Below are 72089 nucleotides of genomic sequence, written 5' to 3'. Positions count from 1 at the left end.
CAATATGTGTAGCTATCCTGTTTAGTCTAATACAATATGTCTATGTGTCTTAACTGCTTATATGAACTCTATGCAGCATGCTTAGTGAATTTTCTGCTTCTTCCTTGACTGGTACTTAGTGTAAATTGTAAGATTTCGTTATGTAGTTGTATTTCTATTGTTTGCGTTGCATATTTACTTTGGGACTATGAAACGATATTCCGGGAGATCCCCTGTAATGCATATTTACTTTGAGACTACGGAACGGTATTCCGGGAGATCCCCCTGTACTGCATATTTACTTTGGGACTACGGAACGGTATTCCGAGGGATCCCCCTGTACTACATATTTACTTTAGGACTACGTAACGGTATTCCGGGAGATCCCCCTGTACTTTCTATTTACTTTGGGACTACGGAACGGTATTCCTGGAGATCCCCCTGTCTTGCATATTTACTTTGGGACTACGGAACGGTATTCCGGGATATCCCTCTACACATTTATGTTTGGTACTACGAGACGGTATCTAGGGAGATCCCCTGTTGTATTTCTGTGTATTGAGCTGTTACCTTCTATGAATTCTTTCTTGTTAAATTTCAGTCTTTATTTTACTGCGATATTTTATTCTTGCCTTGCTTTATTATCATATTCCAGTAGGGTCCAGACCTGACCTCATCACTACTCTACCGAGGTTAGGCTTGGCACTTACTGGGTAAAGATTGTGGTGTACTCATGCTATTCTTCTGCACATGTTTTGCGTGTGCAGATCTAGGCACTCCTTATCAGTCGCATGATCAGTGAGCCGAGACAACTTTGGAGACTTCAAGGTATATCTGCCGCGTCCGCAGACCTCGGAATCCCCTTTCTACTCTTCCTCATGTCCATTATCTTATGTATTTTCTTTTGATAGACTCTGCTGTGTAGAGACACTATATCTTTCCTCATGTAGTTTGTGATTCACGATGTTTCGGGTTTTGGGATTGTTTTGTATTTTTGAATAGTTGGTTAAATTTATATTTTTATTTTATTATTCCACAAAAATGTTAGGCTTACCTAGTTTTAGAGACTAGGTACCGTCACGACGTCACACGGAGGGGAAATTGGGTCATGAAAAGTTGGTATCAGAGCTCTAGGTTCATAGGTGTCGTGAGTCACAAGCCGATTTATTCTATCACAGATAGTGAGGACACATAGAAGAAGATCTGATGACCAGGCACTCGCGCCCCCTACTAGAGCCATGAGAGGCCGGGGTAGAGGCTGAGAACGTCCACGTGGTACAACCAGAGCACCTGCACGAGCTGCTACAGAGGAGCCCCCAATAGCTACAGCTGGAGGGCAGACACCTGAGGCACCTGTTCGTGCACCAGCCCTCTAGGAGACTTTAGCCCAATTTCTGAGCATGTTCAGCTCCTTAGCTTAGGCTGGTTTGATTCCACTTGCTCCTGCCATATCTCAGGCCGGGAGAGGAGCACAGACTCCCGTCGCCGGTACCCCAGAGCAGCGAGTTCAGGTAGACCAGGTTCCAGAGATTGTACCAATGCAGCCGGTAGATCTAGCTCAGCCCGAGGTTAGGGCATCGGCTTCTGAGGTGGAGCAGCTCAGACTTGAGAGGTACAAGAAGTACCACCCACATTTCTCAGCGGATTGGCTACAGATGATGCTCAGGGTTTTCTGGAGGAGTGTCATCGTATTCTCCATACTATGGGCGTAGCGGAGACGAGCAGGGTTTCTTTTACTACATTCTAGCTTAGAGGAGCAGCCTATCAGTGGTGGCGTGCTTATGCGTTGAGTAGTCCGGATAAGGAAGTTTCACTTACATGGACTCAGTTCTCAAACATGTTTTTGAGAGAGTACGTCCCTCAGAGCCTCTGGGACTCATGGCGCGCGGAGTGTGAGCAGCTACGCCAGGGATCTATGACTATGCTAGAGTATGCAGTTCGCTTTAGTGATTTGGCCCGACATGCACCGGCCTTGGTTGCCACAGTTCGAGAGAGGGTTCGACGGTTTATTGAGGGACTCCACCCCAGTATCTAGATTAGTATGGCCAGGGAGTTGGAGATGGATATTTCTTATCAGCACGTTATGAGTATCGCCAGGAGATTGGAGGGCATGCTTGCCCGAGATAGATAGGAGAGGGAGGCCAAGAGGTCTAGAGAGACTGGTTATTATTCTGGTGTTCGTGCCCCAGCAGCTCGCCATGGTAGGGGTTATGTGAGCCGCCCCATTCATTCAGCTCTTCCAGCCACCAGCGGTGTTCCAGCTCCTTCTAGACCCCAGGAGCCTTATTATGCACCGCCAGTACCTAGTGTGCCTCCTGCACGGGGTGTTCCTAGCGGCCAGTCCAGCAGATCTGACCAGAGCCAGCCACAGCAACCATGTCCTCCTAGAGCTTGTTTTGAGTGTGGCGACACTCGCCTTGTGGTAAGGGATTGCCCCAGGATTAGGAGTGGTGCACCTCCATAGACTTTTCAGCCACAACGTGCACCATCGAGTCCTTAGGCTATGATTACAGCACCGACTGCCACCCCACCTGCTCAACCAGCTTGAGGTGGAGGTCGGGGAGGTAGAGGTCGCCCTAGAGGGGGAGGTCAGGCTAGATATTATGCGCTTCCTGCTCGTACAGAGGCAGTTACTTCTGATTTTATCATTACATGTATTGTTCCGGTCTGTCATAGAGATGCATCGGTATTATTTGACCCAAGCTCTACATATTCTTATGTGTCCTCTTATTTTGCCCCTTATTTGGGCATATCTCAGGATTCTTTGAGTTCTCTTATTTATGTGTCTACTCCTGTGGGTGATTCTCTTATTGTGGACCGCGTGTATCGGTCGTGCTTGATTGCTCTTAGTGGTTTTGAGACCAGAGTCGATTTATTATTGCTCAGCATGGTGGACTTTGATATTATTTTGGGCATGGACTAGTTTTCACCCCATTATGCTATTCTTGATTGTCACGCAAAGACCGTGACGCTGGCTATGCCAGGATTTTCACGATTAGAGTGGAGAGGTACCTTAGAGTATACTCCTAGCAGGGTTATTTCATTTCTTAAAGTTCAACGAATGGTTGAGAAGGGGTGTGATGCGTATCTAGCTTATGTGAGAGATGTCAGTATTGATACCCTTACAGTGGAGTCCGTTCCAGTAGTGAGGAACTTTCCAGATGTGTTTCCAGCTGATCTTCCGGGCATGCCGCCCGGCAGAGATATTGATTTTGGCATTGATTTGTTGTCGGACACTCATCCCATTTCTATTCCTCCATATCGTATGGCTCCTCCTGAGTTGAAGGAGTTGAAGGATCAGTTATAGGAGTTGCTTGATAAGGGCTTCATTCAACCCAGTGTATCACCTTAGGGTGCTCCTGTCTTATTTGTGAAAAAGAAGGATGGTTCTATGCAGATGTGTATTGATTACCGCCAGTTGAACAAAGTTACAGTGAAGAACAGGTATTTATTGCCTCGTATTGATGACTTATTTGATCAGTTACAGGGTGCCAAAGTTTTTTCCAAGATTGACTTACATTCAGGATATCATCAGTTGAAGATTCGGGAACCAGATATCCCGAAGACTGCTTTCAGGAGCAAATATGGTCACTATGAGTTTCTTGTTATGTCTTTTGGGCTGACAAATGCCCCAGCAGCTTTTATGCACTTGATGCACAGTATGTTCCAGCCTTATCTTGTCTCATTCGTCATTGTGTTTATTGACGACATTCTGGTATACTCCCAGAGTCGGAGGAGCATGAGCAGCACCTGAGCATTGCGCTTCAGACCTTAAGAGAAAAGAAGTTATATGCAAAATTTTCAAAGTGTGAGTTTTGGCTAGACTAAGTGACATTCTTGGGTCATATAGTATCGAGTGAGGGGATCAAGGTGGATCCGAAGAAGATTGAAGCAGTGCAGAGTTGGACCAGACCATCCTCAGCTATAGAGATTCGGATTTTTCTTGGGTTGGTGGGGTATTACCATCGGTTTGTTGAGGGATTTTCTTCTATTGTAGCACCTATGACGAGGCTGACCCAGAAGGGTGCTCCATTCAGGTGGACAAAGGAATGTGAGGAGAGCTTTCAGCAGCTCAAGACAGCTTTGACTATGATCACAGTATTGGTATTGCCTACAGGTTTGGGGTCTTATATTGTATATTGTGATGCATCACAGATTGGTCTCAGTGAGGTGTTGATGTAGGACGGTAGGGTGATTGCCTATGCGTCCAGACAGCTGAAGGTGCATGAAAAGAACTATCATGTCCACGACCTTGAGTTAGCAGCTATTGTTCATGCCTTGAAGATTTGGTGGCATTATTTCTATGGTGTTCCTTGTGAGATTTACACCGATCACCAGAGTTTGCAGCATCTGTTCAAGCAGAAGGATCTTAATTTGCGTCAGAGGAGGTGGTTGGAGCTGCTTAAGGATTATGATATCACCATTTTATACCACCCTGGGAAGGCCAATATGGTGGCCAATGCTTTGAGTCGTCGGGCAGAGAGTTTGGGGAGCTTAGCATATCTACCAGCAGCAGAGAGGCCCATGGCATTGGATGTTCAGGCCTTAGCCAGCTAGTTTGTCAGATTAGATATCTCTGAGCCGAGTCGAGTATTGGCTTGTGTGGTCTCTCGGTCTTCACTTTATGATCGTATCAGGGAGCGTCAGTATGATGACCCCCATCTTTATGTCCTTAAGGACACGGTCCAACACAGTGATGCTAAAGAGGTCACTATTGGTGAGGATGGTGCATTAAGGATGCAGGGCAAGCTATGTGTGCCCAATCTAGATGGTTTACGTGAGTTGATTCTTCAGGAGGCTTACAGTGCGCGATAATTTGGATGCCGCAAAGATGTATCAGGACTTGAGGAAGTATTACTAGTGGAGGAGAATGAAGAAGGACATAGTGAAGTATGTGGCTCGGTGCCTAAATTGCCAGCAGGTGAAGTATGAGCATAAGCAACTGGGTGGGTTGCTTCAGAAATTGGAGATTCCGGAATGTAAATGGGAGCGGATCATTATGGATTTCGTTGTTGGACTCCCATTTCATTCCTGTGCTGACTAGATATTCTTCCGAGCAGCTAGCTCGAATCTACATCCGTGAGATCGTTAGGCTTCATGGGATACCGGTAGCTATTACCTCTGACCGGGGTACGCAGTTTACATCACGGTTCTGGAGAGTTGTACAGTATGAGTTGGGTACTCGGGTTGAGTTGAGCATAGAATTTTACCCTCAGATAGACGGGCAGTCTGAGTGCACTATTCAGATATTAGAGGATATGCTTTGTGCGTGTGTGATAGATTTTGGGGATGCTTGGGACCAATTCTTTCCACTTGCAAAGTTTGCTTACAACAACAGTTATCAATCCATAATTCAGATGACACCGTATGAGGCTATGTATGGTAGGAGGTATCGGTCCCTAGTGGGTTGGTTCGAGCCCGGCGAGGCTAGATTATTGGGTACGGACTTGGTTCAGGATGCCTTGGAAAAGGTTAAGGTAATTCAGGATAGACTTCGCACAGCCCAGTCCAGACAGAAGAGTTATGTGGATCGGAAGGTTCGCGATGTAGCATTCATGGTTAGAGAGCGAGTCTTGCTCCGGGATTCACCTATGAAGGGATGTATGAGGTTTGGAAAGAAGGTCAAGCTGAGCCCAAGGTTCATTGGTCCATTTGAGGTGTTGCGGCGAGTTGGGGAGGTTGCTTATGAGCTTGCCTTACCTCCCAGCCTAGCAGGAGTTCATCCGGTATTTCATGTTTTGATGCTCCGGATGTATCACATCGATCTGTCTTATGTGTTGGATTTCAGCTCAATCTAGTTGGACAAGGATCTATCCTACGATGAGGAGCCAGTGGCTATTTTGGACAGGCAGGTTCGGAAGCTGAGGTCAAAAATTATTGCAGCAGTAAAGGTTCAGTGGTAGGGCCAGCCGGCCAATGAGGCGACTTGGGAGACCGAGCAGGATATGTGCAGCTGTTATCCTCATCTTTTCACCACTTCAGGTATGTCTCTATGCTCTTTTGAGGACGAATGATTGTTTTAAGAGGGGGGAGGATGTAACGACCCGACCGTTCATTTTGAGAGTAATAGACCTGATCCCCTATTTACTGCTTCTCCCATATTTATTTCTGCTATTGTGACTTGCCGAGAGATTTCATTTTGGTTTTTGGAGTGTTTTGGGACACTTACTCCCTAAATGGAGGTTTAACCCTTAGGATTTGGACCATAATCAGAAGTATGTGAAGACGACTCCAGAACGGAATTTTGTCGGTTCCGTTAGCTTCGTTAGGTGATTTTGGACTTAGGGGGGGTGTTCGGATTGTGTTTTGGAGGTCCGTAGCTTATTTAGGCGTGAAATGGCGAAAGTCGAATTTTTGAAGATTTTGACTGGTAGTGGAATTTTTGATATCGGGATCGGATTCCGATTCTGGAAGTTGAAGTAGATCCGTAATATTAATTATGACTTGTGTGCAAATTTTGAGGTCAATCGGACGTGATTTGATAGGTTTCGGTATCGGTTGTAGAAGTTTGTAGTTTCAAGTTCATTAAGTTTGAATCGGAGGGTGATTTGTGATTTTAGCGTGGTTTGATGTAGTTTGAGGGCTCGGATAAGTTTGTATGGTATTTTAGGACTTGTTGGTATTTTTGGTTGAAGTCCCGGGGGCCTCGGGTGTGTTTCGGATGTTTAACGGATTAAATTTTGGACTTAGGTAGTTGCTGAAGATTTTCTGGTTTCTGGTGTTTTCGCACATGCGGAGGGGATACCGCAGGTGCGGGATCGCAAGTGTGAAGGACGAGCCGCAGATGCGGCCAAGAAAGAGTTGGGCAGGAACCGCAGGTGCGAAGATTTTTCTGCACCTGCGAGAGTCGACGATGCGGGCAGCTGGGTGCAGGTGAGAAGGGGAGTCGCAGGTGCGATGCATTCCCGTACCTGCGATAGTCGCAAATGCGACAGAGAGTTCGCAGGTGCGAGATGTCTGGACAGAACACTTAAATGCAAGCATTTGCAATTTTTGCTCATTTTCAACATTTTGAGCTCGGGTTTGGCGATTTCTTAAGGGCATTTTTGAGGGGGTTCTTGAGTTAAGTCCCTTGTGCTTATTTTTTATCAATAATCTTACTTCCCCATTTATTTTCCCACGTAGTTAGTGTGTATTTAAGGTGAAAATTGGGAGTTGGAAGCTTGGGATTTGGAAAGTTTGATTGTGGATTTGAAGGATCATTTGGTGTCGGATTTTTGTAAATTTGAAATGGTTAGACTCGTGAGTGAATGAACTTTCGGATTTTGTAACTTTTACCCGATTCTAAGATGTGGGCCCAGGTCAATTTTTTAGGACAAATTTCGGAATTTTGTTAAAGTATTGATTTCATTAAATATATGAGTCTATTATGGTTGTATTTATGATATGTAATTATTTTTGGCTAGATTTGGGCCATTTGGAGCCGGATATTCATGGGAAAGGAATTTTGACCGATTGATTAAGCTTGGTTCGAGGTAAGTGGCTTGCCTAACTTTGTGCGGGGGAAATCAGCTTAAGATTTGGAACTATAGTGATATGTGAGTATCGTGTACGTGAGGTGACGAGTACGTACACGGACTAGTTGTGGAAAAATCTGATTTTATTACTAAGAAACAACCTGTTTTCCTTTTATTTTGAGTTATACCATTTTAATGAGTATTAATCTATTTTCATTCTTAATTGAGTTATTCCAATATGTGTAGCTACCCTGTTTAGTATAATACAGCATGTCTACGTGTCTTAACTGCTTATGTGAACTTTGTGCAGCATGCTTAGTGAATTTCCTGCTTCTTCCTTGACTGGTACTTAGTCTAAATCGTAAGATTTCATGATATAGTGGTATTTCTATTGTTTGCGCTGCATATTTACTTTGGGACTACGGAACGGTATACTGGGAGATCCCCTGTACTGCATATTTACTTTGGGACTACGGAACGGTATTCCGGGAGATCACCCTATACTGCATATTTAATTTAGGACTACGAAACGGTATTCCAGGAGGTCCCCTTGTACTGCATATTTACTTTGGGACTATGGAACGGTATTCCGGGAAAACCCCCTGTACTGCATATTTACTTTGGGACTACGGAACGGTATTCCAGGAGATCCCCCTGTCTTGCATATTTACTTTGGGACTACAGAACGGTATTCCGGGCGATCCCCCTGCACATTTATGTTTGGGACTACGAGACGGTATCTCGGGAGATCCCCTGTTGTATTTCTGTGTATTGAGCTGTTACCTTCTGTGAATACTTTCTTGTTAAATTCCAGTCTTTATTTACTGTGATATTTCATTCTTTCCTTGCTTTATTATCATATTCCAGTAGGGTCCGGACCTGACCTCGTTACTACTCTACCGAGGTTAGGCTTGGCACTTACTGGGTATCGATTGTGGTGTACTCATGCTACTCTTCTGCACATGTTTTTTGTTTTGAGTATTATAACCATGTTCCCCCATTTACTACTCAATTTATGCTTTACAGTTGTTTTATGACTTGCCGGGGTAGTTAGTTCGGGTCCGAAAGGAATACGGAGTGAAATGACACTTAGTCTCATAATTGACAAATTTAAGTTAGAAAAATTTACCGGATGTGGGCTTATGTGTAAACGACCTCGGATTTGAATTCTGATAATTCCAATAGCTCCGTATGGTGATTTTTGACATAGGAGCGTGTCCGGAAAATTTTTTAGAGGTCTGTAGTGAAATTTGGCATGAAATGCCGAAAGTTGAATTTTTGGGAAGTTTGACCGGGATTGACTTTTTGATATAGGGGTCAGAATCCGATTCTGAAAATTGGAACACCTCTGTTGTGTCATTTATGACTTGCGTGCAAAATTTGAGGTCAATCGGACGTGATTTGTTAGATTCTGGAGTCGTTTGTAGAAATTAGAAATTTCAAAGTTTATTAGGCTTGAATTGGGGTGTAATTCATGATTTTAGCATTGTTTGAGGTGATTTGAGGGTTCAACTAAGTTCGTATGATGTTTTAGGACTTGTTGGTATATTTGGTTGAGGTTCCGAGGGCCTCCGGTGAGTTTTGGATGGCTAACGGATCAAAAATTAAACTACAACAACTGCTGCAATTTCCTTCTGCTGAAAATCCCTTCTGCCGAAATCGAGCCCAGAATCGAGCCTAAAACTCGAGCCCAGAGTCAAGCCATGATAGAAGGCAGGGTCGAGGGCCACGATCGAAGGCAGGGCCGAGGACTAGAATCGAGGCCCTAGATCGAGGCCCAAGATCGAGACCCAGGATCGAAGGCCAGGATCGAGGGTCAGAATCAAGGCCCAGGATCGAGGACCACGATCGAGACCCAGGATCGAGGACCACGATCGAAGGCCAAGATCGAGGCAGGACCGAGGCGGTCTGGGCAGAATTATAAAGCAGGGACTTCGTCCCATTCGCCATTTTTGACAAATTGGAGCTTGAGGAGAGACGATTTTTGATAGATTTTCTAGAAAAACTTGAGGTAAGTCTCTTGTGATCATTTCTACTCCATAATATTGAATTATCATCGAATACTCCGACAAGATTAGATGATTTTGAGGTGTAAATCAGAGATTTGAACTTAGAAATTTAGAAATAAGATTTGTAGATTTGAGGGTCGAATTGAGGTCGGATTTTGATAAAATTGTATGGGTAGACTCGTGGTTGAATGGGCTTTCGGATTTTGCAACAGTTGTCGGGTTCCGAGACATGGGCCCTACAGGAGATTTTTGAGCTACAATTCGGTTTTTTATGGAAAATTATATTTTTCATATGAAATTAATTCCAATAAATTTTATTGACTTAAATGAATTATTTGTGACTAGATTCGAGGCATTCGGAGGCCGATTTGCGAGACAAAGGCATAGCAGAGTAAAGAATTTCACATTCTGAGGTAAGTAACAGTTTTAAATCTGGTCCTGAGGGTATAAAACCCCGGAATTTTGTGTCATGTGATTATTTTGGAGGTGACGCACATGCTAGGTGATAGACGTGTGGGCGTGCACCGAGAGGATTGTGACTTGGTCCATCCCGGGGAAACTGTAAAGCTGAATAACTTGTTGATAGTTATGTGCTCTCTATGTGTTGTGGAAACTTGACTATAAGTCATGCTAGAAATCATATTTAGGCTATATGTTGGTATTGTTGGGACCCACAGAGGTCGTATACATGTGAATTATCTGCTTAAATTATTGTTTTATATTCAGTCACAACTACTTTATTATTTTATCTCAGTCTCTATTGTTCATTATTGATGTATCATATCATTATTGTTTGGGCTGATTTTATGATTGTGGAGAGCCCGGGAGACTGGATTATGACTGAGTGAGACCGAGGGCCTGATTGTGAGATATTATACTATAGCACGTGAGTTGGCCGTGCAACACGTGAGTTGGCCGTGCGGATCTTTATATTATACTATATCACATGAGTTGGCCGTGCAGCACGTGAGTTGGCCGTGCAGCACGTGAGTTGGCCGTGCGGATCCAGATATTTATATTATGGCACGTGAATTGTCCGTACAACACGTGAGTTAACCGTGCATATTATAGCGATTGGGCTGTAGGAGTCCCTCCGGAGTCTGTACACCCCCCCCCCCAGTGAGCGTGGGTAACCATTGAATGTGAGTGTTGAGGGCTGAGAGCCGAGTGGATGAGTTGTTGTGACGAGTGGAGTGGTTGTTGGCCTGAGAGGCTGTACTTGCTTTTTATTTATTATTGCACTTAGTTGCTATCTATCATTGTTGTGAAATTCTCTGAAAGATTTTTATATCCGGATTACATGAACTTGAACAGTATAAAAATGGATTTGACTTAAACTGCCAAATTTGAAAGCATGTCTATTCTTTGCTGGAATTACTGGAAATGAACTGTAACTGTGTAGCTCGTCATTGTCTTCGGTTCCTTATTTATTATTGTTATTTACTGAGTTGGTTATACTCATATTACACTCTTCACTTCGTATGCAGACCCAGGTGTTCCTGGATATATCGGGTGTTGATTCTTCCGCACAGCTGATTTTTCGGAGATTTTGAGGTAGTTGTCGTGTTTTGCAGACCTTGTCTCTCCTTCCCTATATCCTTGTTTACTGTATTTGGTCTTAGACTATCATAGACCGTATTTTCCAGACTTGTAATCATATTAGATACTCATGTACTCAGTGACACCAGGTTTTGGGAGTGTTGTATCGGAATTTGCTAGACTTTTGGTATTGTATTAAACATTATGTTTTCAAACTTAAAGGAAATCGTGGATTATTGATGTTGTCGGCTTGCCTAGTACTGAGATAGGCGTCATCACGACATGCTAGGATTTTGGGTTGTGACAGAATAGAACCCTTGAATTATTTGTAATGTGAAATTCATGTGAACGACGTATAGGCGAGGTGACGAGTATCTATACGTCGTCAAATTAATCGTTTGCATAATTATTTAAACATCATAAATTATTTTAAGACACAAATTAATTGTTATAATAATTGTTTCTCTCCTTGTCAATATAAATTCTTGAATTCATGCAATAATTGTTACATGCTTATTTGATTTATATGTCTTAATTGCTACTTGACATTTAGCATATTAAATATGAAGAATGCCTAATTCATCCTTAATTTCCACAATTAATTTCTACTTGTCATTACTTGTTTCCTAAATAAATCCTAATAATTGTATGCTTTGTTGCCTAATAATTTCTTATTAAATGTGGTATTTATTGGAGTGGTTTTTTTACATTTAAGAGTTATTTAATTATATGGTTGGAACAGGTTGCACGCCGCAATGAAAATTTATTGAATAATTATATTATTGGGATGGGTTGCACGCCGCAATGAAAATTTATTGAATATTTATATTGTAGGAACGAGTTGCACACCGCAATGGAAATTTATTGAATAATTATATGGTTGGAATGGGTTGCACGCCGCAATAGAAACTAATTGAATAATAATTGATTATTACTGCCGAGTTGGTTTCAAATGTTGAGATGAGATAATTGTTTTATTTCTATTATTGTGGTTATTACTATGATTGTGTATAGGTTAATGTAAGCTACCTGCCTTAGCCTCCTCACTACTTCATCAAGGATAGGTACGACACTTACCGGTATATGGGGTCGGTTGTACTAATACTACACTCTGCACTTCTTGTGTAGATTTCGTAGTTAGTCCCAGCGGCGTACCATAGACTTGCTCGGATATCCGCTACCCAAAGGAGACTTGAGGTATAACTGCTAAGCGTCCGCAGTTCTGAAGTCCCCATCTACTTTATTTTAGCTGTGTGTTTCCTTTAGACATCTTTATTTTATTCTGACCCTTATTTGTATTATTCTAAAAGCTCGTGCACTTGTGACTCCAGTTCTAGGATGGTATTTGGACTTCGCAATTATTATGGATTATTCACTTTATTTCAGACTTTGTTTACGCATTTTTTTTATTTGTTATTAATTAATTTAAAATTATGTTAAAATGGAAAATTTTATTCTAACATTGGCTTGCCTAGCAAGTGAAATGTTAGGTGCCATCACGATCCCGAAGGTGAAAATTTTGGGTCGTGGCAAGTTGGTATCAGAGTACTAGGTTACTTAGGCCTCACGAGTCACGAGCAAGCTTAGTAGAGTCTGAAGGATTGGTACGGAGACGTCTGTACTTATCTTTCAGAGGCTATGAAGTTTAGGAACAATATCACTTCTTTCTTACTCTGTCGTGCGATTTTATTATATCAATTGAACCATTCTATTCTTATTCTCTCGTAGATGGTGAGAACGCATAATACATCTACTGATGGACAGGGACCAGAGCCCCCGGTGGCAACTATGACCAGGGGTAGAGGTCGAGGTCGTGCTAGAGGCCGAGGCAGAGGTAGAGCTCAGTCTAGAGCTCGAGCAGCTGCACCTATTATAGAACCTCGGGTGGATCTTCAGGAGGAAGTTCCAGTTCAGACTTTACCAGTTGGACCGGTTCAGGTCCCGGAAGGATTCATAGCTACTCCAGTGCTTCAGGATGCTCTAGTCCATTTGGTGAGTCTTATAGAGGGCGTGGCCCAGAATGGTACATTTCCAGAATAGAGGAGCACAAACTCCCACTACTCACGCTCCGGAGAAGATGGCTCCCAGAATAAGGCTCCAACAGTCCCGCCAGTTAGGATAATTCATCCAGTTGTTGCGGCACAGGATGATGATAGGCCCGCCATGTCTTCTGAGGCCTTATTGAGACTAGATAAGTTTACTAAACTCTTTCCAGTTCACTTCAGTGGTACACGTTCTTTGGACCCACAGGATTATCTTGACCGTTGCCACGAGGTGTTGCGGAACATGGGTATAGTTGAGACCAATGGGGTGGATTTTGTTGTATTTTAGATTACAGGTTCAGCCAAGAGATGGTGGAGAGATTATATGTTGACCAGACCAGTTGGGTCGCCAGCATTGACTTGGGAGCAGTTCTCACGGCAATTTCTAGAGAAGTTTCTTCCTATCACATTGAGAGGGGATTACCGCAGGCAATTTGAGCATCTACCGTAGGGCAGTATGGCTGTTACTCAATATGAGTCCCGTTTTGTGGATTTCACCCGTTATGCTCTCCTTCTACTACCTACAGAGGTAGAGAGAGTGAAGAGGTTTATTGAGGGACTCACTCACCCTATCAGGCTTCAGATGGCCAAGGAGACCGTAAGTGAGATTTCCTTTCAGGCAGCTGCTAATGTCGCGAGGATGACCGAGATGGTTCTTGCACAGGAGAGAGAGCAGAGGTCTGATAAGAGGTCTCGTCAGTTCAGTGGTTTCAGTAGTGCCTCGTTTAGAGGCAGGGGTAATTTTAGTAGGGGTCATCCTCCCAGACCATTTCATTCAGCACTTCAGGCATCTCCCGATACTTCATGGAGTCACGGTACTATCATGCCTTACTCTGGGCAACCAGCATTTAGTGCACCACCACTCTAGAGTCACTATAGCGGTTGTCTAGCCCGTTCGGGTCAGCTTCAGCTTCAGCAGCCATGATAGCAAGATATGTGTTATGAGTATGGGAACATTGGTCACATCAGGAGGTATTTCCCTAGGTTGTCGAGCGACAGATCTCGACAGGATTCTCGTGCCACCATACCAGCACCAGTTGCTTCACTTCTTGCTCAACCAGCTAGAGGTAGGGGTCAGGCAGCTAGAGATGAAGGTCAGGCCGTTAGAGGTAAAGGCCAGCCAGTTAGAGGTCATCCCAGGGACACAGTTCAGAGTGGTGGGGCCTAGCCCCGATTTTATGCTTTTCCATCTAGGCCTGAGGCCGAGTCTTCTGATGAAATGATCACATGTATTGTTCCAGTTTGCCATAGAGATGCCTCAGTTCTATTTGATACAGGATCTACTTATTCCTATGTATCCTCATATTTTGCTTCATATCTGGTTATGCCTCGTGATTCTCTGAGTGCTTCTGTATGTGTGTCCACACCGGTAGGAGATTTAATTGTGGTAGATCATGTCTATCGTTCATGTGTGGTTACTATTGGGAGTCTTGAGACTAGCGTGGATCTTCTACTTCTTAATATGGTAGATTTTGATGTCATCTTGGGTATGGATTGGCTGTCACCTTATCATGCCATATTGGATTGTCACGCCAAAACAGTGACCTTAGCCATGCCAGGGTTGCCTCACTTAGAGTGGAAAGGGACTTCTGGTCACTCTACCAGCAAGGTTATCTCTTATATGAAGGCTCGGCATATGGTTGAGAAGGGGTGTATAGCTTATTTGGCTTATGTTTGTGATTCTAGCGCAGGGGTTCTTTCCATGGATTCCATACTAGTTGTTCGTGAGTTTCCAGAGGTGTTTCCTGCAGACCTGTCAGGGATTCCACCCGACAGGGATATTGATTTCTGTATTGATTTGGCTTCGGGCACTTAGCCCATTTCCATTCTGGCATACCATATGTCCCCGCTAGAGTTAAAGGAATTGAAGGACTAGTTACAAGATTTGCTTGATAAGGACTTCATTAGACCTAGTTTCTCGCCATGGGGTGCACCTGTGTTGTTCGTAAAGAAGAAGGATGGATAGATGAGGATGTGCATAGATTATTGGTAGTTGAACAAAGTCACCATCAAGAACAAGTATCCATTGCTGAGGATTGATGACTTATTTGATCAGCTTTAAGGTGCCAAGGTGTTTTCCAATATTGATTTAAGATCTGGCTACTATCAGTTGAGGATTAGGGCATCTGATGTTCCTAAGACACCTTTTCGGACTCGATATGGGCATTACGAATTCCTAGTGATGTCATTCGGGCTAATAAATGCCCCAGCAACATTTATGGATTTGATGAATCGGGTATTCAAACCTTACTTGGATTCTTTTGTGGTTGTATTCATTGATGATATCTTGATTTACTCCAGCAATCGAGAGGAGCATAAGTAGCATCTTCAAATTGTGCTTTAGACTTTGAAAAATAATCAATTATATGCAAAATTTTTAAAATGTGAATTTTGGTTAGACTCAGTTGCCTTCTTGGGGCATGTTGTATCGGCAGAAGGTATAAAGGTGGATCCTAAGAAGATTGAGGTTATTCAGAATTGGCCTAGACCTACTTCAGCGACAAAGATCCAGAGTTTCTTGGGTTTGGCAGGTTGTTATTGCCGGTTTGTGGAGGGGTTTTCATCTATAGCATCTCCATTGACTAAAATGACCCAGAAGGGTGCCCCATTCAGATGGTCAGACGAGTGTGAGCTGATCTTTTAGAAGCTCAAGACCGCTTTGACTACGGCACCAGTATTGGTATTACTCACAGGTTCAGGATCCTATACAGTGTATTGTGATGCATCTAACGTTGGGCTTGGTGCAGTATTGATGCAATATGGAAGGGTGATTGCATATACGTCGTGGCAGTTGAAAGTTCATGAGAAGAATTATCATGTTCATGACTTAGAATTGGCAGCCATTGTTCATGCGCTGAAGATTTGGAGGCATTACCTTTTCGGTGTCTCGTGTGAGGTATTTACTGATCATCATAGCTTACAATATATGTTCAAACAAAAAGATCTCAATTTGAGGCATAGAAGATGGTTGGAGCTATGAGCACCTAATTTTTGACCATGTTTGAATTTTTTCCAACTCCCTCACGTCACTTAACACACACCTTACCACCAACACAATTATTCCCTCACAACTCATACTCCCACTCTTCCTCTTTAATAACTCACACTCTACTCTTCCTCTTTAACAACTCATACATGCACTTTCCTCACATGATCCCTCAACAAACACACATGGACACTCACAAAAAAGGAGCTTCATCTCCACCCCAAAGACCAACAAAACCCTCTATATAATTGCAGCAAAAATCACCCAAAACAAAAAGAGCGAAGAAGAAAAGAAAACAGCAAAAAACGAGTTGCAAATCCAACCCCAAAACTCCCTCAAAATAGCTCAAAAACAGGCTGAAAACACCCCCAAGCAACGAGCTGAAACCAGTCCACCCACAGCTGCCGATAACCCCCCAAAACAGACCATTTTCCCCACTTAAACACCCCCAAAAACGAGTTGGAAATCCACCACCAAACCCACCCAAAAACAGCCTTGAAACAGCCATGAAAACTAACTGAAACTTCACTAGAACCTACACCTGAAACCAGCCGTGAAACCATCAAAACTTCAGCCACTAATCAGCTCCAAAAACAACTTTAAACCACATAAAATTGTTCCTGTCTTCATCGGTCAGGAAAGGCCTTTATGTGGAGGTTCCAGTTCGCAATTTCGGCATTTCAGTCCGACGATATATTTGTTATTTCGATTGAGTTGCAAATTTTCAGTTTTATTCATCAATATAAAGGTCCATTCGAATCCATTTTTCTCAGTATTTGTTTACATTTTTAGTATACACTTGCTTTGATATATTAGTATTTCTATCTGCTCGTGATGAAGTTCATTTGCTCTATGAAAAATACTTGATCTCTTTCATATTGATTGTGTACTGATTGCATATTATTTGTGTTATATATTGGTTTTAAAGATTAATTCATTTGAGTACATGTAAGTTTGTTTTGGACAATTTCTGTTAAATATGCTATGGACTTTGATTTAGTTTTCTTACTTATATGGTAATGTTACATTTCTTTTGTTTTATCATGTTGAAGTGTTGATTTAAGTGAGTTGTTAAATTGGATAGATGGAAAATTAAAGTTCTTTCTTTCTTGGCAAGAAATAAGAATAGGACATGAATGGTGTTAAGTCAGAAGAATGTATAACTCTTAAGCATCACAATAATCCCAAACTTAGGAATACAATTTTTGAGTACGTTAGAATGCTTTAAGCGCGCCCTAAATTAATCAAATCATTGTAGTTATGTATACGTTATCGTGACATAATTACGATTTCCATAATTAAAACCGAAGTACGTGTTCGCGCAACATTGGCCAAAATAATTTTAATGTAATAAAATGCTATTAATTGTGTACACGTACGCGTGACATGATTTTGGCACAATAAAAATGGATTCACACCCGTGATTCGTTTCAAAGATAATTCCATATTTTAATAATTAAAAGTGGATAGATAAAACATGAAAACCAATAAATCACAATTTATCCAAAATTAATTAAAGCTAAGTTGTAGTCAATAAAGAGACCGTGCTAGAACCACGGGACCCGAGGAATGCCTTACACCTTCTCCTCGATCAACAGAATTCCTTACCTGGACTTTGTTTTCACATACCAATAATAAAAGAGTCAAATCTTCTTTTGACTAGGGATTCAAATAAAAGGTGACTTGGAACACCCAAAAAATCAATTCCAAGTGGCGGCTCTGTAGTAAAATAATCCCTACTCAAATTTGTCACTTTAATTGGAAAAACTCTTTAACCCACAATAATAATACATATATTCTTTGGGGAGGGGGTGTAAAAAAGGGTGTGACGGGAGTTGTTGAAGGACTATGATATCACTATTTTGTATCACCCCAGAAAGGCCAATGTGGTGGCTGATGCTTTGAGTAGGAAGGCTATGAGTATGGGCAGTCTTGCGTATATTCCAGTTGGTGAGAGGTCCTTAGCTGTAGATGTACAGACTTTGGCTAATCAGTTCGTGAGGTTAGATGTTTCTGATCCCAGTCGGATTCTAGCTTGCACAGTTGCTCAGTTTTCTTTATATGAGCACATCAGAGAGCGACAGTATGATGATCCTCACTTACTTGTCCTTAAGGACACAGTGTGGCACGGTGATTCCAAATAGGTGGTTGTGGGGGAAGATGGAGTTCTACAGATGCAGGGTCATATTTTTGTGCCAAATATTGATGGACTTCGTGAATTAATTCTTGAAGAGGCACACAGTTCCAGGTATTCTATTCATCCAGATGCTGCTAAAATGTATCAAGATTTGCGGCAATATTATTGGTTGAGGAGAATGAAGAAGGATATAGTTGCATATGTAGCTCGGTGTCTGAATTGTGAGCAAGTCAAGTACGAGCATCAGAGACCTGGTGGTTTACTTTAGAAGTTAGAAATTCCTGAGTGGAAGTGGAAGCGTATCACTATGGACTTTGTTGTTGGACTCCCACGGACTCAGAGAAAATTTGACGCAGTTTGGGTCATTGTGGACAGGTTGACCAAGTCAGCACATTTCATTCTAGTTGAAGTTACCTATTCTTCAAGGCAGTTAGCTGAAATTTACATTCGCGAGACTGTCCGCCTTCACGGTGTGCCCGTGTCTATTATTTCAGATCGAGGTACGCAGTTTACCTCACACTTCTGGAGGGCTGTATAGCGTGAGTTAGGCACGCGGGTTGAGTTAAGTACATCATTTCATCCACAAATAGACGGACAGTTAGAGCGTACTATTCAGATATTGGAAGATATGTCGTTCGCTTGTGTCAAAGACTTTGGAGGTCCTTTGGATCAATTCTTTCCACTTGCAGAGTTTGCTTATAATAATAGCTACCAGTTGAGTATTCAGATGGCTCCATATGAGGCATTATAAGGAAGGCGATGTCGTTCACCAGTTAGGTACCGATTTGGTACAGGATGCCTTGGACAAAATCAAAATTATTCAGGATCGACTTCGCACAGCTTAGTCTAGACAAAAGAGTTATGCCGACCGTAAAGTTTGTGACATTGCATTCATGGCGGGAGAGAGAGTATTGCTCTAGGTTTCACCTATGAAGGGTGTAATGAGATTCGAAAAGAGGGGCAAGTTGAGCCCTAGGTATATTGGACCCTTTGAAATTCTTGAAATGGTGGGGAAAGTAGCCTACAAGCTTGCACTATCACATAGTTTATCAGCAGTTCATCCGGCATTCCATGTGTCTATGCTCCGAAAATATCATGGTGATCTGTCCTATGTTTTAGATTTCAGCTCAGTCCAATTGGACAAGGATTTGGCTTACGAGGAGGAGCCAATGGCTATTCTAGCCTGGCAGATCCAACAGTTGAGGTCTAAGAGTTATCCTTCATTTCGGGTGCAATGGAGAGGTCAATCAATTGAGACAACTACCTGGGAGTCTGATTCGGACATGCGGAGTAAATATTCACACCTTTTCACCAGCTCACGTACTTTTTTAATTCTGTTCGAGGACGAACATTTGTTTTAGAAGTGGAGAATATGATGACCCAAAAGGTCATCTTTAAATTTAATAATTAATTTTGTGTTCTAAGACTTCGTAAAGCACCATTCATTTCCTTGACTTGCGTGCACAGTCCGTATAATTTTTCGGAAAGTTTTTATGTGAAAAATTGATTAAAATGTGAAATAGAGCTTTGAAAACTCAATTGGGCTGACTTTGGTCAACGTTTTTACCAAAAGGATCAGGATCAGTGTTTTGACAGTTTCGGTAGGCCCGTATTGTGATTTGGAACTTGTGCATATACCTGAAATCGATTTCGGAGGTCCCTGGCTTGAGTTATCGCATGTTGTCAAAAGTTTGAAGTTTAAAGGTTTAATGACTTAAGAGATTTGACTAATGTTTGACTTTGTTGATACCGGGTCCGTATTTTTATTCTGGAATCCGGTATAGCTCCATTACTATATTTATGACTTGTCTGCCAAATTTGGTGAGAAACAGAGTTGGTTTGACATGATTCGGACGTCCTGCTGTTAAAATAGAAGTTCTAAAGTTTTATTGAAAATTTTCATTTGATTTGTAGTGTGATTCGTAGGTCTAGGTGTTGTTTTGGCATTTTGATCGCACAAGCGAGTTCATATGAAGTTTTTGGACTTGTGTGCATAAATGGTTTAGAGCCCCGAGGGCTCGGGTGAATTTCGGATAGGCTACGGATGTTTTCAAGCTTAGAAAATATGGTTTTTTGTGCTTCAGCTGGTTTCTGGTGTTTCCTTCTTCGTGTTCGCGAAGATACTCTCGTGAACGCAAAGAGTGAATGTACTGGGTGGGATTTTACCCTACGCGAAGTGGAGGGGGGTAGCCCTTCGCGAACGCGTGGCTTTGTGGACCTCGGGAGGGGAACTGGCCTATACTCTTCGCGAACGCGGCACAAGGCTCGCGAACGCGTAGGCTGATGGGTGTAAGCCTTCGTTAACGCGAAGGGTATTTCGCGAATGCGTAGGCTAATGGAGTCGCTGCTTTGCGAACGTGACAGGCTCTTCGCGAACGCGAAGAAGACCCGACGCCCAGTGAATAAAACAGACCAAAAACGGGAATTTTCCCATTTTCACAAACCCTCCATTAGAACTCGATTTAGGGGCAATTTCAAAGGAGATTTACACGATTTCGAACTGGGTAAGTGTTCTTTATTATATAGTGATTATATTTAATAAATCCATGTCGATATTCATCATTTATTTCGGATTTAGATGGAAAAAATTGGAATTTTTATAAAAATCTTCCAAAAATGTAAAATGAAGATTTGAAAACCAATGCGATGTTAGAATTCAATAATTTTTATATGGATGAACTCTTATCGGAACGGGTGTTTGGTTTTCGTGAGTTTTTTCGAGATTCGAGATGTGGATCCCACTAATATGTTTTAGATGATTTTCGGATTTTAATCTGAAAAATTAGTAAATTCATATGAAATTAATTCCTACAATTTATATTGAATATATTAAATTGTTTATGACTAGATTTGAGGATTTCAGACATGAAATCGCGAGGCAAAGGTTTATTGGATTCTTGAATTGGGTTGCAAAGCGAGGTAAGTATTGTAGTTAACCTTGACTTGAGGGAATAGGACCCTTGAATTATTTGTTATGTGAAATTCATGTGAACGACGTATAGGCGAGGTGACGAGTGTCTATACGTCGTCAAATTAATCGTTTGCATAATTATTTAAACATCATAAATTATTTTAAGATACTAATTAATTATTATAATAATTATTTCTCTCATATTCCTTGTCAAATATAAATTCTTGAATTCATGCAATAATTGTTACATGCTTATTTGATTTATGTGTCTTAATTGCTACTTGACATTTAGCATATTAAATATTAAGAATGCCTAATTCATCCTTAATTTTCACAATTAATTGCTACTTGTCATTACTTGTTTCCTAAATAAATCCTAATAAATGTATGCTTTGTTGCCTAATAATTTCATATTAAATGTGATATTTATTGGAGTATTTTTGTTTTACATTTAAGAGTTATTTAATTATATTATTAGAATGGGTTGCACGCCGCAATGAAAATTTATTGAATAATTATATTGTTGGAACGGGTTGCACGCCGCAATGGAAATTTATTGAATACTTATATTATAGGAACGGGTTGCACGACACAATGAAAATTTATTGAATAATTATATGGTTGGAACGGATTGCACACCGCAATGAAAACTAATTGAATAATAATTTATATGATTATGACTGTCGAATTTGTTTCAAATGTTGAAATGAGATAATTGTTTTATTTCTATTATTGTCGTTATTACTATGATTGCGTACAAGTTAATGTAAGTGACCTGCCTTAGCCCTGTCACTATTTCGTCGAGGTTAGGCACGGCACTTACCAGTACATGGGGTCGGTTAACTTCTTGTGCAGATTTTGGAGTTGGTCCCAGCGGCGTACCATAGACTTGCTCGGATATCAGCTACCCAAAGGAGACTTGAGGTATAACTGCACAGCGTCCGCAGTTATGAAGTCTCTGTCTACTTTATTTTAGCTGTGTGTTTCCTTTCAGACAACTTTATTTTATTTAGACCCTTATTTGTATTATTCTAGAAGCTCGTGCACTTGTGACTCCAGTTCTGGGATGGTATTTAGAAATTGCGATTATTATGAATTATTCACTTTATTTCAGACTTTGTTTCCGCATTTGTTTCTTTGTTATTAATTAATTTAAAATTGTGTTAAAATGGTAAATTTTATTCTAACGTTGGTTTGCCTAGCAAATGAAATGTTAGACGTCATCACAGTCCCGAAGGTGGGAATTTCGAATCGTGACATAAGCATCATTTAAAAGATTAACATTATTTAAATAAATAATGAGCTTGCATATTTTGGTTTGTAATTTCACATTTAGTTTAACAACTTTTATATTAGCTTCTTAGTGGAATATGCCTACTTTTTACTTTTATTTACTACTATTAATAAGCGACAATGTTGAGGAACTTCCGTTCAATGTGAATTGACCAAAACACCTAGTCACGAATAATTAGGTTACTCTCCGTCAGATGGTAATTATATCATTCCAAACATATCTATGTGCAGGAAAAGTAGGACCCACCGGAAATTTTCTTCCACGCGCTCAATTTGCAGAGATCTTCAAAACACCACCACTAATCTCTCGAGACATATACGGCACCTTTTGAGATGTCAACTCATGTGAGATTATTTTGCCCCTTATTTAGCTCTTTATACTACTTTTTGTTATCTTTACACATTTTAGTAAACTAGTTTTGGGATACGTGTGTATAGTGTCTATCAATTAAAAATATATATATATATTGACGTTAAAAAAAATAATATTTATTTAAATATTAAAAATAATTTTTCTCACACTAACATAGTAATTGTATTCGATATCTTCTGAATATGTATAGATGATGAATTTAGTTAAATTACAACAACAACAACCCAGTATAATCCCACTAGTGGGGTCTGGGGAGGGTAGTGTGTACGCAGACCTTACCCCTACCCTAGGGTAGAGAGGCTGTTTCCAATAGACCATCGAATCCTTCCCTCCAAGAACTCCCACCTTGCTCTTGGGGTGACTCGAACTCACAACCTCTTGGTTGGAAGTAGAGGACGCTTATCATCAGAGCAACCCACCTTGTCACAATTTAGTTAAATTAGTTGTACATTATTTTGTAGTTATACACTCTTATAAAATGATATACAAATATATTAAATTGTGTCTCACCTGATATCTCTTTATGAATACATTTTGTCTTCTACTATTTTATTCTTATTTCTTAAAGTTTGCATTTTAACCAATTTAATTCTTAATACTATAATTAATTTTGTTTTATATTCTTATGATGGTCTTTTTATGAAAAATAATTTATGTGTTCTAATATTTGCGTAACATTGAAAAATAATTTTACATATTTTATGAATTTGGAAATCAATAAAATTAGATTATTTTGCTAGTTAGTTAATTCAAATTCGAGAAAAAAAAAAGTTAATTCAAATATTTAATTATCTTTTTAATCACTAAAAAATCTATTTTTTAAGGATTCAAATTATTAATATTAGCTCATGCCATATATTAAATATTTAATTATAACAATACTTTTATCCACAAAAGCTCTTTTATCAAATAATAAAATCGAACTTTTGTACTTTATGTTTGTCGTAGTGTTAGTAAATAACTTTTGTTAATTACATTCTTTCTCTCTTTCTCTTGCTATTATTAAATATTTTCGTAATTATATATTAATATTTATATCTAAAATAATTATTGATCGAAGAATAAAATTAATAGTCAGTGGACCAATCTCACAGACTACTCACACCATTTATAGGTTAATTAATGCTTTGGGATAAAGAACAAAGCAAAATACTTTCTCTTTCTTCAATCTTTTCTTATTTTATTTTGTTTACATCATAGTTGTTCACCTAAAATTTAGCACAATTATACAATCTTTTTTGAGCTAAAAAACTTTCAATTGTAGAAAATTCATACGCATAAAGATTTGGTATTATTTAATCATACTTTAATTATAAAATTTATATAAGGTAAAATTTAATAATTTTAAAGTCTTAAATATAAGGAATTCTTACTTAATTCAAATAAGAAAAGATTTAATGAGTATTAAATTGTCACGACCCAAAATCCATTAAAGGTCGTGAGGGCGCCTAACATTGCGTAAGCCAACAATTAAATGATTAACCTCATTACTCATTTTAGTATTTTTGAAAGTATAATTCTCTTCAATTAAATAGTAAGAGATAAAATTTATAAAGTAAATGATAATATTTTTACAACTTTAATACTGAACAACCCAAAAGCATCCTCAAGATTCGGTGTCACTAGTGTATGAGTATAAACTAGGAAATACAGTAAAATACTATATTTTTCTTGGATACAATTAGACAGGAGTGTGTAAATAACTCGGATGGAGACTCTGTGCGTGCTGCGGACTCGTGACGTAGAATGCAGCTCACCTAAGTCCTTGCAATAACCGCGCCTCTACGCCTACGAGGCCACTAGACATATATGCACCTGCACAAAAAATATATGCAGCAAGTGTAGTATGAGTACGTAAATCAACGCGTACCCAGTGAGTATCCAGTCTAACCTCGAAGAAGTAGTGACGAGGGGTCGACTCCGACACTTACTATGGGCTAACAATAAAATACCAATATTATAATTAATCATGGATTGTATAGAACGGCTATAAACTCAATAACATGAAGTAAGTAAACAATTCTTTTGTTAATAGAAAGTTTTTAAATTTATTTTCGTCATTTAACATTTGTATCTCAGGCGCAAATCATGTTGAGGTTGTACGGCCCGATCCAACATAAATATTTAAATTGTGTACTGTCGAGGGTCGAACGATACGAACCATAGATGCATCTATCTGCTACCGAGGCGTTCGGCCCGCTCCACAAAAGAGAAAATACATTTAAAACAACTAATTCAAGATTTATTAAGGGAAAATTATTCAAGGAAATACCAATTCTCATTAACGGTCAAGAAAATAAAGTTTAACCTTTTACAATTCCTTTATCAAGTTTCAATATGATTTAAGCAATTAAATTAACAAGCAGGGTGCAAACATCGCAAGTATAGCATAATTTAGGTCCTAGACTACCCATACATAAGCATAATAGTAGCTACGCACAGACTCTCCTCACCTCATGCATACGTAGCCCCCACAAATAGAAGCACATTTTAAATAAATTTACCTATGGGGTTAATTCCCTCTTACAAGGTTAGAAAATAGACTTATCTCGCTTCAACATTCCATGACCGGCTTCGATGCCACTCTAACACCTCAAATCGAAATTTGATGGTTCAAAACTACGCAACCAATGTGCAAACCAATCAAAACGTGTTCTACTACCCATAATTAATCAATTTAAATAATTTTCAACTCCGCTCGAAAAGTCGACAAAATTAACCCTGGGGCCCAAGTGCCTGGATTCCGAAAATGTTTGAAGGTAAACATTACCCGTACCCCACGGATTCAAATATATAATTTATTCTCAATTCGATGTCCAAATTCGTGGTCAAAATTCAAAAATATCGATTTCTAGGCTTTCTACCAAAACCCCAAATTTTTACAAATTTTCATGTCTAAATCCATATATAAACCTTGTATTTAACTCACAACTAGTAAAAATCACTTACCTCGTGATTGACGATCAAAATGGTGGTCCAAAATCGCTCATAGGTCAGCTCCCATGGAGGAAATGAGATAAAATGAGCCAAAACCCATTTTCTTGCAACTTATACACTGCCCAGGCGACCCTTCTTCACGAACGCGTCAAGACCCTCGCGTTCGCGAAGCTCTGCAAGCCCAGCCCAGGAATCCTCCTTCGCGAACGCGGCAAGCCCCTCGCGTCCGCGAAGCACAATCTGCCTCAGCCCTCAACTCCTCTACTCGAACGCGTGACAGGGCCCGCGAATGTGAAACTTTACTAGCTAGCACTTCGCGAATGTGTCTGCCCACTCGCGAAGCATAGAAAAAAAAGGGCCCAGTCCAACTTCTTTCTTCGCGAACGCATGAGACCCTTCGCATTCGCGAAGAACAACATCAGCAGCAGCAAACCAGCAACAACAAATCATCCAAACTTGGCCTGAAACCATCCCGAAACACACCCGAGGCCCCCGGGACCCTGTCCCTTCATACCAAATAGTTCCAAAATATAACACGGACCTTCTCGAGGCCTCAAATCACATCAAACAACGTTAAAATCATGAATCATACCCCAATTCAAGCTTAATGAACTATAGAACTTCAAACTTGTATATTCGATGCCGAAACCTATCAAATCACGTCTGATTGACCTCAAAGTTTGCACACAAGTTGCATTTGACGTTTCGGACCTACTCCAACTTCCAGAATCGGAATCCGACCCTGATATCCAAAAGTCCACTCCCGATCAAACTTCCCAAAAACCTTTAAAATCCAACTTTCGTCAAATGACCCTAAAATGATTTACGGACCTCCAAATCCACATCCGGGCGTGCTCCTAAGACCAGAATCACCATACATAGCTATTCCCAGACTCAAAATCCGAAACGGACATTGATAACATTAAAATACACTTCAACCCAAATTTATAAAATCCTTCCAAAATATCAACTTTCCTAAATAGGTGTCGAAACGCTCATGATTCATCCACAGCCCGATCTGGACATACACCTAAGTCCAAAATTATCATACGAACCTATTGGAACCTTCAAGTCTGGATTCTGAGGTCGTTTACTCAAAAATCACACCTTAGTCAATTCATCCAAATTAAAGCTTCTGGAAATGAGAATCTTCTCTCCAAATTAACTTTGAACTTCCCGAAATTCAGTTCCGACTACGCGTACAAGTCATAATAGCTGAAGTGAAGCTACTCGTGGCCTAGAGCTCAAAACGACCGGTCAGGTCATTACATTATCTCTCACTTAAACATACGTTCGTCCTCGAACGTGCTAAGAATTGCTCTGGAGTTGTCCGAAATTCCTATTTAACCCCTTGAGCACCTACCCATGCTACCACAACCCAGTCGAGCACATTAGCTTGAGCCAGTCTGAAGATTCTCCCTTTTATATAGCCAAAAAGCCTTAGGGCCAAATTCCAACATCCGAAATCCTCTATCATGCCTGTTTTCGGCATACGAACACCGTATCAGTCACTATTCCCTGTACCAAAACATGATTTTATAGCCTTACTGAATTCACACCATGCACCGCATAATTCACATGATTACAATAACATCCTCTTACAACAATAGCCGAAATCCCACCAATTCGATGCCCACAACACACCTTATGATGCATATAAGTCATGTTCCAACTCTTGCAATGCTGCCACGACGAAAAAGATGTGTAGAAATTCATAACCAACTATCGAGTCAACAAATCACTGAGTCTCTCCTCCTGACAAGAACAATTACCTCATTATGAACCAAATAACAATATTTGCTCTTTAATATGTTTCATATAAATCCGATCGCATTGATCCCAGGTCCAATAATCTCGTCTCACCCAGTACAAGTCGTTCCGGCAATAAGCCACCACAAACACTATCTAAGATCTCATATGACGCTATCAATGTGCCAATAAGCCACAACTTGAATATAACGCATAAGGAAGTACGAGCTCTGGAAAAGAACTATCCAGTCCGCGTAACGACTAAAACGTCCATCAAATACTATGAGCCTTTCTCAGAGGCAAGAAACAGGAAATACAAAACAAATATAAGAGACCGTGCTCAACATTTCACTGCTGCGGCGTGCAACCCGATCCACATAAGATACCGTTACGGCGTGCAACCCGATCCAAACAACATACCTGTGGCGGCGTGCCACCCTATCCATACATGACGATAAATAGGGATGTACCCATCAAGCCAAAATGCTTATACCTACGAAATACCCGAATATCAACCACAAGCACGCGAAGTGCATAATGTAAATCCTGGGGAGACGGATAGCGCCATATGCTACAAAATCCAAGCACAACTAAGGTGCAATAAATTACCTGCATCTCGAGAGCCATCTTGCTCATATAACACCATAACCCACATGGTATAATATAGATTACACGGAATAGCTGACGACAGAAATAACATCCAAGGCCCGGAGACTCCCCCGTAAGCAACGCTATGCTGAAATGAACATATCCGGCCTGACATAGATCACACATTCACATTTAGATCCATCCACGGACCTCAAGCCAATTCTGATCATTCCGTACTGAGCTAATAACCTTTCAAGGATCCACAATAACCCTTTTCCCATGACACACAAGAATAGTCATCAAATCTGGAACAAACTTCCACGCTCCACAACCAAATGAATAGGACACTTTCTAGGCCTAAACTCTCATATTAGCGATAATACCATAATCTCCATACTTGGTTTCAATCTTTAATCAATCAAGTGACTACACGTCACACTTATATAATCTTCAAGTGGGATACGCTCTCACGACCTTCCGCACCAGGTAACAAAGCCTGCACATCCATACAACCAGCCACACAATGCTGTATAGTGAATCGAAAGTCTGTAAATCAGTACACGAAGCCTCTTACACATGACACCAATCTCAGGTGACGCTGAAGACAATACCAGCTTACTCTAAACATCTGCATTCTTTCCTTCTCATTCGAGCTTGTGACATTCTTGTCAACACCGACCACAACCTTGATCCTCAGCTTCCAATTTCCCATGCCGCTCACTGCACCTAACATTCCAATACATGAGAGTACAAGAATTCCATAATAACCTCTGATCCACTAATAGAATAAACACTCCATCATATAGCAACCTTTCATTTAAATCATTTTAGGAGAACCATTGCAACATACGACTGAATTCTTATAACTGTAAAAAAACAACCCCAAGTAGTGGTCTAAACCATCACAAACTCTTCTGGGATCCATCTACACATAATATGCCATAATAATCGAATACTTCCCAATAAATCAAATTACGGTAGCCGTCAACCCTCGCACGTACCGTCACAATCACACGTACAACTTCCATGCTGAAGGAATTGATCATTGCCACTATCATGCCAATTCAACCATTGATAACCGATCTGACTGCTTCTAATTTACTCTAGACTTTCCTTAGAAATAATAATAGCCCCATTCAAATTACATTGAATTTAATCTGCACTCGTCCTGAGTGACCCTATTTCACGAGCTCACATTGTCTCAAAACCCACGAACCATCTCGTACCCTCATTTTACACACATTTACATCTTCAACTGGCATACCCATTCTGATAATTCCTCTATGAATCCGAAGTTATTTTCTTTCATTCCTCTAATGCTACACCGCAGACCGAAGATAACATAGAACACTCCAAGCCCCTTTCATAATCTGCTGCAAAAGCTCGATAATTAACCATACTACGGACTAGAAATCCTTAGGCACCACACTTAATTTTTTGAATCCACTAATACCGTTGTTGAGAGTCACCCACTCCGACTTGGTCTTAAATATAATCAACTCCAAGGCTCCACTAGCACATGAACGCCCTCTCAAAGAAGCACCCGGCTGAATCACTTCCCTTGTACATCACATCTACACGAAGCATAAACTCCGAGTCTTCCCAAAGCCTGACCATGAATCGATAAGGCCAAATATAGCACACTTTCCCCAAATCCTTTGCTCAAATTACCACTGATGTTTTCTTTCCTTAGTCATAATAACCCGCCAATATGCCGATAACCGGAAACCTCACAAGTAGACAGCCATGCAATCCAATCGTAGACGGTGGGGATTTCTCACTTAGCTTGGAGCTACAATTGCATAACCCTAGAGCCCACCAAGATTTCTTCTTCCTCATTGACATGCTCTCGCACAATCGACCCGCTAAATTTTCTAGAGATTTTCCTATTAAACATTTCATGAACACTCTGATTCACTAGCCACATTTACATATTCGACCTCTTACCGGATAGCCAGTATAATTCTTCGTAGAAGCTTCGCCAACTCCACGCAACCGCTAACCTGCTCACTGAAGATAACTCACCTGTGGAAATTCCATGCCGATACCTTCCAACGACGCTGCACCGAGTACAATTACTACGAAATCGATAAACCATCTTGAGCCCTTGCTCATTCACCAGTTATACAAGTTCGTTCACTCCCCATTGACATCGACTAAAGGTGCGATGCTGCATTCCAATCCAAAGTCATGTTGCCTCCCTCTTTATATTAAGCAACTCCCTCTTGTCGTATCCAATCTTCCTCAGTATAGTAGCTAATATTCTAAATTAGTCCGTAGACCTAGTCACTGTCCACCATGAATCTCAAATCACTCTAAACTTTCCTCAAGGCGTGTAGCTATCCTGCCATAGAACCCATATGATACTATGTCACTCTCCCACTTTGGTCAAACCCTTTATTTTAAGCAACTACTCGACTTCTGCTTCTCACAATATCCTTCTAGAAATGTAACCACTGCAAGGAACCTCCCGCATGCCCTTCCTCATCAATGCCCAATTGTTGCCTAACAAAAATCCATCTCTTGTAGCACTTAAACCAATAGATCTCCACCAACTCTAAACCTCTTCGAAGATCATCTTCCTCGAGCCGTCAATATTAGGACCACCGGTTCGATTCTGAACCACGGCACACCGCGATCTCCGACAACCACTTCCCCAACACCATGTCACAATACCCTACCTCGAAGGCGAATTGAAGAAGACCATAACACCGGCGAACTTAACACCTTCAACAAGGACAACGACGCCACATTATTGATGAAAATTCCACCATGCTCAAAAATACCAAGTCTCGTTACTCCATCAACCCAACCTAAACATTCATAGTCTGATTGCCTTTCCTCCACTGGAAATAAAACGATGAACCTCTAAATTACGCACTAAGAAGAACCTCCTCTCAGGTCATTCACTACCCCGATACATAGGCAAGCATCCTATCATTACATCATTATTGCGCGATAACAACTTACGAACATCATGGAAACCTGTGCATAGCCTCAAAACCATCAGAAATACAGTTACTGAGCTGAAATGACAGAACATCCTTCCGGAAGAAGATGATACTAACTCGATCGAATGCATTCCAATTGATGACAAACACTTCGCGTTGCATAAGATTGAGTAGGAAGGAAATCAAGGCATAAGCCTCAAAGGAATCAAATCGCACGATGAGGAATCGAGAAGGGAAGTGCTCCTAACAGCCCTGTAGCCTCTCGAAGATAAGTACAAACGTCTCCGTACCAATCCGCAAGACTCTACTAGACTTGCTCATGACTCGTAAGACCTAAGTGAACCTAGTACTCTGATATCATGTTGTCACAACCCAAAATCTTTAAAGGTCGCGATGGCGCCTAACACTGCTATTAGGCAAGCCAACAATTAAATAATTAACCTCATTACTCATTTTAGTATTTTTGAAATAATAATTTCCTTCAATTAAATAGTAAGAGATAAAATTTACAGAGTAAATGGTAATATTTTTACAACTTTAATACTGAACAACCCAAAAGCATCCCCAAGACTCGATATCACGAGTGTATGAGTATCAACTAGGAAATACAGTAAAATACTACATTTGTCTGGGATACAATTAGACAGGAGTGTGTAAATAACTCGGATGGAGACTCTGTGTGTACTGCGGACTTGTGACGTGGAATACAGGTCACCTAGATCCCCGCAATAACCGCGCCTCTACGCCCACGAGGCCACTAGACATATATGCCACCTGCACAAAAAAATATGCAGCAAGTGTAGTATGAGTACGTAAATCAACGCGTACCTAGTAAGTATCCAGTCTAACCTCGAAGAAGTAGTGACGAGGGGTCGACTCCGACACTTACTATGGGCTAACAATAAAAACCGATATTATAATTAAGCATGGATTGTATAGAACGACTGTAAACTCAATAACATAAAGTAAGTAAACAATTCTTTTGTTAAAAGGAAATATCCAAATTTATTTTCGTCATTTAACATTTGTATCTCAGGCCAATGAAGCAATATCAATTATTATTAATTCCAAAGATTTATCATGCGCAAATCATGCCGAGGTCGTACGGCCCAATCTAATATAAATATTTAAATTGTGCACTGCCGAGGGTCGAACGACACGAACCATAGATGCATCTATCTTCTACCGAGTAGTTCGTCCCGCTCCACAAAAGAGAAAATACATTTAAAACAACCAATTCAAGATTTATTAAGGGGCAATTATTCAAGGAAATATCAATTCTCACTAACGGTCAAGAAAATAAAGTTTAACCTTTTATAATTTCTTTATCAAGTTTCAATATGATTTAAGCAATTGAATTAACAAGTAGGGTGCAAACATCGCAAGTATAATATGATTTGGGTCCTAGACTACCCGGACATAAGCATAATAGTAGCTACGCACGGACTCTCGTCACCTCGTGCGTATGTAGTCCCCACAAATAGAAGCACATATTTGTAGACATGTATTTTTTGACCCTCCTCAAAATTTTATATCTTTTAGTGCTTAGATGTTGGTTTTAGGCTTAATATCGTTATTTTGACTATTTCAAACTTTTTTTTGCTTTATTTAATCTTAAAAATTAAAAACTAAAAAATATTTTCCTTTATTTTAGCTAGTTGATATTTTGTCTAATTAGTTTTACTCTTGGAAAAAATACAAAAATAGCCTTGACATTTTATTTTCCAAAAACAAAGATAAGAAGAAATTTCAAAACAAAAAAATATCTATATTTACTTAGTTTAGTTTAAAAGTTGTAGGCCTCTAATAAAATATTGAGTAGTAGTTAGATTTTTTAAATAAAGTTATTTTATTTATTTCTTTTAATATCCCATTAGTTTAGATAAATTAACAATTTTGTTTCATCTTCAAAAGAATAGAATTGAAAACAAACAAACAAAATAAAAAGAGAAAAGAAGAAAACAGAAAGCAAAAAACGTGAAAAAAGCAAAAGGAAAAAATCAAAGAAGAAAGAAAAGAACGTGGAAAGAGAATTAGATCCCTTTATGCACCCCACCCCCAACCCCACCCCCCATATTTTGTCCTTCCTTAATTCTCTTATTTTTTTAGTGGGTCCCACCTCCTAAATTGATTTTCCTTTCATATCCTCTCTCAAAATCACGTGCCCACCTTCCATCCATAACAGAGTTTGATTCCTTTTGATCATTTAGTTAATTTTGGCATTTTGTTTTCATTCTTATACATTATTTAAATTTTTATTAAGAAAAATATTCATGTTTTGATATTTATCTGACCTAAATACATTGTAGTTATAAAATATATATTCACTTTAAAAAGCTTTCAATTCATTATTTGTGCCTTCAATCAAGGGATTTAGTTACACCATTTTCCCTTTTTCTCTCATCTCTCCCCTCATCTCTCCCATTTTCTGATTTCCTTGTTAAAAATTCCTTAGTTAGTTAAACTACCAGCCGTAAACAAGGAGGAAAAAATGAAAATAAACCAATTTTCACATATCAAGACAAAAACCTTCGTTTTTTGGTGGAGTATACCTCCACTCTCACACATCACTGCATCTTAAAACAAAAACTCATCGTCCCTTTCCATCGTGTGCATCGTCTCTTGCTAGGTATTTTCTGATTTTCTTGTTAAATCTTATCTCCAGATTGAACTCATATTTAGGGATTTAGCGAGTCTAATTCCTCAAATCTCAATTGATGTATATAGCTTGAGTTGAAAATTCGAATTCAATTGTGCCTAATCTGCAACTTCCACTATGAATTCGCCCTAGAGTTCCTGAACAGTTAATTGTAAATGACTCAATTTCTACCAAGTTATATACAACTACAATATTATACAACTTAGATATAATTTTAATACAAATTTTATATAATGTCTTTTGTATATTTTGTATCTGATTTATACATAGTAAAAATAAATTTCATACAACTAATTATATATTATACAACTTATCTACAATTTTCATACATTATTTCTACCCAGTTATATACAACTACAATATCATACCACTTAAATACAATTTTATACAAATATTGTTCAACTTTCATACAATATTTAAATTTTAAAAATAAATTTCATACAACTAATTATATATTATACCAGTTATATACAACTACAATATCAGACTATTTAAATATAATTTTTATACAATATTGTTTAATTTTCATACAATATTTAAATAAAAAATATATATAAACAACAGAATATAATTTTTCTATAATTTTACTACAACTTTAATACAATTTCGTAAGTATAATGTATGTCATGTCTTCTTCTTCTTCTTCTTCTTCTTCTTCGAGTTTCAATCTGAAATTCAGCCAAAATCAAGTCTAATCTTCACCAAAACACCCTCAAAATTGAGATATAAACTCCAAACATTATTTTCAATTGTTTACAACAACACTCAATCTAAACAAATAATAGTTTTTGAAAACCCAAATTCGAATTCAAAGCTTCAAAGCTTTTTAATGGCTGTCAATCATGGAATTGCTGCTCTCTTTTCCTTTGCTCTACATTACTGAAATTAGGGATTGAGAGATAGAGAAAGACGTAGAGAGTGAGAGAGCGCATGAGAGAAGAGAAAGACGTAGAGAGTGAGAGAGCGCATGAGAGAGAGAGACGGAGAAAGAGAGAGAGCGCAGGAGGGAGAGAGAATAAGGATGAGAAATAATTGATTCCTAATATAAATGGATACTCATTTAATTACTAAAGTGTATATAATTGGTAAATTTGTATATAAGATATAATTAAATTAAAAACTTGAGTTGGGAGGGTAATAAAGTTTAAGTATATAAAAATTCCTTTTTATTTTAGGGGACCACACATTTTTAATATTTGTTTTCTTGTTCTCCAAGCCCATTAATCTGATGGGAGTTCTATTTAACAAAGACGTACACAACAGAGAGCAAGAACCCTAGAGCTAAGGGTGTCAATGGATATTCGAAAACCGATCGAACCGTACCGTACCATACCGTATCGAACCGATTTTTAGGTTTCTTTTTAAGAAATCGTAGGTTTTTATATAAATCTATAACCGCACCGATAATTAGGGTAGTTTTTTATTTTATAAAAATAAGCTGAAAAAATACTGAACCGTACCGAATAAATTTTACATGTGAAAAATATATTTATCTAGTAAGTTTAAAAATAATAATGCATTAAATTTTTCTTTGGGCCTTGGAATTATGCAAACTATTACAAGCCAACAAGTAATTAAACTCAAAATACTAATTCCTAAAACCTATTATGCTACATCTACTTAAACTAAGTTATTTCAAGTATCTTTATTAGCAACACACTAAGTATTCTAGCGATAATAAGTAGCAAACTACAATGTATTGAATATGTTTCCTTTCATATTATTTAGATTTATCTTTTTAAATATTTAATCATCTATAGAATTTATTCTTGAGTCCCATCTTGGTTAATATCTTTCCACTCGTGTGATTTATATTTTCTTTGCCTTTGCTTGATTTTTTTTACGTTGTCGTAGAATAGTTGATGGATCTATACTCTAGTCATCTTTTATTTTTTTTTAATTCATCACCCTTTAAACAGTAAAAATATCTAGAGAGTTTTGCTAAGTCCTATAAAAGAACGTATGTTATTACATTCTACTTCTGATGGTGAATTTTACATGACCTATTTATAAAAATACCGAAAATTAACCGAATCGTACCGATACCGAAGAGAAACCGACATGATTGTGACGGTTTTGAAAAGTCTAATTTTGGTTATACATAATAGAATAACCGAAAAATAGGTACGGTACCAATTTTATAAAATAACCGGCCGAACCGAACCGAACCATTGACACCCCTACCTTAGCCCTAAAGAAAAAAGCTGCGCAGCAATCTTCTTCTTCCTCGATGATCCTTAAAACCCTCCATTAAATCCAGCAGTCAACACCACTGAAATCCAGCTGAAACAAGCAAAACGCAGCTACAAAACAGCCACAAAAACAGGCACGAAATACCTAAAAAATCGCAACCAAACAACCCTCAAACCCAGCAAAAGCAGCTGCGAAAATGACCTTAAAACAGTCCCCTTTTCGCACAAAGAGAGCAGCTCCAGAGTTGAGTGAAGCGAAGTCGTCGAGTCTTCCGATCAAGGTCTTTGTTTGACATCTGTTCGAGAATTAGAAGTTGTTCCTGCTTAGCCAAGGTTCATTTCTTAAACTCTTAAGTTTTAGATATTTATTTTTGCATATGACTTTGTATTATCCATTTCCTTTTCACTTTGTCACGTTAATTTATTTCTAGTATCATTTTTTGTTTGGGAGCATGATAGCTTAGCAGTTTGTTATTACATTTTTTCTTTCTTTCTTTCTTTGTAAAACATGCTACCATATCTGATTCACGTGGATGAAAACATGGCAACCAATTAGTTTATTCTTTGCTATTGTTGTCCTTATTTTTAGTTTTCATAGTTAGCCTTTAATTTAGTTAGATGTAGTTTAAATCTTAAAGGGTGCTACTGAATCCTATAAGTGGGTTGTTACGTTAATATGCGTAGTGGGCCGTACCGTCACCCTCTCTTTCTTTTCATATCTCATCTTCTACTACTTCATGGCAAAATATCCTGTAGCAGGAGGAAGAAAAAAAAAATAAAAAAGAAGACAAAAACGATACAGAACATATTTTCCTTTTTGAAGGAAGAAAACAAGGAAAAGAATGATGGCTTAAAATATAAACAAAAGAATTAGCATTATTCAAGTCGAGTCTGATTAAAATATAAGTTATAGTAAATATTAAGAGAAGTTTCTAACAGTCTGAAACGCCTCAAGTGGGACATGCCATTTTACCATTAAAATAGCAACTTAGTGCTGAGCCTTTTCAAGTTGCAGGATTTGCTGAATATTAAACAACTTTGTTAACTTGACAAAGAATTAACGTTTATTTTACAGCAAATATATTCATATATATATATACATCAAGTTAACAACTCTTTAGTTGTTGGATTTATAAGTAGTTCTAAGGATTCGTGATATAGCTTGACATAAATCGTACGTAGAAGTGAAAATATTTTGATTCTTGACTATAGAAATGGGATATAAATTGTTGAACTAGAAGAGAGAGTATGCTGAGTAAAACAGGTTTAAGAACTTTATTCTTCAATAAATAGAAGTAGTATTTTCTTACAATGTGTGAACCTGCTTGTGCTTACAAGGATTCTCCCTTTATAGTAGAGGGATCCTACTTTATTTATAATAAAAAATATATAGTGAAAAACCCATGAAGAATTGTCTCTTCCTCGATTCCTGCCAAGATACTCTCCCCTAGTGCGGTTGCAACGGCTCCTGTCTGCAAGCTCGTTACTGGCTCGAGCTCGGTATTGGATCGAGCCCTCGGCCTTGAGTTTGAGTTCGACATTCAGGGTGAGTGTCAATCGGTCTGTGCATCTCCGACAACCTTCTATTTGCCTTGCGATTCGATTTGGTCATGGGCTTGATAATGATACCGAGCCGATTCCTCGATCGGTCTGGGAGCTTGAAGCTTGTTTGTACTATCCTCGGAATTCGTCTCGAGCTCTCACTTCGATCGCTTACCATTCGAGCTCGATCAAATATACGGAGACCGAAATTTATTTCGACCGTATATAGATAGTCCCCTCGTTTCTCAGGAAGAATGTGGTGAGAAGCGATTTGATTTTTGACGACCCGATCGGATTGTAAGCTGGCATTTTCACTGGGCTCGATCGTGACGTATGTCATAGCTGTCTCGTCGATTTAGTCTTTCAAGGTATTTAATGCACGTCAAACGGTGATCGGCCACCGCTGATACTGAACCGCCACGGTATAAACCTATAAATAGCCCTTCCATTTATCATTTACCACTTTTACATCTCCAACCTCCCAAATTTTCTTACTCTTTCTGCCTCTATTTCGCCGCTTGTAGAGCCATCTTCATCAACCTTTCATCTTCCTTTGCTCTTCTTTTCTCTTACATCAATGGCAAAAACTTCAAAAACCGTACCTCAGAAGGAGAAAGTTTCCTCTTCATGGCCGTCCGACGACAAAGCGCCGGTGGAGCCGCCTCCCCATGAGTATGTTTCTGGCCCGTGTACTCTGAAGATCGATTTTAATGTTGAAAATCCTTCGTCGGTTCCGAGTCGATGTGAGCATGTGTCGATGTACATGTGCTCGATAACAGAGGGCCATCTCGAGGTTGTGAGGAAAGACTGCAACTGGGGTCCCGAGGTTGTGTTGCAAATTTCCTCTCCCGAAGAGAGCGTCATCACTCATGCGGAGGAAATTTTAAGTGTATATACTTACCCTTTCACGTTGGGTCCCGTCGACCCAGTGATCATTGATTTTTGCAAAAGATATCATGTCACTCTCGGTCAAATTTATCCTTCTCTATGGCACATAGTGACCTTACTTCGCTTCTTCTCCAATAAGGCCGGGGGGCTGGATTTCACCCTAAATTACCTCATACGATTGTATCAGACTCAAATCTTTCGAGGACTAATCAGGCTTCATCGTCCGGCATCGAAAGCTTTAATGTCGAGCATCGACGAAGACAAGGATCAGGGTTGGATGGGCCGTTATATTCGGGTGAGGACCCGTGACCTCATTCTGAAAGAGAAGATGTCGTTCCCCGAGGAATGAAATTTTGATTGTAAGTGGTTTTCATAAGGCGTTGCTTTTTTGTATCTTTCTTTGATTCTATCTGATATCTTTCTCCGATATACAGCTGCCCCTTGGATGCCACAAGCGGTACCCGACCTTGAGGATTGGATTTGGAAGTTAGCCTCGACTTCCTCTTATGCCGAGCGTGCTTGGCGTGATTTGGCAAAAGATAGATGGGAGGCCAAGAATCACGGTAAGGGTCACTTCTCGTGTTCTTCGAAATATTTTTACGTTTCATTCATTACCGACTTCCTTTCATGCAGGTGTAACCAAGGATGCCGTTTTGAGGCCTTCGAGTGGTGAGGAAGGAACCAAGTCCCCGGTCCCGGAACCGAAATCGGGGAAAGATAAGAAGCGAAAAGTTGTCTCTCGGTCAGAGGACTCCAAGCCCAAAACTCGAAGGGTGAGGAGGAAGGCAATCACTCTTTCGACGGACTCGGTCCAACGACTGAGAGAAGAAGAAGAAGAAGAAGAAGAAGAAGAAGAAGAAGCGAAAGCTGTCGAGGTCGCCAGACCTTCTGAGCCGATAATGACTATACCGGTCGGGGTCGATTCCGATACCCCAAGTCTCGATCAGAGCGTCCCGAGCGATTCGCTTGGGACTATGATAGTGAGTCATTTGCCTTATCTTCCGACCTTTTCTGAGGAGACGTTAAAGGAAGCTCGAGAATTGAAGACCCCCGATATGGGCGGAAGCTCTAGCGTAGGGGACCCTTTTCAGGATTGCTTTACTGGAGTTGATGATGCCTCCTACATTAGTGACGCTTCTCTTCTCCTAGAAGAGGCCTAACGTTTCATTTCTCGGGTAATGATTTTACTGCGCTTGGTTTCTTCATTCTTTTCTAGACTTGACTTGTGTTTTTTCCCTACTGTGCAGGCCTTTAGCAGGTTTCGAGTTGACCTCAGCCAGTGTGAGGTCGAGCTTTGGAGGGTCTCGGGGGAGAGAGATGCTTTGCAGCTTCTTTGCAGCCAAAAGGACGAGACTATAAAGGACCTCCAAACAGATTTGGCTAAGGCTCATGAAGAAGCGGCCGAACTAGATAAGCAGGTGAGACTCGTTCTGTTAGAGTATGGGTTTGACCCAACTGTGGAAGCTAACCCTTCGTTATCTCAACTGCAGCAAAAAGTTGAAAAGATCAGGTTGCTTCGGGAAGAAGTCGATCAAATCAAGGCCGAATGTGACCGGTGGAAGGAGACTATCGACCGCCTAGCTGCAGAAAAAGAAACCATCTTGGCCAAATTATTATCGGCCGATGTTCAGCTTCGAAGCACCAAGCAAAAGTGTTCGGCTCAGGCTAAGAGGATCGTGGATCTCGAAACACAACTTGCTGAGGCCAAGGCAGAGGTTGAGTCGTCGAAAGTCATGGTGGACAAGTCCATTACCGTGTATCGGGCCGATGCCGAGGCTGCTCAAATGGAGGCAAGAGAGGCAGAGGATACTGCCGACACTCGAGCACATTGGGTTGCCGAACTTGCTAAGTGTCGGTCTTGGAGGGATACCCTTGAGGAGATACATGCTCGAGGTTTCGACCTTGCTGAAGAGATAAAAAGGGCTAAAGAACTCGAAGCTGAAGCTGAGACCTTGGCTTCTGATAGGGATGATGATGACGATAATGGTAGCAAGAGTGGGTCCGAAGATGGGGGGGGGGAGCCCGGTGGAGAAGGGACCGCTCTCGATGATAACCCAGAAGTTTAGCCCTTAGCTTCTTCTATGTTGCATTTATTTATGTAATCCATCTTTGTATATCTTATACAAATATCTTTTTCTTTTACTGACTTGCTTCGTGAAGATTACATTCATGCCTTGCGGATGTTTTTCATGAGGATTTAGGTAATTTTATCGAATTCGGCCTTCGAAGCCTTTACGGCCGAGTGAGTGTTTGCTCGAGCTCAAAATAAAAGTAGCCCACAGGCTTAGTAGTCAAGTGAACGTTCAAACTCTAAGTAAGATAGCCCTTAAGTTTTGATAATTGAGTGAGTGATTGTTTCGAACTCGAACTCAAAGTATCTTAGCCCGTAGGCTTTTTATGACCGAGTGAGAGATTGCTCGAACTCGAAGTAAGATAGCCCTTATGCTTTAATAATTGAGTGAGTGATTGTTTCGAACTCGAACTCAAAGTATATTAGCCCGTAGGCTTTTTAAAACCGGGTGAGTAATTGCTCGAACTCGAAATAAGATTGCCCTTAGAGTTTAATAATTGAGTGAGTGATTGTTTTGAACTCGAACTCAAAGTATATTAGCCCGTAGGCTTTTTATGACCGAGTGAGTGATTGCTCGAACTCGAAGTAATATAGCCCTTAGGCTTTAATAATTGAGTGAGTGATTGTTTCGAACTCGAACTCAGGATATCTTAGCCCGTAGGCTTTTTATGACCACTTGTATCAAAAATCCCTTTGATGGTGGTTGGCCTTTAAGCCTGTTTGAATCATGAACCAGGAAAATATTTTCAAAGTGTGAGATATATGAAAAAGAAGTTCTCCTTTATAAGTCATTACACATGTGTTTGTATCTTGTGCCAGAGTTCCAGCAAAACTACGTGGGCATGGTTCGTTTTGACCATTTGGCACTTACACTTTTTTCTATCGAGACCCTGTTTGTCATGAATTTGATACGGAGAGACTTTCTTGTGTCGAACTTGATTTATTCGCTTGGTAGCCCCCCAGTATTCGAGGTTGATTATGAAGGAGCCTCAGATACTATTGATTTGTCCCCGGGTAGCACATAGTTGTTGTCTCGTTAAAAACCTTACCGGAAAAACCCATTTGGGATAAAAGCCGAACTTAAGGGAAAAAGAGTACAACGAGTGCTTTGAAACTAGAGGTCTTGATGTTTTTCGTCGAATTCCTGCAATGAGTTAGTGTCGAATATACGTATATAGACGATAGAGGAGAAAATCATACCTTAACAGTAATATCGTTTGAGAAGCGATATGTTCCAATTGTTTGGTAATGGTTTTCCATCAATTGCTCCAAGTTTATAAGACCATTTCCCGACTATATCGAGGACCTGATAGGGTCCTTCCCAATTTGGGCCGAGCTTTCCTTCATTAGGATCTCGAGTATTGACAGTGACCGTCCATAGGACCAAGTCCCTGGCCTTGAAATGGCGGAGGTTGGTTTTTCTGTTGTAGTACCTTTTGATTCGTTATTTTTGTGCAGCCATTCGAACCAGTGCCGCCTCTCATTTTTCATCTAATAATTCGAGGCTAGTATTCATTGCCTCATAGTTCGATTCTTCCGATGTATGTCGGAACCTTGCACTTGGTTCCCCGACTTCGACCGGAATTAGAGCTTCAGATCCATACACAAGGGAAAATGGGGTTGCTCCTGTACTGGATTTAGATGTTGTCCGATATGCCCAAAGGACTTCGGGCAAAATTTATCTCAACTTTCCTTTAGCTTCGTTCAATCTTTTATTTATGTTTTGGATGATAACCTTGTTCGTTGATTCGGCCTGTTCGTTCCCGCTAGGATGATATAGTGTAGACAGTATTCTTTTTATTTTATGGTCTTCGAGGAATTTCGTCACTTTACCGCCGATAAACTGTCTACTATTGTCACATGTTATTTCTGCTGGTATCCCAAATCGACACACGATGTGGTCCCAGATGAAATCTATAACCTCTTTTTCTCTCACTTTTTCGAATGCCTATGCTTCAACCCATTTAGAGAAATAGTCAGTCATAAACAAAATGAGTTTAGCTTTACCTGGGGCCAATGGTAAAGGGCCGACGATATCCATTCCCCATTTCATGAATGGCCAAGGAGAAATGACAGAACGAAGCTGCTCTTCGGGTTGATGGATCATCGGTGCAAACCTTTGGCATTTATCACATTTTCGAACGAACTCCTTAGTGTCCTTCTCCATGCTATCCCAGTAGTACCCTGCTCTGATGATTTTGCGAATTAATGGTTCGGCACCGGAGTGGTTTCCACAAGTGCCTTCATGGACCTCTCGTAAAACATAATTGGTATCTCCTGGTCCCAAACATACCGCCAGTGGTCCATCGAATGTCCTTCTGTCTAATGTTCCATTTTCAACCAGCGTGAATCGAGCAGCCTTGGTTCGTAGAACCCTCGATTCTTTAGGCTTCGATGGGAGTTTTTCGTTCTTTAAATATTCAATATACTTATTCCTCCAATCCCAGGTTAAGCTCGTGGAATTTATTTCGGCATGTCCATCCTTGATTACAGATCTCGAGAGTTAAACGATAGTCCCCGAGTTGATCTTATCCTCCTCGACTGACGACCCCAAATTTGCGAGTGTGTCGGCCTCATAGTTTTGTTCTCGAGGCACATGTTGTAGAGTCTATTCTTTGAAACGGTGTAGAGTTACCTGTAATTTGTCCAAATACCTTTGCATCCTATCTTCTCAAAACTCGAAAGTTTTGTTTACTTGGTTCACCGCTAGTAAAGAGTCACATTTGGCTTCAATGACTTCTGCTCCTAGGCTTTTAGCTATCTCGAGACCTACAATCATGGCCTCGTACTCGGCCTCATTGTTAGTTAATCTGGTGGTTTTGATGGATTGTATAATAATGCCACCTGTGGGAGGTTTCAGTACGATGCCAAGCCCGGACCCCTTCACATTTGAAGCACCATCTGTGTAGAGGGTCCAAACCCCCGACGATGTACCCGATTTTAACAAGAGTTCCTTTTCAACTTCGGGTACGAGGTTTGGCGTGTAATCGGCCACGAAGTCCGCTAAAATTTGGGACTTGATGGTCGTACGGGGTTGATATTCGATATCGTACCCACTAAGTTCGACGGCCCATTTGGCCAATCAACCCGATAGTTCGGGCTTGTGCAAAATATTGCGAAGTGGGTAAGTGGTCAAAACGCATATGGGGTGACATTGAAAGTATGGTCTTAACTTTCTAGAGGTGCTTATTAGTGCAAGTGCTAATTTCTCTAGGTAAGGGTATCTAGCCTCTGCTTCCCCTAAGGTCTGACTTATATAATAAACCGAAAACTGTGTACCTTGCTCTTCTCGAATTAGGCATCGAGAAAAGTAAGGATCTCGTGGCCAGCTGTGGCATCGATCATGTGATTGATGCTAGGCAGTGGAAAAGAATCTTTGGGGCATGCTTTGTTTAGATCTTTATAATCTACGCACATTCTAAGTTTGTTCCCCTTTTTAGGGACTACAACTACGTTGGCTAACCACTTGGGATATTTTACTTCCCGAATTGACCCTATTTTAAGAAGTTTAGTTACCTCATTCTTTACAAATGCGTGTTTTACCTCGGACTGAGGTCTTCTTTTTTGCTTCACCAGTTTGAACCTAGGATCCAAGATCAGCTGGTGCGTTGTTATCGACGGTGAGATCCCTACCATGTCTAAATGGGACCAAGCAAAACAGTCTATGTTATCGATAAGAAATTGAATGAGTTTTTCCCTGAGTTCGGGGGTCAATCCCGTTCCCAGGTACACCATTCTATCGAGCAGATATTCGATTATTATAACCTGCTCCAGTTCTTCGATCGTAGATTTGGTGGCGTCGGAGTCGTTGGGGATGATGAAAGCTCGAGGTGTCAGAAACTCTTCCTCGTCGTCCTCTATTTCCTATTCCACCGGTTCGGTCGAGACTGGTGGCTGTGATTGCTATTTGGTTTCTCATCTATCTTTAGTGCTCGATCTTTCCGAGACCGATAGCGCTGGTATCGGTGTTACCTCATCGACCGCAAACATTTCCTTCGCAGCATGTTGCTCCCCGTATACTGTTTTTACGCCGTCCGACGTAGGAAATTTCATTACTTGGTGGAGGGTCGAAGGCACTGCCTTCATATTGTGGATCCAAGGCCTTCCGAGTAGGGCATTGTACCTCATATCCCCTTCGATTACGTGGAATTTGGTATATTGGATGGTTCCAACTACATTCACTGGTAGAATGATCTCCCCTTTAGTCATTTCACTGGCCATATTGAAACCGTTCAAGACCCGAGCTGCGGGCACGACTTGATTCTGCAAATCGAGCTGCTCTACTACCCAAGATCGGATGATATTCGCAGAGCTACCTGGATCTACTAAAACATGCTTAACTTGAGCTTTATTTAATATGATAGAAATTACCAGAGCGTCATTGTGAGGTTGAGAGATGCCCTCGGCTTCTTCAACTCCGAATGATAAAGTGCCCTCGGGTACATAACCTCGAGTTCGTTTTTCCCCTGTGGCCGGTATCTAGCCGTACTTGAGCACGAGTCCCTGTGGAGTATCGACCCTACCGATGACATATGAATGATATACAGAGGTTCGTCTTGTTTATCCTTTTTGCCGGCATCCCTTTCTCTGAAGTGATTCTTGGCTCGGTCACTGAGGAACTCTCGAAGGTAGCCCTCATCGAATAGGCGGGCTACCTCTTCTCTTAATTGTCTGCAATCCTCGATCTTGTGGCTATGCGTGCCATGATACTTGCACATCGAATTCGGGTTTCTTTGGGAATTGTCAGTTTGCATGGGTCTGGGCCACCTAGTATCTTTGATTCTTCCGATTGCCGATACAATGCCCGATGCGTCGACGCTGAAATTGTACTCCGATAGCCGAGGTGCCTCTATAGGATCTCCATATTTATCGAAGCCACTCTTGGTCATAAGTCCCTGAGAATTTTGTCCTCGATCACTCCTTCGATTGTTCCGAGCGAAATTGCGCGTTGAGCCGTTGTTCATTTGATCTGTGACGTATGGTTGATATCGGTCTCTGTCCGACCTTCGTTCTCTGTCGATATCCCTCTGGTTTTTAATAGCTGCCCTGTTCTGGTGCATGGATCCAGAAGGAGCTCCCAACTGGTCGTCTTCGACCCTAATTTTTGTCTGATATCAGTTGTGTAAATCCGCCCAAGTTATTGCCGGATACTCGATCAAATTTTGCTTCAGCTGACGTGATGCTATTGAACTTTGCTCATTCAACCCTTGGGTGAAAGCTTGGACGGCCCAGTTATCTGTGACCGGTGGCAATTCCATGCATTCTATTTGAAATCGGGACACGAACTCCCTCATCATTTCATTACCGCTTTGCTTTACTTTGAAGAGGTCTGATTTTCTTGTTGCAACCTTTATGGCACCAGCATGTGCCTTTACAAACGAATTCGCTAACATGGCAAAAGAATCGATGGAATTTGGGGGCAAATTATGATACCAAATCATCGCTCCCTTCGAGAGGGTCTCTCCGAATTTTTTCAATAACACGGATTCGATCTCTTCGTCTTCCAAATCGTTACTTTTGATAGCACACGTGTAAGAGGTGACATGTTCGTTGGGATTGGTTATACTGTTATATTTGGGAATTTCGGGCATACAGAAATTTTTGGGGATTGGTTTTGGGGCTGCACTCGAGGGAAAATGATTTTGGATGAATTTCTTCGAATACAGCCCTTTTATAATTGGTAGAGCTCCCGGGATCTGATTGACCCTGGAATTATATGTTTCTACTTTTTTATCGTTGGCTTCAACTCATTTTGTGAGTTCCTCGAGCAATTTAGTAATTTCGGGAGTAGTTCCCGATTCTTGCTCGTTTGACTTCACTATGGCTGGCTCCGTTCTGTGGGTGAGTTTTCGAAGCGGATCGGGCTCCGGCCTCCTTTGTACCCTAGTTTGGCTCTGCAACTGAGCTATCGCTATTTGTTGGGCTTTTAACATCTCGAAGATCATCCGTAAGATGACTCCGATCTCCTCCACGTTATGGGCATCTCGAGCCATGGATCGAGTACCGCCCTGAATGCTTTTTTTCGGTCGGAACGTTAGTTCGCCTCCAGAGCCACTTGTGAATTGACATCTAGTAGTACTTCGACTCAGATTTCAGGTACTTCGATTCGAGCTTCAATGACATCGTTAAGTGGCCTTCCGGCCCTGGGTATCAAGTTGTTGGTTTCATCCTGAAGGCCGGCTTCGTGGTCGATAGGTAAAGCCATGAATAGAGGGTTTGCCATTGCTGATCCGGAGTTGTAAACTGGTGCGTATTGCAGATTTGTATCAAACAACCGCTGTTATCCTTAGCCCCACGGTGGGCGCCAAACTGTTTACCTGAAAAATCGGATATAGTTGAATTTATAAGTAGTTCTAAGGATGCGTGATATAGCTTGACATAAATCGTACGTAGAAGTGGAAATATTTTGATTCTTGGCTATAGAAATGGGATATAAATTATTGAACTAGAAAAGTGAGTATGCTGAATAAAATAGGCTTAAGAGCTTTATTTTTCAATAAATAGAAGTAGTCTTTTCTTTCAATGTGTGAACCTGCTTGTGCTTACAAGGATTCTCCCCTTTATAGTAGAGGGATCCTACTTTATTTATAATAAAAAAATATATAGTGGAGAACCCATGATGAATTGTCTCTTCTTCGATTCCTGCCAAGATTTTCTCCCCTAGTGCGTTTGCAACGGCTCATGTCTGCGAGCTCGTTACTGGCTCGAACTCGGTATTGGGTCGAGCCCTTGGCCTTGAGTTTGAGTTCGACATTCGGGGTGAGTGTCAATCGGTCTGTGCATCTCCGACAACCTTCTATATGCCTTGCGGTCCGATTTGGTCATGGGCTTGATAATGATACCGAGCCGATTTCTCTATCGGTCTTGGAGCTCGAGGCTTGTTTGTACTATCCTCGGAACTCGTCTCGAGCTCTCACTTCGATCGCTTACCATTCGAACTCGATCAAATGTACGGAGGCCGAAATCTGTTTCGACCGTATACATATATATATATATACACACATATACCTCAAGTTCTTTGATCAACTCTTTAGCTGTTGGAGCAGACACGATTATGCGACGTGCAGTTGGAGATATAAAGCCTTATTTACAACTTATCTACAACTTTCATACATTATTTCTACCCAGTTATATACAACTACAATATCATACAACTTAAATACAATTTTTATACAATATTATTCAATTTTCATACAATATTTAAATTAAAAAATATATATAAACAACAAAATATAATTTTTCTACAATTTCGTAAGTATAATGTATGTCATGTCTTTTTCTTCTTCTTCGAGTTTCAGTATGAAAATCAGCCAAAATCAAATCTAATCTTCACCAAAACACCCTCAAAATTGAGATAAAAACTCCAAATATTATTTCCAATTATTTGCAATAACACCCAATCCAAACAAATAATGGTTTTTGAAAACCCAAATTCAAATTCAAAGCTTTTTAATGGCTGTCAATGGTGGAATTGTTGCTCTCTTTTTCTTTGTTCTACATTACTGGAATTGGAGATTTAGAGATAGAGAGAGACATAGAGAGATAGAGCGCAGGAGAGAGAGAGAGAGAGAGAGAGAGAGCGTAGGAGAAAGAGAGACGAAGAGAGAGAGAGGGAGCAAGAGGGAGAGAGAATAAGGATGAGAAATAATTGATTCCTAATATAAAGGGATACTCATTTAATTCCTAAAGTATATATAATTGGTAAATTTGTATATAGGATGTAATTAAATTGAAACTTGAGTAGGGAGGGTAATAAAATTTCAAATAGTGTATAGGAATATAAAAATTCCATTACATAATGGACCATCTAACATAGAGTGGACTGGTTGGTTTGGAATATGAGTGGGCTACCAAGAGATTTCTTTTGGATACAACAACCATTTTGGGCTCAAACAAATTGAATCTTGCTAGCCCTTTTTACTTAATTGCTATACTAACTTACCAGTGAAGAGTTCAATAGTTAAGCCTACTTTCATAAACCATGAGTCAAATCGGAGAGAAATTAAAAAATAGCTAGATTTACGAGTGGTCATTCAAAAATAACCACAGTTTCAAAAGTCATCGAAATTTAGCCATTTTTCATGTAAAGATAAATCTGAATGATAACACTGTTCAAAATTCGGAAAAATACTCCAGTATAATATACTGGAGTATTTTTCAATGACTTGGCAAACGCTGGCTATTTTTGAATGACCAGTCTGAAAATTGGCTAGCCCGTGCTATTTTGACGTCAAATCGAGCTTTTCCAAAATACTTTACTTATCCATAAATTCGTGAAATTTTCAATAATCACAAAGTTAAAAGAATAATTATTTCCCAAATATCGTTTAGTAACTAATTGCATCGTAGTTTGCTTTAGATGCGCTTTTAATCTATTATCGTGATTATGTATATGTTTGCGTGACATAATTATGATTTCCAAAATTAAAATCAAGGTATGCGTTAGCGTGACTTTGGATGAAACCATCTTAACAATAATAAAATGTTATTAGTTTTGTACACGTACGCGTGACATGACTTTGACATACCAAACAAAACGAGTACACGTACGCGTGACTCGTTTCAAGATAATTCCATAATCACGAATAATCAAGCAATTAAAAAATAGTAAAAGGTAAAATGTACACTGGTTCTAAAATGCGTAATAATCTGTTAATTAAGCCAGGTATATGATTGTAAAGCGACCGTGCTAAAACCACGGAATCCGAAAATACCTAACACCTTCTCCTGAGTTAACAGAATTCCTTACCCGGTCTTCTAGTTTCGCAGACTTTACATAGAGTTAAATTTCCTCGATTTGGAATTTAAAATAAACCGGTGGCTTGGGACACCATAATAATTATCCCAAGTGGCGATTCTGACTAAATAAATAATCCCATTTCAATCAATGTCACTTTAATTGAAAAAACTCCTTATCCTCTCGGAAAAAAGGAGGTGTGACAATATTAAATCAATTCACCTATGGGGTTAATTTCCTCTTATAAGATTAGAAAAGAGATTTACCTCTCTCCGAAGTTACATGACCGGCTTCGACGCCACTCTAACACCTCAAATTGAAACTTGACGGTTCAAAAATACGCAACCAATGTGCAAACCAATCAAAACGTGTACCCATAATTAATCAATTTAAATAATTAACAACTCCTCTCGAAAAGTCGACAAAATCAACCCTCAAGCCCACGTGCTCAGATTCCAAAATTTTTGAAGATAAACATTACCCATACCTCCACGGACTCAAATATATAATTTATTCTCAATTCCATGTCCAAATTCGTGGTCAAAATTCTAAAATATCAATTTTTAGGTTTTCTACCAAAATCCCAAATTTCTACAAATTTTCATGTCTAAATCCATATATAAACCTTGTATTTAACTCACAACTAGTAGAAATCACTTACCTTATGATTGACGATGAAAATGGTGCTCCAAAATCACTCCTAGGTCGGCTCCCATGGAGGAAATTAGATAAAATGAGTAAAAATCCGTTTTCTTGTAACTTATACACTTGCCCAGGCAACCCTTCTTCGCGAACGCGGCAAGACCCTCGCGTTCGTGAAGCTCTACAAGCCCAGCCTAGGAATCCTCCTTCGCGAACGCGGCAAGCCCCTCGCGTTCGCAAAGCACAATCTGCTTCAGCCCCCAGCTTCTCTATGCGAACACGAGACAGGGCCCGCAAACACAAAGCTTTACCAGCTAGCCCTTCGCGAACGCGTCTGCCCACTCGTGAACGCATAGAACAAAAAGGGCCCAGTCCAACTTCCTTCTTCGCGAACGTATGAGACCCTTCGCGTTCGCGAAGAACAACACCAGCACTAGCAAACCAACAATAGCAAATCATCAAACTTGGCCCAAAACACATCCGAGGACCCCGGGACCCCGTCCCATCATACCAACCAGTTCTAAAATATAACACGGACCTGCTCGATGTCTCAAATCACATCAAGTAACGTCAAAATCACGAATCACATCCCAATTCAAGTTTAATAAACTATAGAATTTTAAATCTCTACATTCGATGCCGAAACCTATCAAATCATGTCCGATTGACCTCAAATTTTGCACACATGTCGCATTTGACATTTCAGACCTACTTCAACTTCCGGAATCAAAATCCGTCCTCGATATCAAAAAGTCCACTCCCGGTCAAACTTTCCAAAAATGTTCAAATTCTAACTTTCGCCAAATGACCCCAAAATGACCTACGGACCTCCTAATCCACATCCGGGCGCGCTCCTAAGACCAGGATCACCATACGGAGCTATTCCTAGACTCGGAATCCCAAACGGATATCGATAACATTAAAATACACTTCAATCCAAATTTATGAAATTCTTCCAAAATATTAACTTTTCACAATAGGTGCCGAAATGCTCCTGGGTCATCCAAAATCCGATCCGGACATACACCTAAGTCCAAAATCATCTTACGAACATGTTGGAACCTTCAAGTCCTGATTCCGAGGCCGTTTACTCAAAAATCACACCTTAGTCAATTCTTCCAACTTAAAGCTTCCGAAAATGAGAATTTTCTCTCCAAATCAACTCCGAACTTCCCAAAATTCAATTCCGACAACACGTACAAGTCATAATACCTGAAGTGAAGCTACTCATGGCCTCAAACTGCCGAACGATGCGCTAGAGCTCAAAACGACCGGTCGGATCATTACATAAATTAGATTTAATTTCAAACTCCTAAATATTAGCTAATAGAACAATCAAATGACTATTTTGTCTAGCGTGAACTTTATCTTAAAAGGGTAAAAAAAGACGAACAATATTTTACTAATGGTCATCATGCCTTTAATATAGTATAGAAATAGATAAATAGATTTGTGATAATGAACGAATAATGTTAAAAAAATTCTAAGAGCCCTTACTATTTAATTTTTCCTATTAGTTTATAAGGTAAAATCTTAATTAATATTAAAGTCCTTTTTAAAACATCACAACTTTAATAAATACAGATTTAGTAAATAAAATTTATAAGATTAAAAAGTCTTATTTGTTAGAAAAATAATTATATAACTATTTTGTCTAGTGTAAAATTCAATTTAATGAATATAAAGCCGACCAAATATTTTTAATTGGTAAGAATAACTCTTCGACGCTCAAAAACTTAGTAGTGGATTATATACAATGTTATTATGATTTACTTTCACAAAATCAAATTGTAAACATAATAGAAACATGGAAAGTTCAAGTTGAGTGATTTTAGCCAAATAAAATTAAGTACTTCTAATAGAAAAGATACTTGAAAACGTTAATTTACGGTAATTTTCGGCCTCTTCTGTGGCCTTTTCCCCTAAATATTTGAAAAAGTATAGTTATAGCTGTATCATAATTAAAGTGAAGTATTTATGTAAGGTAAACTCTTCATTGATTTTTAAATTTAGTTTTTTTAGAGTTTAAATAAGAAAAGATATAATAAATAGAATTTTAGTTGGTGTAAAATGACAATTTAATTCAATGTAAAATCTATTTTTAAAATATAAAAAAGACGAACGACATTTTGTTAAGGGCCTTCGTGCTTTTAATATAGTATAGATATAGATTTGGCAAAGTGAAAAGATTCTCCAACAAATCATTTGCGCTTAGCTTGCACAACTAAAATTTTTTGTATTTTTGGGGCGAAATTCCTTAGAAGATATTTCAAATATGGTGTGATATTGCGTTTTAAATTATAAATTAAGTTGCACGGATTTTTTCAAAAAATCTTACACAATTAAGAGATTCTTATATTTTATATGTAGCTTTATGGTCTTTTGAACTAGCACGTGAGACGTAATTTGCACATCCAACATATTTCGTACTCGGATAGTACTTCTTTACTCCCTCAGTCCTATTTGAAAACATTATGAGAAAATTGTGATGTGTATTATTTTTTATCTCATTTTATTATAAAATAATTTTATTTTAAAAAGATTCAGGAATCAATATTCAGGTGGAGTTAGATAATTAAAAGTTTCGATGGTCGTATTTTGAACTCCTACATTCTTTTGGAAACAACAAGTGTCAAAATATTTGATTAATAATTGTTAAACTATAAACGTTTATCATAACTAGATTTATTATATTATAATGGGGTATACCCTGATTTTGAAGATAAGAAGTATATCATTTTGTAAAATATATGGTAGTATCAGTACAACCGACCCCATGTACTGGTAAGTGCCGAGCCTAACCTCGAGGAAGTAGTGACGAGGCTAAGGCAGGTCGCTTACATTAACATGTACGCAATCATAGTAATAACAATAATAATAGAAATAAAATAATTATCTCATTTCAACATTTGAAACCAACTCGGCAGTCATAATCAATTATTATTTCAATTAATTTTTATTGCGGCGTGAAACCCGTTCCAACAATATAATTATTCAATAAATCTTCATTGCGGCGTGCAACCCGCTGCAACGATATAAACTTAAAAATAAATCTATTGCGGCGTGGAACCCGCTCCAACAATATAATTAAACAACTCTTAAATATAAAAATACTCCAATAAATATCACATTTAATAAGAAATTATTAGATAATAAAGCATACAATTATTATAATTTATTTAGAAAACCAGTAATGAGAAGTAGCAATTAATTATAGAAATTAAGGATGAATTAGGCATTTTTCATATTTAGTATGTTAAATGTCAAGTAGCAATTAAGACGCATAAATCAAATAAGCATGTAACAATTATTGCATGAATTCAAGAATTAATATTTGACAGGGAATATGAGAGAAACAATTATTATAACAATTAATTTGTGTCTTAAAATAATTTATGATGTTTAAATAATTATGCAAACGATTAATTTGACGACGTATAGACACTCGTCACCTCGCCTATATGTCGTTCACATGAATTTTACATAACAAATAATTCAAGGGTTCTATTCCCTCAAGTCAAGTTTAACCACGACACTTACCTCGCTTTGCAACCAAATTCAAGAATTCAATAAACCTTTGCCTCGCGAATTCGTGTCCGAAATCCTCAAATCTAGTCATAAACAATTCAATATACTCAATACAAATCGTAGGAATTAATTCCATATGAATTTACTAATTTTTCGAATTAAAATCCGAAATTCATCTCAAAATTCATCAGTGGGGACCACATTTTGAATCTCGGAAAAACTTACGAAATCCGAACACCCATTCCGAGACGAGTCCAATCATACAAAAATTATCAAATTTCGATGTCAAATGGACCTTTAAATCTAAATTTTTTATTTTTAGAAAGTTTTACAAAAATTCCAATTTCTTCCATCTAAACCGAAAAAATGATGAATATAATCACTTTTGGTTATAGAACACTTACCCAATTCAAAGTCGTGAAAAATCCCCTTGGAATCGCCTAAATCCGTGACTCAAAACTCAAAAATGAGTAAAAATGGCTAACTTCCGATTTTATGGGTTTTGTCCAGGCCTTTTCGCATCTGCAGACATTTGATCGCATCTGCGGTTTCCACTTTTGCGGAAATGGGGTCGCTTCTGCGGGATTGAGCGCTTCTGCGGACAAGAGTCCGCTTCTGCGGCTTCGCAGATGCGGCAAAAGCTCCGCACCTGCGCACACTACCCAACCCCTTCCCCCTTCGCTTCTGCGAGCCCAAACTCGCTTCTGCGAGCTCGCACCTGCGAGATAATTTCTGCAGGTGTGGTTGCATCAGTAGGCAGCAAATTCCCAGCTTTGTTCCAAGTCCAAATTTGAATCGTTAACCATCCGAACTTACCCGAGGCCCCCGGGACCTCACCAAATACACCAACAAGTCCTAAAACATCATATGAACTTACTTGGGGTCTCAAATCACATAAAACAACATCGAAATTATAATTCACGCCCCGATTTAAACTTTTGAGTTTCAAACTTTTCAATTTACAAAACTTGTGCCGAAACATGTTAAATGAATCCGGAATGACTTCAAATTTGGCACACAAGTCATAAATGACATAACGAACCTATTCAAATTCTCAGAATTGGATTCCGACCCTGGTATCAAATATTCAAATCCGTGGTCAAACTTTGAAAATCTTTAGCCTTTAAATTTTTAGTTTCCGTCAAATAGCCATAACTTGAGCTAGGGATCTCTAAATTAAATTTCGGGCATACACCCAAGTCCCTAATCACGATACGAACCTACATGAACTGTCAAAATACTAATCCAGGTCTGTTTGCTAAAAATGTTGACTAAAGTCAAATCAATTGAGTTTTAAAGCTCTATTTCATATTTTAATCAATTTTTCATATAAAAACTTTGCAAAAAATTATACAGACTGCGCACGCAAGTCAAGAAGCGATAAATAGTGGTTTTCGAGGTCTTAGAATATAGAATTAATTATTAAATTTAAATATGACCTTTTGGGTTATCACATTCTCCAATTCTAAAACAAACGTTCATCCTCGAACGGAATTAGAAAAGTATCTGAGCTGGTAAAAAGGTATGGATATGTGATGATCCAAAATGTCATCTTTAAATTTAATAATTAATTCTATATTCTAAGACCTCGAAAAGTACTATTTATCATTTCTCGACTTGAATGCGCAGTCCGTAAAATTTTCTGAAAAGTTTTTAGGTGAAAAATGGATTAAAATATGATTTAGAGCTTTAAACCTCATCTGAGTTGACTTTAGTCAACATTTTGAGAAAACATACTCGGATCAGTGTTTTGATAGTTCTGGTAGGTCTGTATCATGATTTGGGACTTGAGCGTATGCCCGGAATCAAATTTCAAGGCCCCTAGCCTGAGATATGGAATTTTGATGAAAAATTAAAAGTTTAAGTTCAAATAGTGACCAGATGTCGAATTATATGCAAACGACCCCGGAATAGAATTTTGATGATTCCAACAGCTCCGTATGGTGATTTTGGACTTAGGAGCGTGATCAGAATTTTATTTGGAAGTCCGTTGTGAAATTAGGCTTGAAATGGCTAAAATAGGAATTTAAGTTTGGAAGTTGGACCGGGGAGTTGACTTTTTGATATCGGGGCCGGAATCTAATTCTGAAAATTTTCACATCCCTGTTATATCATTTATGACTTTGTGTGCAAAATTTGAGGTCAATCGAACTTGATTTGATAGTTTTCGACATCGAATGTAGAAGTTGGAAATTCTTAAGTTTCATTAAGCTTGAATTGGGGTGTGATTTATGATTTTAGTATTGTTTGATGTGATTTGAGGTTTCTAATAAGTTTGTATGATGTTTTAGGACTTGTTGGTATATTTGGTTGAGGTCCCGAGGGCCTCGGGTGAGTTTCAGATGGTTAACAGATCAAGAATTGAAGCTGGGAGACTATTGAAGTGAGTTTGCTGGTTTTTGGTTGATCTATCAAAATCGGGCTCCATGACCGAGGTACAAAATTAAGGTCCATGATCGAGGTCTATGATCGAAGGCAGCCTGGACAGATCTGTAAGTTATAAAAATAGGGGACTTCGTCCCATTTGCCATTTTAACGAATTGGAGCATGAGGAGAGGCGATTTTGATATATTTTCAAGAAAAAATATTGGAGTAAGTGATTCTAACTCGGATTTGGTCAATATACACGAATATATCATTATTTTCACCATTTAATTAGTGTCTTGAGATTGCAATTTTGAGAAACTTTTAGAAATGAATTTTTGAAATTTCGATGTCGATTCGGTGTCGGATTTGAGTGAAACTGGTATGGTTAGACTCGTAATTGAATGGGTTATCGGATTTTGTGAGTTTCGCCGGATTCCGGGACGTGGGCCCCACATGCGAATTTTGAGCTAATTTCAGATTTTATTGAAAAATATAGTATTTTCATATGCAATTGATTCCTATAATTTTTGTTGACTGTATCGAATTAATTATGACTAGATTCGAGTCGATCGGAGTCGGAAAATCGAGAAAAGAGCATAATACTTGGTTAAATTGGAGCAAGTCGAGGCAAGTGACTTGTCTTACCTTGTGTGGGAGAAATTTTTCCTAGGATTGGTATTGATGTGATTATTAAAATGTGTTGATAGTCGTGTACACGAGGTGACGAGTGTGTACACGGGCTAAATGTGAAAGATTATATTTTTTAATTGTGTAGATCACTGTTGCGCATTTATTAAATTATTTTATCTTGTTATATTCTTCATCATTGATCTGAGATATATACTTTAAATTCTTTTGACCTTTTCCTACTTATTGTTTTACTTGTTTAGTTGAAACTTGGTTTTTTTATTCTGTACATTATTTGAAGGTTAATTTTCTTTAAATTAAATATTATTAATATGAAGTATTTGATATTCTTAAATTTGATATTGAAGCAACGTATTAAAGATTTTGAAATATTATTTTCCTGAATTATTTATTCCTGAATATTTTTGTAAGATTTTCGTACTCATTGTGATGGAGCCGTGAGCTCTTTATTGTGGAAAAATATTATTGATGATTTATTTTGGCATGAGCCGTGAGCTCTTTATTGTGAAAAAATGTTGTTGTTGAATTATTTTGGCAAGTTAAATTATTTGAGCATGCAAATTGTGATATATTGTGATATTGATACGTATGCGGTGGTATAAGGTCTGGGTATTGAAACTCATGTGGTGAGATAAGGGTAGCTTGATACGCGTGGCTAGTAGGGGGAACTACTAGAAGTCATGCGGTGTGATAAGGATGGCAAAAACGCGAGATGTTATTTCGGAAAAAATATTTTCTTTAAAATAAATTGTGAAGGCTCCCGCGGTAAGATAAGAAAATAAGATATTGTGAATTTATTTATGATTTGGGACTAGGAGGCGGTACCTCGGGAGTGCCCTTGTTGATATTGATTTATGGCCGCAGTTGCCGTTGATTATTGTTGTGATTTTTTTAAAGTTGAAAAGAATTCTGTTTTGTTTTCCGCGAGGTATTAATTGCCACTATTTGGTGTAATTAAATGGTGACATACTACTTGATTCATTTTCATTGTCATTTTATCTATTATATTGTTAAATATTTTACCATGCCATTATTTATTTTCCAGTAGGGTCTGACCTGACCTCGTCACTACTCTACCGAGGTTAGGCTTGGCACTTACTGGGTACCACTGTGGTGTACTCATACTACGCATCTGCACATCTTTTTGTGCAGATCCAGGTACTCTTTACCAGCCCCGACTTCAGTGAGTTACCTGTGCATGAAGACTTCGAGGTATATCTGCCAGCGTCCGCAGATTTCGGAGTCCCCTTCTATCATTATTATGTTGCTTCCTTATTTTTCTTTAGACCTTGATATATAGAGGCATTGAGGATAAAATTCTTAGAAGCTTTTGACTTATTTCTCACAGGTTTTGGGAGTTGTAATTATGTAAAGTTTCAGATTTATTTATTTCCGATTTCTATTTTTATTCTGCATTGATAGGCTTACCTAGTTTTAGAGACTAGGTGTCATCACGACATCCTACGGAGAGAATTTAGGGCAGTGACAGGATATTTACTCCGCATGTCCGACTTGGACTCCAGGTAGTTGTCTCAATTGATTGACCTCTCCATTGCACCCGAACTGAAGGATAACTCTTAGACCTCAACTGTCGGACTAGAATAGCCACCAGCTCCTCCTCGTAAGTCAAATCCTTATCCAATTGGGCTGAGCTGAAATCTAAAACATGGGACGGATCACCATGATATTTTCGGAGCATAGACACATGGAACACCGGATGAACTGCTGATAAGCTAGGTGGTGGTAATGCAAGCCTGTAGGCGAAGTCGATCCTGAATAACTTTGACCTTATCTAAGGCATCCTGTAACAAATCGATACCCAACAACCGAGCCTCTCTCAGTTCAAACTATCCAACTGGCGAATGACACCGCCTCCCATATAATGCTTCATATGGAGCCATCTGAATGCTCGAACGGTAGCTATTATTATAGGCAAACTCCGCAAGTGGAAAGAACTGATCCCAAGAAACTCCAAAGAATATAACACAAGCACGAAGCATAATTTCCAATATCTGAATCGTGCGCTCTGATTGTCCATCTGTCTATGGATGAAATGCTATACTCAACTCAATCCGCGTGCCTAACTCACGATGTACAGCCCTCCAGAAGTGTGAGGTAAACTACTACCTCGATCTGAAATAATATACACGGGCACACCGTGAAGGCGAACAATCTCACGAATGTAAATTTCAGCTAACCGCTCTGAAGAATAGGTAACTGCCACTGGAATGAAATGTGCTGACTTAGTCAACCTATCCACAATGACCCAAACTGCGTCGAATTTTCTCTGAGTCCGTGGGAGCCTAACAACAAAATCCATAGTGATATGCTCCCACTTCCACTCAGGAATCTCTAACTTCTGAAGCAAACCACCAGGTCTCTGATGCTCGTACTTGACTTGTTGACAATTTAGACACTGAGCTACATATGCAACTATATCCTTCTTCATTCCCCTCCACCAATAATGTTGCCGTAAATCTTGATACATTTGGCGGCACCTGGATGAATAGAATACCTAGAACTGTGTGCCTCTTCAAGAATTAATTCATGAAGCCCATCCACATTAGGCACACAAATACGACCCTACATTCGCAGAACTCCATCTTTCCCTACAACAACCTGTTTGGTATCATCGTGCCGCACCGTGTCCTTAAGGACAAGTAAATGAGGATCAGCATACTGCCGCTCTCTGATGCGCTCATATAAAGAAGACCGAGCGACTTTGCAAGCTAGAACCCGACTGATTAGCCTCACGAACTGGTTAGCCAAAGTCTGAACATTTGCAGCTAACGACCTCTCACTAACCGGAATATATGCAAGACTACCCATACTCACAGCCTTTCTACTCAAAGCGTCGGCCACCACATTGGCCTTTCCGGGGTGATACAAAATAGTGATATCATAGTCCTTCAACAGCTCCAACCATCTTCTCTGCCTCAAATTGAGATCCTTTTGTTTGAACAGATATTGTAAGCTACGATGATCAATAAATATCTCACACGAGACACCTTAAAGGTAATGCCTCCAAATCTTCAGCGCATGAACGATGGCTGCAAATTCTAAGTCATGAACATGATAATTCTTCTCGTGAACTTTTAACTGCCGCGATGCATATGCAATCACCCTGCCATCTTGCATCAATGCTACAGCAAACCCAATGCGAGATGCATCACAATGCACCATATAGGATCCAGAACCTATGGGTAATATCAACACTGACGTCGTAGTCAAAGCGGTTTTGAGCTTCTGAAAGCTCAACTCACATTCGTCTGACCATATGAATGGGGCACCCTTCTGGGTCAATTTGGTTAATGGAGATGCTATAGATGAAAACCCCTCCACAAAATGGTGATAATAACCTGCCAAACCCAGAAAACTCCGGATCTCTGTCGGTGAAGTAGGTCTAGGCCAATTCTAAACAGCCTCAATCTTCTTAGGATCCACTTTTATACTTTCTGCTGATACAACATGCCCTAAAAAGGCAACTGAGTCTAACCAAAATTTACATTTTGAAAATTTTGCATATAATTGATTATTTTTCAAAGTTTGAAGCACAATCCGAAGATGCTGATCATACTCCTCTCGATTGCTGGAGTAATTCAAAATATCATCAATGAATACAACCACAAAAGAATCCAAGTAAGGTTTGAATACCCGATTCATCAGATCCATAAATGCTGCTGGGGCATTTGTCAGCCCGAATGACATCACTAGGAATTCGTAATGCCCATATCGAGTCCGAAAAGCTATCTTAGGGACATCAGATGCCCCAATTTTCAACTGATGATAACCAGACCTCAAATCGATCTTCGAAAATAACTTGGCACCCTAAAGCTAATCAAATAAGTCATTAATTCTTGGCAACAGATATTTGTTTTTGATAGTGGCCTAGTTCAACTGCCGATAATCTATACACACCCGCATAGAGCCATCTTTCTTCTTTACAAACAATACCGGTGCACCCCAGGGCGAGATACTAGGTCTAATGAATCCCTGATCAAGAAAGCCTTGTAACTACTCCTTCAATTCTTTCAACTACGGCAGGGCCATACAGTATGGTGGAATAGAAATGGGTTGAGTGCCCGAAGCTAAATCATTACAGACGTCAATATCTCCGTCGGGTGGCATTCCTGGTAGATCTGCAGGAAATACATCTGAAAATTCACGGACAACTGGAACTGAATCCATAGAAGGAACTTCCGTGCTGGGATCGCGAATATAAGCCAAATAAGCTAGACACCCCTTCTCGACCATACACAGAGCTTTCATATAAGAGGTAACCCTAGTGGTAGAATGGCCAGGAGTCCCTTTCCACTCTTAGTGAGGCAACCCCGACATGGCTAAGGTCACCGTTTTGGCGTGACACTCCAATATAGCATGATAAGGTGACAACCAATCCATAACCAAGATGACATCAAAATCTACATATGAGAAATAGAAGATCCACGCTAGTCTCAAGACTCCCAATAGTAACCACACATGAATGATAGACATGATCTACGACAACCAAATCTCCTACCGGTGTGGACACACATACAGAAGCACTCAGAGAATCACGAGGCATAACCAGATATGAAGCAAAATAGGAGGACACATAAGAATAAGTAGGTCCTAGATCAAATAGAACTGAGGCATCTCTATGGCAAACTGGAACAATAACTGTGATCACTACATCGGATGACTCGGCCTCAGGCCTAGCAGGAAAAACATAAAATCGGGGCTGGGCCCCACCACTCTGAACCGCATCCCTGGGACGACCTTTAACTGGCTGGCCTCCACCTCTAACGGCCTAACCTCTACCTCTTGCTGCCTAACCCCTACCTCTAGCTGGATGAGCAGGCGATGAAGCAACCTGTGCCGGTATGATAGCACGATAATCCTGCCGAGATCTATTGCTCGACAACCTAGGGAAATACCTCCTGATGTAACCAATGTTCCCATATTCATAACACCTATCTTCTTGACGTGGCTGCTGAAGCTGAAGCTGACCTGAACGGGCTGAATAACTACTGTAATGACTCTGGAGTGCTGGTGCACTGATAAGAGCTGAATATGCACTAAATGCTGGCTGCCCAGAGTAAGGCATAATAGGACTGTGACTCCCTGAAGCACCGTGAGATGCCTGAAGTGCCGAGTGAAACGGTCTGGGAGGATGACCCCTACCAAAATTACCCCTACCTCAAGACGAGGCACCACTAAACCCACCGAACTGACGAGGCCTCTTATCAGACCCCTGCCCTCCCTCCTGTGTAAGAACCATCTCGATCCTCCTCGCAACATTAGCAGTCGCCCGAAAGGAAATCTCACTTCCGGTCTCCTTGGCCATCCGAAGCCTGATAGGGTGAGTGAGACCCTCAATAAACCTCCTCACTCTCTTTACCTCAGTAGGTAGTAAAACGAGAGCATGACGGGCTTGATCCAAAAAATGGTTCTTGTACTGAGTAACAGTTATACTGCTCTGTTGTAGGCGCTCAAATTGCCTGCGGTAATCCTCTCTCAATGTGATAGGAAGGAACTTCTCTAAAAATAGCTGTGAGAATTGTTCCCAAGTCAATGTTGGCGACCCAACTGGTCTGGTCAATATATAATCTATCCACCATCTCTTGGCGGAACCTGTCATCTGAAATACATCAAAATCTACCCCATTGGTCTCAACTATACCCATGTTCCGCAACACCTCATGACAACGGTCAAGATAATCATGTGGGCCCTCAGAAGGTGTACCACTGAAGTGAACTGGAAAGAGCTTAGTATACTTATCTAGTATCAATAAGGCCTTAGAAGACATGGCGGGCCAATCACCGGCCTGTACCGCAACAACTGGCTGAACTACCCCAATTGACGGGACTGCTGAAGCCTAATTCTGGGGAGCCATCTGCTCCGGAGCGGGAGTAGTGGGAGTTTGTGCTCCTTCCCCAGCATGTGAGATGACTGGTGCCACTGGAAATGTACCATTCTGTGCCACGCCCTCCATAAGACTCACCAAATGGACTAGAGTATCCTGAAGCACTGGAGTAGCTATGAATCCTTCCGAAACCTGAACAGTTCCAACAGGTACAGTCTGAATTGGAACCTCCCCCTAAAGGTCCATCTGAGGTTCTACAACAGGTGCTGCTGCTCGAGCTCTAAACTGAGCTCTACCTCTGCCTCTGCCTCATCCTCGACCTTTACCCCTGGTCATAGTTGCCACCGGGGGCTCTGGTCCCTGTCCGTCAGTAGATGTATTACGTGTCCTCACCATCTTCTAGAGGATAAGAATGTAATTGTTCAATCATCAATGATAGAATAAATTCGCACGACAAAGTAAGAAAGAAGTGATATTGTTCCTAAACTTCATAGCATCTGAAAGATAAGTATAGATGTCTCCGTACCGATCCTTCCGACTCTACTAAGCTTGCTCGTGACTCGTGAGACCTAAGTAACCTAGTGCTATGATACCAACTTGTCACGACCCGAAATTCCTACCTTTGGGACCGTGATGGCGCCTAACATTTCACTTGCTAGGCAAGCCAACGTTAAAATATAATTAGCCATTTTAACAAAATTTTAAAATTAATTAATAACAAAGAAACAAATGCAGAAATAAAGTTTGAAATAAGGTGAATAATCCATAATAATCGCGATGTCTAAATACCATTCCAGAATTGGATTCACAAGTGCACGAGCTTCTAGAATAATATAAATAAGGGTCTGAATAAAATAAAGTTGTCTGAATGGAAACACACATCTAAAATAAAGTAAACGGGGATTTCAGAACTGCGGACGCTGTGCAGTTATACCTCAAGTCTCTTCTGGGTAGCTAAAATCCGAGCAAGTCTATAGTACGCCGCTGGGACCAACTCCAAAATCTGCACAAGAAGTGCAGAGTGTAGTATCAGTACAACCGACCCCATGTACTGGTAAGTGTCGAGCCTAACCTCGATGAAGTAGTGAAGAGGCTAAGGCAGGTCGCTTACATTAACCCGTACATAATCATAGTAATAACAAAAATAATAGAAATATAACAATTATCTCATTTCAACATTTGAAACCAACTCGGCAGTCATAATCAATTATTATTTCAATTAATTTCCATTGTGGCGTGCAACCCGTTCTCACAATATAATTATTCAATAAATATCCATTGCGGCGTGCAACCCGCTCCAATAATACAAACTTAAAAATAAATCCATTGCGGCGTACAACCAGCTCCAACAATATAACTAAAAAGCTCTTAAATGTAAATCTACTCCAATAAATACCACATTTAATAAGAAATTATTAGGCAACAAGGCATACAATTATTATAATTTATTTAGAAAATAAGTAATGACAAGTAGCAATTAATTGTTGAAATTAAGGATGAATTAGGCATTTTTCATATTTAATATGCTAAATGCCAAGTAGCAATTAAGACACATAAATCAAATAAGCATGTAACAATTATTGTACTAATTCCAAAATTAATATTTGATAAGGAATATAAGAGAAATAATTATTATAACAATTATTTCGTGTCTTAAAATAATTTATGATGTTTAAATAATTATGAAAATGATTAATTTTACGACGTATAGACACTCGTCATCTCGCCTATACGTCGTTCACATGAATTTCACATAACAAATAATTCAAGGGTTCTAGTCCTTCAAGTCAAGGTTAAACACGACACTTACCTCGCTTTGCAACCAAATTCAAGAATTCAATAAACCTTTTCCTCGCGAATTCGTTTCCCAAATCCTCAAATCTAGTCATAACCAATTCAATATACACAATACAAATCATAGGAATTAATTCCATATGAATTTACTAATTTTTCGGATTAAAATTCGAAATTCATCTAAAAATTTATCAGTGGGGCCCACATTTTGAATCTCAAAAAAAAATTTACGAAATTCGAACACTCATTCCGAGGTGAGTCCAACCATACAAAAATTATCAAATTCCGATGTCAAATGGACCTTCAAATCTAAATTTCCCTTTTTGGAAAGTTTTACAAAAATTCCAATTTCTTCCATCTAAATCCGAAATAAATGATGAATATAGACATGGATTTATGAAATATAATCACTTTTGATTATAGAACACTTATCCAATTCAAAGTCATGAAAAATTCCCTTGGAATTACCTAAATCCGAGACTCAAAACTCAAAAATGAGTAAAAATGGTTAACTTCCGATTTTATGGGTTCTGTCCAGACCTTTTCGCATCTGCGGACATTTGACTGCATCTACGATTTCCTCTTTTGCGGAAATGGGGCCGCTTCTGCGGGATTGATCGCTTCTGCGAACAGGAGTCCGCTTCTACGGCTTCACAAATACGGCAAAAGCTCCGCACCTGCGCACACTGCCCAACCCCTTCCCCCTTTGTTTCTGTGAGCCCAAACTCGCTTCTGCGAGCTCGCACCTGCGAGATATTTTCCGCAGGTGCGGTTGCATCAGTAGATAGCAAATTCTCAGCTTTGTTCCAAGTCCAAATTTGGTCCGTTAACCATCTGAAACTTACCCGAGGCCCCCGACACCTCAATCAAATACACCAACAAATCCTAAAATATCATACGAACTTACTCGGGGTCTCAAGCCACATAAAACAACATCGAAAGTATAATTCACACCCCGATTCGAACTTTTGAGTTTCAAACATTTCAATTTACAAAACTTGTGCCGAAACATGTTAAATGAATGCGAAATGACTTCAAACTTGGCACACAAGTCATAAATGACATAACGAACCTATTCAAATTTCAAAAATTGGATTTCGACCCCGGTATCAAAAAATCAAATCCGTGGTCAAACTTTAAAAATCTTTAGCCTTTAAATTTCTAGTTTCCGTCAAAGAGCCATAACTTGAGTTAGGGATGTCCAAATTAAATTCCGGGCATACGCCCAAGTCCCAAATCACGATACGGACCTACTAGAATTGTCAAAATACTGATCTGGTTCATTTGCTAAAACTGTTGACCAAAGTCAAACCAATTGAGTTTTAAAGCTCTATTTCACATTTTAATCAATTTTTCATATAAAACCTTTTTGGAAAATTATACGGATTACGCACGCAAGTCAAGGAGCGATAAATAGTATTTTTCGAGGTCTTAGAACACATAATTAATTATTAAATTTAAAGATGACCTTTTGGGTCATCACACAAAAATATAAAAATGCCCTTAAACTTCTTTCATAAAATACATATACTAGTGAGACCAAAACATCCATATGACTTTGGTCTAGTGGTAAGAGCGCAATGCATCATATGTGAGTTAGGGGCTCGTCCTAGTTTTAAATTTTTTCAAAGATAAAAGCATGATATTTCAGTGAAAAAGAATAAAGGAATAGGTCCACTATATACCGAGTTTCGAACTTTGCGCCACTTGCTCTCGAAGATTTCTCAATTTGAAAACATAAGAGACAAAATAACTTGCTTCATGATATATGGATCAATTAAATATGACCAAAAAAGCTAATTCAGAGAAACTGAGTTGAAGTTAAAAAATAAAATCGTTAGAAATATATAAAAGTAAAGTGTACATAAAGGAAGAAAAATTAGAATTGATGAGAAGCTAAATATACTAGCAGTATTTAATTTAATGAGGAAAATAATTTATCATTATTTGCTCACTCACCATACAACCTCAACCAAATAAAAAATACTAAAATTCGAAATTTTTATTAATAATAATTACACAAATTGTATGTATCATAAATTAATACAGTACCTATTATTGGGGCTCTTAATATTTGGGGCTTAAGGCAATGGCTTTACTTGCCTTACTTTAGAGCCACCCATGCCTTATTCTTTTCATTTAGCTCAACTAATTATCATCATCATTATCAAAATTGAGCAAAAGTACAGACTTTTATTTATTTATATATATATATATATATATATATATATATATATATATATATATATATGACCCGAAATTTCCACCGTCGGGACCGTGATGACACCTAATATTTCACTTGCTAGACAAGCCAACGTTAGAGAATCATTTAGCCAATTCTTTTATATTTCGGTGATTTACAACAAATAAGCTATAACGAGTTAAAATGAGTGCGGAATTATATATAACAACCCCAATATGTAAATATACTACTACCCAGATCTGGAGTCACAATTTACGAGCTTCTAAGATTTTACTACAAGTAAATGTCTGAAAGAAATACAACTGTTTTTGAAAAGAAAGAAATAGTAAAGTGCAATGTCTAGAAGGGGACTCCTGGGTCTGTGAAAATCGGCAGATCTACCTTGGGTCTCTTGACAAGTGAATCCAACAGTTAACCTCACGATCAGCTCGGTCCAGCACCAGAATCTGTACAGGAAGTACAAAGTGCAGTATCAGTACAACCGACCCCATGTACTGGTAAGTGCCAAGCCTAACCTCGACGAAGTAGTGACGAGGCTACGACGAGTCACTCACACTACAATCTGTACGTAGTATATATGATAAAAGCATAAAAGGAAGACATAAATAGGATAAAGAAGTAATTTACAAGAAATACGTCAACTCCCGGAGATATATCAACAGTGTTCAGAAATCACCAATCCTTAAGTGCAAAAGAGAATACAATAAGGCTAACACCGTTTAGGGAAAACATAAACACATAGGTTATTGCGGCACGCAACCCGATCCCACCGTACATCTCATATTCCTCCCTTATTACCTCATAATAGCATAAATGACAGTGAATATAAATAAAAGTGTTGCGGCGTGCAACCCGATCCCACCATATCACAATAATACAATCATAGTTCACCCTTATTCCACCAAACAATCCATCCTTATTAAACCTTTTGCGGCGTGCAACCCATTCCCTCCGTACAGTATAAATTCACCCTTATTCCACCTCAATATACCACCCTTATTCCTCTTGTTGTGGCATGCAACCCGATCTCACCATATCAATATTAGTTACTCAGTATGTACAGAAATTTCACAATTTAAATCACATAAACCCTTTACAATACTTAAACTCCAAACCGAAACAAATAGGAAACTTGTACACCATGAAAGTTCACATAAATAATACTACACAGTGAGACCAATTCAGAATATACAGCAGAAAGTTATCGATAAGCCAGCTTAAGCAAATAATAGGAGATAATAGAACTATGGAAAGAACAATGTCATGAATAGGGGGAAACAATGTCTAACAAGTAGCAATTAGGCATGGGAACACAATTAGAGCATGTAGTAATTAAGACAGTGAAAGAGACAATATGAGAAAAACGGGAAAAACAAGGAAAACAGATAACTTGGCGGCGCATAAGTACTCGTCATCTCACATATACGCCGCTCACATGAAATTCACATAGCAATTAGTCCGAGGGTTCCTAATTCCCTCAAGTCAAGGTTAGACACAATACTTACCTCGCTCCAAAGATCACTCATTGCTCAACCACAACCTTGCCTTTCAAACAAGCCTCCAAACCAACAATATCTAGCAAATTAGCAACCAAATGATTCAAAACAAGCCTTAGGAATCACCCATGATTGCAAAAGATTCAATTTAGGTCATTATTGAAAAAAGTCAACTCCCGGGCCCACTTGGTCCAAACCTGGAATTCGGACCAAAACCTGATTACCCGTTCACCCCCGAGCCCGGTTACGTAATCTTTTTTGGAATCCGACCCCAACTCGAGGTCTAAATTCCAATTATGCAAAAATCCCTAATTCTACCCAAACCCCCAATTTTCCACCATGAAAATCCTAGATTTTAGGTTGAAAACTTATGAAATGTAATGGGTAATTGAAAGAAAGTAGGTTAGAATCACTTACCAACAAATTGGGGAAGAAAATATTATGGAAGAATCGCCTCTAGGTCTTTTAGTTTTAAAAATTTTGAAAGAATGGCAAAATCCCGTTTTGGGTTCTGTTTTGAATAACTGGGCGACAGTGTTCATCGCGTTCGCGTGAACACTGTCGCGTTCGCAAAGAGCTGCGCCTTAATGACTTATGCGATCATGATAGGCTATATGCGTTCGTGAAGGATTAGCCCCCCAGACCTTAGCGTTCGCGGGACAAGACCTGCGTTCGCGTATTGTAACCTCAAGTTCCCCCAGTCCAGCCTATCTTCTGCTATGCGTTCACGAAGGGTAGTCCCCCCACTGTTCCACGTTCGCGTCCTTTACCTCGCGTTTGCTTAGGGTATTTTTTCCCCAAGTCCCAATTTCCCTTTCGCGATCACAGTTGGACATACGCGATCGCATAGAAGCCTACACCAGACACCAGCTGAAGCAAAACACCAGATTTTCTAAGTTCAAATCATCCTGTAGCCTATCCGAAACTCACCCGAGCCCTCGGGGCTCCAGACCAAACATGCACACAAGTCCTCAAACATCATACGAACTTGGTCGCGCGATCAAATCGCCAAAATAACACCTATAACTACGAATTGAATGCCAAATCAAATGAAATTTTCAAGAAAGCTTTAAAACTTCTATTTTCACAACTGGACGTCCGAATCACGTCAAACTAACTTCGTTTCTCACCAAATTTCACAGACAAGTCATAAATATAATAATGGACCTGTACCGGGCTCCGAAACCAAAATACGGACCCGGTATCAACAAGACCAAACATCAGTCAATTCTTAAAATCATTAAACTTTCAAACTTTTAATTTTTCATCAAAATTTCATATCTCGAGCTAAGGACCTCGGAATTTGATTTCGTGCATACGCCCAGGTCCCAAATTACGATACGGACCTACTGGGACCGTTAAAATATTGATCCGGGTCCATTTACTCAAAATGTTGACCGAAGTCAACTCAAATTAATATTTAAGGCAAAAATTCTTATTTCTTTAATCAGTTTTTAACATATAAGCCTTTCGAAAAAACATCCGGACCACACACGTAAGTCGAGGAAGGCTAAAATGAGATATTTAAGGCTTTGGAACATAAAATTAGGTTTTAGAATATAAGATGACCTATCGGGTCATCTCATTCTCCATCTCTAAAACAACCGTCCGTCCTCGAATGGACATAGAAAAGCACCTGGGCTGGTGAAAAGGTGTGGATATCTACTCCGCATATTCAACTCGGAATCCCAAGTAGCTGCCTCGACGAGCTGACCTCTCCACTACACTCGGACTGAAGGATATATCTTCGACCTCAACTGACAAACCTACCGGGCTAGAATGGCCACCGGCTCCTCCTCGTAAGTCAAATCCTTGTCCAACTGGACAGAGCTGAAATCTAACACATGGGACGGATCGCCGTGATACTTCCGGAGCATGGACACATGAAACACCGGATGAACTGCTGATAACCCTGGTGGCAACACAAGCCTGTAAGACACCTCCCCCACTCTCTCGAGAATCTCAAAAGGTCCGATGTACCTAGGGCTCAGCTTGAACTTCTTTCCGAACCTCATGACACCCTTCACGGGTGATACCCGGAGCAACACTCTCTCCCCAACCAAGAATGCAACATCATGAACTCTATGGTTGGCATAACTATTCTGCCTGGACTGAGCTGTGCAAAGTCGATCCTGAATAATCTTGGCCTTATCCAAGGCATCATGCACTAGATCTGTACCCAACAACTGAGCCTCCCCCGGCTCGAACCACCCAACTGGCGACCGACACCGCCTACCGTATAATGCCTCATAGGGAGCCATCTGAATGCTTGAGTGGTAGTTGTTGTTGTAGGCGGACTCTGCAAGGGGAAAGAATTTATCCCACGATTCTCTGATGTCTATAACACATGCGCGGAGCATATCCTCCAAGATCTGAATAGTGCGCTTGGACTGTCCGTCCGTCTGAGGATAAAACGCTATGCTCAACTCAACCCGCGTGTCCATCTCATGCTGTACTTCCCTCCATAAGTGCGAGGTGAACTGTGTACCTCGATCATAAATGATAGACACGGGCATAATGTGAAGACGGATGATCTCGCGGATGTAAATCTCTGCCAACCGCTCCGAAGAATAGGTAACTGCCACATGAATGAAATGTGCTGACTTAGTCAGCCTGTTCACAATGACCCAAATGGCATCGAACTTACTCTGAGTCCGTGGGAGTCCAACAACGAAATCCATAATGATACGCTCCCATTTCCACTAAGGAATCTCTCTCTTCTGAAGCAAACCACCGGGTCTCTGATGCTTATACTTCACTTGCTAACAATTCAGGCATCGAGCTACATAAGTAACTATATCCTTCTTCATCCTTCTCCACCAATAATGCTGCCATAAGTCCTGATACATCTTGATAGCACCCAGATGAATAGAATACTGGGAACTGTTGGCCTCCTCAAGAATCAACTCACGAAGTCCATCCATATTAGGCACACAAACACGACCCTGCATCCTCAAGACTCCGTCATCTCCAACAGAAACCTGCTTGGCACCACCGTGCCGCACTATGTCCCTAAGGACCAACAAATAAGGGTCATCATACTACCGATCTCTGATATGCTCAAACAAGGAAGACCGAGCGACTGTACAAGCTAGAACATGGCTGGGCTCTGAAATATCCAACCTCACAAACTGGTTAGCCAAAGTCTGAACATCTGATGCAAGCAGCCTCTCACCGACTGGAATGAACGCAAGGCTGCCCATACTTGCTACCTTCCTACTCAATGCATCGGCCACCACATTGGCCTTCCCGGGATGATACAATATGGTGATATCATAATCTTTCAATAGCTCCAACCACCTCATCTACCTCAAATTGAGATCCTTTTGCTTGAATAAATACTGAAGGCTCTGATGATTCGTGAAGACCTCACACGACAGGCCGTAAAGATAGTGCCTCCAAATCTTCAGTGCATGAATAATGGCTGCCAACTCTAAGTCATGGACAGGGTAATTCTTCTCATGAACCTTCAACTACCGCGACACATATGCAATCACCCTGCCCTCTTGCATCAATACTACACCGAGCCCAATCACGGGATGCATCACAATATACCGTATAAGATCCTGAACCTGTGGGCAACACCAACACCGGTACTGTAGTCAAAGCAGTCTTGAGCTTTTGAAAGCTCGCCTAAAACTCGTCTAACCATCTAAAAGGGGCACCCTTCTTGGTCAATCTGGTCAACGGGGCTGCTATAGATGAGAACCCCTCCATAAATCGACGGTAATAGCCCGCCAAACCCAAGAAACTCCTGATCTCCATAGTTGAAGTGGGTCTAGGCCAGTTTTGAACTGCCTCAATCTTCTTAGGGTCTACCTGAATGCCATTTGCTGATACAACGTGCCCCAAGAAAGTGACTGAAGCAAACTAAAACTCGCACTTTGAAAATTTAGCATACAACTGACAGGCTCTCAGAGTCTGAAGAACGATCCGAAAGGGCTGCTCATGCTCCTCTCGACTGTGGGAGTAGATCAAGATATCATCAATAAACACAATCACAAAGGAGTCCAAATAAGGCTTGAACACTCGGTTCATCAGATCTATGAATGTTGCTGGTGCATTTGTCAACCCAAAAGACATCACTAGAAACTCATAATGCCTATCGAGTCCACAAATTTTTCTTAAGGACATCAGATACCCTAATCCTCAACTGATGGTAGCCAGATCTCAAATCAATCTTTAAAAACGCCTTGGCACCCTAAAGCTGATCAAATAAATCATCAATCCTCGGCAATGGAAACTTGTTCTTGTTGGTGACTTTGTTCAATTGCCTATAATCTATACACATCCTCATTGATCCATCTTTCTTCTTCATAAACAACACGGGTGCACTCCAGGGCGAGACACTAGGTTTAATGAAGCCCTTATCAAGCAAATGTTGCAACTGTTCCTTTAATTCTTTCAACTCTGGCGGGGCCATGCGGTATGGCAGAATGGAAATGGGCTGAGTGCTCGGAGCCAAATCAATGCGTAAATCAATATCCATATCGGGTGGCATCCCTGACAGGTCAACAGGAAGCACA

This window comes from Nicotiana tabacum, chromosome 14 (assembly GCF_000715075.1).
Source record: "Nicotiana tabacum cultivar K326 chromosome 14, ASM71507v2, whole genome shotgun sequence".
NCBI lineage: Eukaryota > Viridiplantae > Streptophyta > Magnoliopsida > Solanales > Solanaceae > Nicotiana > Nicotiana tabacum.
The sequence above is the reverse complement of the archived record's forward strand: the minus strand, read 5'-3'. Positions refer to the sequence as shown.